Source organism: Phoca vitulina, unplaced genomic scaffold, assembly GCF_004348235.1.
Source record: "Phoca vitulina isolate PV1807 unplaced genomic scaffold, GSC_HSeal_1.0 scaffold10, whole genome shotgun sequence".
In the NCBI taxonomy this organism is placed as follows: domain Eukaryota; kingdom Metazoa; phylum Chordata; class Mammalia; order Carnivora; family Phocidae; genus Phoca; species Phoca vitulina.
In genome coordinates this window covers 1,653,520-1,725,608 of record NW_022589713.1, presented here as the reverse complement: position 1 = coordinate 1,725,608, position 72,089 = coordinate 1,653,520, and positions in this window count along the sequence as shown.

Below are 72,089 nucleotides of genomic sequence, written 5' to 3'. Positions count from 1 at the left end.
GAAGCTTCATTCACTTACTGCTCTAAGCAAAATTTAATCAAAATATTTACCTCAATAATTTGGTCCAAAACTTTCCTCAAATTAACTAAGGCAAACTGTTCAGCCAGGTTACTGCAGAAAGCCCTAGAGCATGACAGAGCTGTGAAAAAGAAGGGGTACAGTTGGGAGGAGGAAGCCACATGCTGCCTAGATGTAGTCAAAAGTATATACAACATTTATTAGCTAAAGTACCATGAAAAGCATTCTAATCAGTTGGTTTCCTCTCATTAAATGTTAATTAGTTCAAATAAGCTTCCTGCATAGGAAAGTATCAGGTACTTAGCAAGCATTAGGAAAGAGGCAGGTCACACAGGGAGTCAGGAAAACTACAGACAGGAGCAAGGACATTGTTACCTCACTGGGTGACACTTTTGTTTGAAGGCATATGTGAGCTTCTTGAGGAGGATCCAGAAGGTCTGCCAGAAACAAACAGACTAAAATTTTCATTCTGGTAATGAGTTTGAAATAACATTTGTTGAGCTTTAAAAACACACTTAATGGGATTAGCTCCTGAACCAAATACTGTGATTATATTTAGATACATTTGCTCACACTGTTTAAACCCACAGAACAGGGTAATCATATCACATTAAATGGCCTTTTATTTAGATTGTTTTAGTATCCTGGCTTATAAGCCACTTTGGCAAAAAAGTTATAAAAGTTAGAGAAACAAAACTAAAGGGCTGTGTAGACCACAAGATCATTAAGTGATTTGGAAATAGGTCATGGGATCACAGATGTCTGGGGCTAGAAGGGACAGTAAAGGTAGCTTCTTGAGGCTGTCATGCAAACAGTCCACATGAGCAAAACCATACCATACTTGTGAAGACCCCTGTTTTGATTGGCCAGTGCCTGACCCCAAGCAGTTGCTAAAATCATGAATATCACTCCTGTTAGGGCCTGAAGCACTCGTTTCACAGATAAACACACAGTGACCCAGAGATAAAGTGACCTGTCCACACTACACATCTTTTCTTTTTTTAAAAGATTAATTTATTTATTTGAGGGAGAGAGAGAGAAAGCAAGAGTGAGGGGAGGGGCAGAGGGAGAGAATCTCAAGCATACTCCCCCGCGGAGCGTGGAACCCCAGGTGGGCCCCATCCCATGACCCATGAGATCACAACCTGAGCCAAACCAAGAGTTGGTCACTCAACCAACTGAGCCAACGGTGCCCCCACACTACACATCTTATTAAAAGAAAAACAGAACTTGAACTGGATCCTCATTCCACAGTGCTCCTTTGGTGTTCTCACACTTTGCCCTGAACTTTGTTGTCATTTCCCTGTATAAACTGGTGATGCAATAGCCACCTTTTGACACAGAGTGACAAGGGCTATTAAACAGGTTTGGCCAATGCTTTGGTAACAGGTAAAAAAAAAAGCTGTAAATTAATATTTTAGAAAAATACTGTCAAACATTTATTGAGGGTTTACTATGTGACAGACACAGGTACTTTACAGTTGTTAACTTGTTTAATCTTTACAACAGTCCAATTAAGTAGTTATGATTATTAATTCCATTCAACAGATGGAATAACTAAGGTACAGAGAGGTTAAATAACTTGCTATTGAGGCAGACTTCTAAGATACTCCCCAAATGGCAGTCACACTTTGTGTAATTCCCTCCCTTTGGTTGTGGGCTGAAGCTAATGACTCACTTCAAATGAACAGAATACAAAAAAAAAAAAAAAAATACGGACATCACTTCCATGGCTAGATTACAAAAGTCTGGGATATCTGTCTTACCAGCAGGCTCTTTCTGCTGGCTTTGATGTCTGGTACGTTGGAAATGCCTATGGGGCAAGGAACTGAGGACAACCTCCAGCCAACAACCAACAAGGAACTTAGACTCTCAATCCAACTGTTCTCAAGGAATGGAATCTTGCCAGCAACCACATGACTGAGCTTGGAAGTAGATCCTTCCCCATTCAAGCTTCAGATGAGATCACAGACCTTGGGCCAAGGCCTTGACTGCAGTCTTTTGAGAGACAACAAATCAGAGAACACCACTAGATCATTCCTTGATTCCTAACCTCATACAACCATGAGATAATATATGTTGTTTCAAGCACTTTGCTTTAGGGTAACTTGTTATGAAGCAAAAGATAGCTAACACACTTACCCAAGCTTATATAGCTAGTAAGTGGCAGAGCCAAAATTTGAACCTAAAAAATCTGGCTCCTGAATCTGTGCTCTTAAATACTGATACCACACTACCTCCTAGAAGATTCATCATGATCCTCACTAACATCATCATTACTGTCATCACCATCAACATTATCACCATCCTCACCATCATTACCATTGTCACCATCATCATCATCATCACTAGTATATATGCCAAACATTGTGCTAAGTGCTTTATATAAATAAATTTATATAATCCTCAAAATGACTCTGTGATGCCAACTTTATAGCTAAAAAAAAGGAGTCTCAGATAACATAAGTAACTCACTTAGGATCAAATAGAAAATTCAGAACTTGGTCTAGCTGAGTCCAAAGCCCATGCCCTTCCCACCAAATTTTGCTGCTTCTCTATAACCAAAGAGCTATATCTAACCAGTTAATGATGCCCTGAGAAATAGTTATTTTCAACATTGGAGAAAATGTATAACAATTTTTTTTAGTAAATCATTGATAACAAAATCCAATTGCTGCAGATTTTTCTAACTTTACCATAGTTAATCTCATGGAGCATGTCAATATGTGGGATGTGAAATGCCTTGGAAAACTTATACCAAAAAAGTATGCTTTATTACTTTGTATATAGCATTTCTTATTAGCATATATAACAAAGAATGAATTGAACATCAAATTATATGATTCTAAGTTTCTTCCAAGAGTAAAAGTCATAAAATCTAAGTCTAATATAATAACTTGCATTGCATAAAAAATCTTGGATGACTCCCTATTGGACATTAGATGGGAGAGTTCATACTCTTTGGCATAGCATTAAGGTCTGACTATCTTAGCCCAACTTAGCTTATAGCTTAACCCCCTATACTGCCACAACCCATGAAACTCAAGTCTGATCATGTCATATCAGGATCTTGACTCAGAGACCTAGATTTTTGCTTCCAGATTGAGCACATTGTTTAGCAAAAGTGCAAAAAAATTGGAGAAAAGAGAAGAAGGGAAGAAGGCAGGAAGGATAGAAGGAGGGAAGGAAGGAGGGAAGGAGGCAGAGAGAATGAGAGAGCATTTCATTCTTTTTACTCTAGTAATGAATCCCCAAATTCACTAAAATATTCTAACTGTTGCATAACTGACTCACAAAGAATCCTGACATACTGGTTTATAACAGTTCCCTCTGCAAATTAAGCAGAAAGAAAGCAGGAACATTGGGCATGTGGTACATCAAGCATTCAACCGTATTCCTGTTCATGTGGTCCTAAGATCCCTTCCAATTTTGCCCGCATGGTTTTTGAACTTCTGAACCAGATTTAAACAAAAGTACCATATATATTTTCTTAGGGCAACTAAGAACTTTGCTAAGTATGATGTGCCTCTGCAGGTGGAAACAATAGAATAGTTAACTACAATGAACTATAATGATCCTAATCGCATTGTTTAGAATATTTGCCTATTGTGTTAGCTAGGAAGACACAACTTGCACAAAACCATCTAATAATGGAGGAACCAATAAGCATTATTTTAAATGGTCCTTGAGTTCACGTTGTAGATGGGACTATTGCCATGGTCCCCATTCACTGTCACTTCCTTAACCGTCAGTTGGCGGATTGCTTCTATTTCTGTATTAAGTCTCTGACCTGCTTTTTGGTAGACCGGCATCACTGTCGTTGTCTTGACAGAGTCCTTCAGACTTCAGCTGTCGGCCTTCATCTTCCAAGCTCACACCCTCTTGTCCCTAACTGCATTAGAGTGAAGAAAAAAGAAAGTGACCTCAGTGGTATTTATTTGGCTGAGCAGAGGAAGTGGTGGGGCTGCTGCCATAATTCCAAAGGGAAACCTTGAGAAAGCCAGTGTGAAACCTGCCACTCTCGTTTCTTGGGTCCCATTCAGGCAGATAGTTAGACTGAAACTTTACCACTTTTCAGTGTGTGATTGCACTTTTTTAAATGTTCTTTATAATTTTCCCACAACTGATTGTTTAAATAGTGTGCCCAGAGCTGTGTGACTTTGGAAAATAACATCATGGACCATTTCTTGTTTCCATCTCCATCTGAAAATTTCTGGGTTTTTTAATCCCCAAATGTCTCTCTCCTCCTAAGCACCCCTTGTTCACTCCCTACAAGGCATCTTTTATGCCTTTTAGGCACAAATACTATTTAGTGGCATCTTTTAAAACTTATTTGGTTGGAAAGCTTTATAAAATAGATTATGCCCTTTGCCCCAGGGATGCCCCAGGGACTGTTGAGGTGTGTAGAACTGTCTACCCCCTTCACTAAATGGTCCCAGATGGCCATACTTTTCCAGGCCTTATGTCTGTTTTCTATTACTTTCTGCCTCCTCTCTGCTGCCAATTTATTGTGCCTACTTCATTTCCCACAAATTCTGACCCACAAAATGAGTCTCCTAAAAATCAATTTTTGTTTTTGGAAATCAGAAATAGCTAGGATCTTAGCTATCACGATTCGCTTTCTGACCCAAGAGTTTAAAGTTCGCACACAATGAGATTCGTTAATAAGTATTCCAGGGGAATGAAGAAACCCAGTTGTATAAGATATAAAAGATAGTCACTATAGGACTAAAAACAAAAAATAATATTTATAATGATAGTCACTGTCTGTATTAGCATTTATTTCAAAAATTGATTTCTCTTTTACTCAAAGTTCTAGAAACAGCCGGATAGTTTTTTTCCTGTAGTCATATCTGCCCAACTTTATTGAATTTCCTTTTCTTAATGAATCATGAGGGTTGAGTTAAATGTTAAATATCAGTGTTTATAAAAGGAACATGCATGTTTGCTTTTTCTTCAATTAAGGAAAAGCTGGTGACCTTTGTGCCACTGAGTCTTGTGCTTGTTAATAGCATGGCTTTCCCATTTAACAAGCCCTCCTGGTAAGACCCATCACATCAATTCATATGCATAGAGAAAACATGAGACTGTTGGCTACCCATTAGGTGGCATCTGCAAAAGAAAGCCATGCCCCAAAGTGGAAGCTGGAAAACTAGGAAATGTCTCATCATGACACTGGGGAGGGGGGGCGCTGACTCTTCACAAATGTACACATTAGGATCCTGAGGATGATATTTTTTTAAAAAGATTACTTTAAAAATTCAGATTTGGGAGGCAATGTAGTCCAAGTTTAAGAACCCAGGTGCACATAGAATCATCTAGAGAGATTTTTTTTTTTAAACACTTTTAGACCCCCTTTACCCATTTCTCCCATCTTCCATCCCCTCCCTCTGGCAACCACCAATCATCTGTTCTCTGTGTCTATGAGCTTGGTTTGTTTTTGTTTTTATTTTTGTCTTTTTTAGACTCCACTATAAGAGATCATACAGTGTTTGTCTTGCTCTAATTTGTTCCACTTAGCATAATGTCCTCAAGGTACATCTATGTTGTCACAAATGACAAGATTTCATTCTTTCTGAATGCATATCTCACAAACTATTCATTCATCCATCTATAGACACTTAGGTTGTTCGCATATCTTGCCTATTGTTAATAGTACTGCAATGAACATGGGAGTGCATATATCTTTTTCATTGGTCCAACCCCTTAGCAGACGTGTGAATGTTCTTTCCAACACTCCTAAGAAGTGGACTTTTATCCTCTATTTGAATAGCTCCATAAATGAGGAACTCACTACCTCATAAGATAACCTATGCCTTAATGGGACAGCTAATACCATGAGAAATTTCTTCCCCTATAGAGAGTCAAAGTCTCCTTGTAAATATCCTCCTATTAATCCAGATTCTTTCATCTGGAAACACGCAGAATAACTCTTAAACACATGACAGCACTTTCAGCATTTGAGGACACCCTCTAAATTCTCTCTTCCTCTGGGGAATCTCACTCACTCTTATGTCTTTTATTATTCATTTTATGCTAATGATTCTTAATGATATCTTTAACTCATATTCTCTTCTGAGTACCAGGCCTGCATATTCATCTGCTTACTGGACATCTCCATGTAGTTGTTCTGTTACACTTCCATTTCAATACGATTACCCACAGTCCCCTTCACACCCTCTCCTTCTCCTGTTTTTCCTGTTCAGTAAATTGATCTCCTTCCCATTGTCCAAGCTGAGCCTGCTGGTTGTCAGGATCTCGTTCCTGACCCCTTCTGTCCCTCCAGCTGCCATGCCAAGTTTATCCTCGTCAAGTCCAATTGATCTTGCCTCCTAAATTCCTCCTTGAATCTATCATTCTTTCTCAACTCCTAAATACCACCATCCTCTCTCCAGGAGTTCACATAAGATCCTCTCAACTCTCAACAGAACTGCTTCCAGGTTTGTTTATTTCAACTCCTCACTACTGCCAGAGTGATCCTTCAAAAGCACAAAGCTCATCATGTTTTGTCTCTGCTGAATGCCCTTGAAATATTAGTTCAAATCCCTCAACATGACCTACAATGTCCTTCATGGTCCAAGCCATGCCCACCTCTTTAGTACTCTCTCTTACCTCTCCCTTTGTGTACTCTCCACTGGTGCTACTCAAAGTGAGGTCCACAGGCTGGCAACATCAGCAGAGTTTGTTGGAAATTTAGAATCTCAGACCCTTTGGGGCGCCTGGGTGGCTCAGTCACTAAGTGTCTGCCTTCGGCTCAGGTCATGATCCCAGGGTCCTGGGATCGAGCCCCACATCAGGCTCCTTGCTCGGCAGGGAGTCTGCTTCTCCCTCTCCCACTCCTCCTGCTTGTTCCCTCTCTTGCTGTCTCTCTCTCTCTCTCTGTCAATTAAATAAATAAATAAAATCTTTAAAAAAAAAAAAAGAATCTCAGATCCCACCCCAGACTTTTGGAATAAGAAGCTGCATTTTAACAAGATTCTTCAGATGATTCCTGTGCACATTAACCTTTGAGAAGCACTGCTTTTCTATATGTTAGCTCTGTCCTGACTTTTGAGCCTTCAGACCTACTGTTTCTTCTTCCTGAGATATTCTTCCTGATCTCACACCGCAAAATTTTTTCTAACACCCTTAGGTGTCTGTATAGATGCCATTTTCTAGAGAAATCCTCCTGTAAATTCTCATGGCTGAGTTAAGTGACCCCTCAAATCTATGTCCCTTGCATCTTCCATGTTGTCCCATGATGAAGTTTGTATAATTATTTTCTTTTTTTTAGAGTTATTTATTTATTTTACAGAGAGAACATTCACAGGTGGGAGCAGGGGGAGGGGCCATGAGAGGGGAAGAATGAGAGAAGCAGATCCCCACTGAGCATGGAGCCCATCTCAGGGCTGGATCCCACGACCCTGAGATCATGCCCTGAGCTGAAATCAAGAGTCACTCAACTGACTGAGCCACCCAGGCACTCCCTTATATAATTAACTTCTTAAGAAATATCTTATCTACTGTCATAACCTTAGTGTCTAAAACATAGTATATGCTCAATAAATATCTGTTGAATTAATGTTATATGAATAATAGGTGCTCATTAAACATATGTTCCAAACTCCTTGCTAAAATCTGGATGTGCTATGACCCTAGCCTTTACCTGACAATGTAAGACCACACACCCTCTTAGAAGAGGAAATGAAGTTAGGCTGGTGTTGTTCTTCATCAACTATTGCTGGATCCTACTGATCATCTCTTCTCTTCATCAATGCTCAAAAGCCAACTCTGGATAATCTTACAGATTCGTAGGCTGTTAGAATATAAGACACCATTGAATTCATTTGATTCAAACTTGGAATAGGTTGGCTTTCACAAAAGGGTATATCAAGTTTGCCCAGGAGCCCACAGGCCCTCCTCCTTTTAAAACACTGCTTGCTTTTTTTTTTTTTAAGATTTATTTATTTTAGAGAGAGAGAGAGTGCAAGCAGGGGAGGGGCAGAGGGAGAGAGAATCCCAAGCAGACTACATGCTGAGGGCAGGACCCAACACTGGGCTTAATCTCACTACCCTGAGCTTAGGACCTGAGCTGAAACCACAAGTCGGTGTTTAACTGACTGTGCCACCCAGGCACCCCCTTACTTGCTTATTTTTAACATTAGTTTCTCCACACCCCTATTGCCACTCACAATTCCTCCAACCTATTCAAGAATCTCTCAGTTCCCTAAAACATACTTAGTCCAGTAAAAGATATTTTAATTTATTATTATCACTCAAAATGATCTCTTCATATTTTATCACATACTTCAGCCTTTAAATATCTTATACTAAGGTGAGATCCAACTGTACCTACTAGGGAATTAAGCTTCATGAAGGAGAGGACGGAAGTTAAAAAGTAGCTGAGGGGGGCCTGGGTGGCACAGTCAGTTGAGCTTCCGACTCTTGGTTCCAGCTCAGATGATGATCTGCGTCAGGCTTGGCATGGGATCTGCTTTAGACTCTCTCTCCCTCTGACCCTCTCCCCTCTCATGCTCTCTCTCCCTCTCTCTCTCTCAAATAAATAAATCTTTTTAAAAAAAAAGTAGTGAGGGGTGCTAACATTAAATTACCTTCATATATTAGCAGGTTTGTATTTTCTTTCTTACCCTCCTTACTCTGGACATAGCTTTAAAGACTTATTTTTGGCATTCCTAACATTTTTACAACCATCTTCTATATATTTGCTGTCCAATATGGTAGCCACTAGCCATATGTGGTATTAAGCTCTTGAAACATGACCAGTCCAATTTGGGATGTGCTGTAAGTCTAAAATATACACTCGATTTTGCGGACTTCGTCATGAAAAGAATGCAAACTGTCTGATTAATAATTTTCATATTGATTACATGTTGAAATAATAATATTTTTATATGTTGGGTTAAATAAAATGTTATTTAGTTACCAAAATTTAAAATTGCAGGTGGAATTCCCATTACATTTCTATTGGACAGTGTTACTTCAGGCTTTAGTCATTAAGATTGTTCTCTCGGTTTTACATTCCTTTAAAAAACACTTCATCATAATATGTTCTTTTATGCTTCGTGTGCATTCTACGAAATAGAATTCAATCAGGAGCTTCCCCTGTTGCCACAATGAGTTCTGCACACCAACCCTCCTCACTTAGTTTTCCACCGGCATCCTTTGTTTGGGATTTGTCAGAAATTTCTTTTTAAATGTCTCCCCAAATTCTCAAGTTATTTTCCCTTGGTTTGATAATGAAACTCTATTCCTAAAAATAATATAATAATGCTAAGAATAGGGGCACCTGGGTGGCTGAGTTGGTTAAGCGTCTGCCTTTGGCTTAGTTCATGATCCCGGGGTCCTGGGATCGAGCCCCACGTCAGGCTCCCTGCTCAACAAGGAGTCTTCTTCCTCTCCCTCTGCCCCTCCCCCCTGCTCTCCCTCTCTCTCTCAAATAAATAAAAAAGAAAATCTTAAAAAAATAATGCTAATAATAATAGTGATCATCTGTTGAGGCATGACTAAGTCAGGCACCATGATAAGTACTTTACTTACATTATCTCATTTAATATTTACAATAACCAAATAAGTACTATAAGATGAGAGCACTGATGTTCAATGAGGTTGTGGCAAAGACTAGCTAGTGCTTCCCCAGCCCCTTTTTCTTTCCTTCTCTGCTTCGAGCAAGGCTCCTTTTCCCAGCTGTGCCAACCAAAAGTGTCTTCGGGTATTGCTAAATGTCCCCTGAAAGACAAAATTTCCCCCTTTCCCTGTTGTGAACCACTGGTATAAAGTAGAAACTACTTTTGTTATTTCCTCTACATTTGGGGGATCAAATTTTTGGCAACCTGTGTCGTGGATTTTTCAGCTACACTCTTTAGGCAAATGAGACTTCCAGCATATCCCCAACATTTGCAATCTGCCCTCTTTGTCCCTGTACCAGCTTCAGGCTCTACCTAGTATCTACTTAATTTTTCTGGCTGGCAAGTCCATACAAATAATCCCCCATAGCCCTCACACACTGTTGTTTTTCTTTTTCCAAACACTCTCCAGGGGAGGGCTGCTAGTCCAAAAGTCCTAATTGTGAATGGTCTTCCCGCCACATATGTGGGTCCCTCCATCCCAGAGGCAAAAACCAGCCCGGAGGTTTTTTTGGTTGACAAAAGTACTGGATTTCTGATGAGTACAAAGAAGAAAAAGGTCAAGAGACACCTTTATCAAAAAATTCTCAACAGGCATAGATGGAAATGTATTCATTGTATTTAGTTCAAGATTTTATTGTCCTGCCGTTTTATTTACCCACTTCCTCTAAAGCTAGGTGGTTACAAAAGAAAAATAATTCCAGTGCTCATCCAAATGACTTGGAAATCAGCTAGAATCCATTTCTTAGTCTTTTACATAATAATTACTGTTTTAAAATGCATGGTGTCTGTATCTGTCTCCCATCATGCATTACTTTCTCCTTCTCTCCAGCTGTGCCTTGAAGCCCAGTCATATGACCCATGACCAGATTGCTTGTTCAGGCTCCTTCCCCGAGAATCCTATCAACCCAAATCTTCATCTGGCAAGTCCAGCACTCTTTTCACTGACAACATGACATCATGTTCTGGTTAACATAAAGTTATAAGCTCCACAAAGCAAGGACCATGGTGTATATGTGAATGTCCATGCGTGCATGCGTGTGTGTGTGTGTGTGCGCGCGCTAAAATGACACTGACTGTCTTTACAGCAAAGTTGGGGTTATGTCTCCTTTGTTATTTTTGATTTCTAGTCTACTTGGTGTAGACAGAGGGATCATTTTCTTTCCCTTACTTCCCTTTCAAATCATGTGCAGTTTGGAAGGAAAGTAATGATTTTTTTAACCTATTTCCTTTCCAATAATAAGGACAAATATAGAAAGGTGTCCTGCTGCTTCATGTAGAATTATTTTAAGGTTGTTAAGCTGGTCTATCTAACTTTAATCAGGTGCAGACAAGAGCTTGCTGATCTGTGCATTCTGAAATTTCATTGCTCCTACACAAACTCACTGCCTGGAAACAAGGCAGCCTGACACTTGGAGGGCCGTGCTGTCTGACAAACCAGATTAATAATGAATGAACCCATCTTGTATAATCAGGAAGGGGAGAAATGCTACAAATTAGAGATAAGCATGTTCTTCATTACAGGTGGCAGCAGGATGCTGCTTAGGCTATCACTGATGCTCAATTAGCTGTAGGGTGCAGGGACCACTTGCTGCCTCTTGCTGTCTCTTACTTCCCTCTTGGGAGGCTCCTTCTCAAGGGATTTGCAAAATGAGAAATTCTCAAAATTCAAACTTGGGAGCCACATTTGCACCACATGAGAGTGACAACTTATTATTCATTGAGGGTGTACAGATATTGTAAATGGGTTACATTTCCATCTTAAGTTAAAGTTCTCATATTTTCCATATAAATTAGATCAAAATTATGCCAAGATAGGAATTTCTGCAAGATTTCTGGTATTCTCAAGAGATGCTTACTCTGAATATCATGTGCTTTCACAGAAAATGAGCTGCCCATCTCGGAATCAGGGGAAACTTGCTGGTATTTTGTTTGGTTGGAGCTTGTTTTAACATATGCTACCAAGGACTAACCCTGGTATTAGTGTTGTGTGTGTGTGTGCACACCAAAACCCGAACAGATACAGAAATGAAACAAAATGAAAGATCTCAGGGAAGGTGCAAGGGAAAGCCAGTTAGTGTACCTCATCAACCAAACCTAAAATGTATTTCTGTATGTCAAAAGGTAGAGAGCCTGTACATGTAAGCACCACAAATATTTCATGAACTATCACTGATTCAAGAATGGTCCTTGGGGGCGCCTGGGTGGCTCAGTCGTTAAGCGTCTGCCTTCGGCTCAGGTCCTGATCCCAGGGTCCTGGGATCGAGCCCCGCATCGGGCTCCCTGCTCGGCGGGAAGCCTGCTTCTCCCTCCCCCACTCCCCCTGCTTGTGTTCCCTCTCTCGCTGTGTCTCTCTCTGTCAAATAAATAAATAAAATCATTAAAAAAAAAAAAAAAAAACGAATGGTCCTTGGGACTGAGGTAAACTGACTACCTAGATCTCCAGTTGGGGGCAGGGATTGTGGGGGAAAAATTCCGCTGACTTGTAACTCTGACCCCACCTACCTGTCATGGTTTCCGTAAGCACCATCTTCGTTATCCTCTGCCATGAAGGTCTCTTGTGTTGAAGCGAGAGTGGATGAAGGTCCATGTAAGTGGCCTGGAAATTTGTAGGTCTTTAAATCAATGGAAAGAAAGCATGGAAGCCCCAGTTGTGCTATGCCTGCTTTCTGAGAAAGGTCTGTGCAAGGTCAAGGTAAGGACCATTTGATGTAACTAATGTGATAATTCCAGGTCACAATAATTGTTCCTAAAACATGCTGATCTACCTATTGGCATCTAATATGTGGATGAGAGTATCGGTTTGGGTCTGGAGGTCTTGACAAAGATCCACCACAATCAGGATAGTAGCCAATTAGATTTATGGCATCAGAGGGTTTGGGGGAATAGAAGATCCCAAGAAAGAAAGAGCAGGTTATGTGTGGCAACAACGAGTCTTTGCAAGAACAAAATGTGGCCACCTTAGTTAGTGTAGTAGTGGTTGATATATGCTCCAGGGATAAAGGCAGATCTATGGAGAAACCCCAAGTCACACTGACCCATGTTCTCTCATCCAGCACATCCTGCCCACTACACATACACATAGCCCTCATGAGTAGCTACTACTAAACTATGCTTTTCTATCTACCTGGGGTTAAATAGAATGATGCATGATGTCATGTCCATAATCCCTGGAACCTGTGAATCAGTTATATCATATGATAGGGAGGAATTAAATTTGCAGATGGAATTAAGGATTCAGTTGACCTTGACATGGAGAGCTTATCTTGGATTATCCAAGTGGGCCCACTGTAATCACATGAGTCCTTAAAAATAGAAAAGGGAGGCAGAAGAGAAAGAACCAGAGAGAGAGTGTCATGAGAAACTCGACAACCCATTGCTGGCTTTGAAGATGGATAGGGGACCATGAGTCAAGGAATGAGGGCAGCCTCTAGATGTGGGAGAAGAGAAGATAATCCCCGAAAGCCTCCAGAAGAGCACAACCCTGCCAACACCTTGATTTTAACCCACTAGATCCATTTCAGACTTCTGACTTCTGGGGCAATAAGTCAATAAATTTGTGTTGTTTTAAGCCACTAAGCTTAGAGCAATCTGTTGCAACTGCAATAGGAAACAAATTACCCAAAGAAAATGATCCTTAACATCTCCCTAAATACATTTGGAACTTGTGTTATAGGAATGAGGCAGGCAAGACAAGCCTCGTGACAGAACTATAGATGGGCTGGAGGCAGAAGAGGTGAGGAAGAGTACACGTGGTGTTTATCACTGGCTTTTGTTCCCAGTCTAGCCCCTGGGGAGGAGCTGTTTGGTGTTACAAAGTAATAATTGAAATAACTGTTTTCAATAAAGAAAATCACCATAAAGCAGCAGGTGCAAAGAAGCATAGCTGTGGAGTTCTGCTAGCAGGGTGTAACACAGGAGGGCACAGAGACCTGTCTACTGTGTGCTCCAGCCATGGAGTGGCTGCAGAGGCCTGTGGAACCTCAGAAAGCCTGCAGAGATGTCTGGCAGTGACTTGGGCCATGGTGCCCAGGGTTCGTGGGGGCATAAATGGCAGAGCCCAGAAGATATGGTCATTTACATGGTAGATATAGCAGGAGACCTAGCAAGACACACCAGTACCCAATGAAATAAGGTCCTGAAGAGGCAGCAAGGCCCAGCCGATGCCCTGTGATACTGGTTTTGAATATTCATGAACAGAGCTGAGCCCTCCTGGAAATCGCTGAACAGACTTCGTGGACAGCTGATGGTCCTGCATGAACAGGTGAGAGGCAAGATTGTCATTCTTCATATGACCCTCTTAACTCCAGGCTGGGGTGGCCTGGGGTCCCAGGGTTTTTGTGATAGTACCCAGGACTGAATAAATGATAGGCACAAAAGAAAAAAAAAAAAGAATTAATTGATGATATTCAGACATGGTAAAACTTTCCTGGCAATTTTGTATCTGGTACTACTAAAATGTTTCTATGTGGTATCTAAACCAGATTTAAGCTGAAGGTCGAAGAGCCATGAGGCAAATATTCTAAATTGCTTTGTAACTAATTGTTAGCAGAAAAATTTTCATCAACTGTGCCTTCACTGATGTGATGTGGTATCAGCCCAACAGAAACTCATATTGGCAAATAAAAGACATAACATTCTAACTTAGAACCTACATCCTGGAGAAGTCAGATGTTTAATATCAAAAGAGGATGTGTTCTTATTTTTGTCTGAGGGCAGTTTCCAATAAAAGGGGATCAAAATATGTTCCTAAGAAGAGCGCCCTCTAGCGCCCTCTAGCGCCCTCTAGCTTTACCAACTCCACACAAAGGAGCACAGAGAAGGAAGGGGTCTTGCCACACTTGCACCCAGGAAGAGCATCGCGGGCACCTCTTCCTGAGTTCTGTGTTTGCTACATTCTGCTACAAGGTACCAAGAGGCCACAACTTATCGCCTTCAAGGTGTTTTCTCAGTTGGTATTGCCAGTGCTGCTGACAATTTTTCCCCGAGTCCTACCAGCACAAATTGTTCTCTTTGTTAGAAGCTTCTCTGGATTCACGCCTGGAGATCTCCTGCCCTCTCTGTTTGGTTTGCCATGTGTGTTAAGCAAAACCCCTGCCATTTACTTTGATGAGATTCAAGTGTTCCTCTCAGGGAGAAAAGGAAAGCCTGTGATTTGACAAGATGAATAGAAAAAAGCAGAGATCGGTTGTGTTTAATCAGCGATCACACAAACCCCAAGCAAAATGAAGCTGAAAATACCCTTTTGACTGATTCGAAGTCAAATTCAGTTATAGGTTTGGGGCAGCTGCAAATCCCAAACCATGAAGCAAGGCCCTTCTCCACAAGCTCATTCACCAGCTTGACCGTACATATAAGTAGTTATTTGGAGCTTATTTTCTTCTTGTTGGGCTTAGGCCAGTGGTTCCTTTACTTCAGTTTCACAGTCATTTATTGAAGTGGAATAGGGCAAGGAAAAATTAGAATGCAGAGTCAAAAGACTTGAACTCAAGTCTAGAAACTTCCAGTTCTTGACTGCATGAGTGAAGATAAATAAATTACTTAATCTTTTGAACCTCAAGTTCAGATTTGCAAATTACAGAAATCACTGCCTATCTTACTGCCCTCACAAGATCATTCATTGTAAGGCACAAATGAAGAATAGGTATGTGAGTGCTGTGTATTACACAGTGCCATATAAATGTTGTTGTTAGCTAGATGCTATGAGTGAATCAGATATGTGCAAGTCATGATCCAGACCCTCAAGGAACTTACAATCTGAGAGGAGAGTCAGAGGTGTATACAACTGACTGTGATTGCAGCAGAATGTGATCGTAGCCACAGAAGCCCAAAGGACTCAGAGACACGAGGAAGTGGCAGGTCATGAAACAGGGCAGTGAGGTCCATATTGAACAATGGGTAACTTTCCAGAGGGATGGGGAGAAAGCAGCTCGGCGAAGGAGCAGCATGACTAGAGGTGCACAGATTCTGCTTGTCGATTCACAGGGAGACCCTTGGGGCAGGAGCAGAGGTGCTTGGCATGGAGGGGCAAGGCCATCAGGAGGTGGCCTAGAAACCTAGAACTGGAAAAGCCAGGAAATGTGAACAATATTGACATGAGTGAGAACGTGAGCCTCAAGTCCTGATGTCCCAGAACAAAGCTTAGTTTGAATTGGGAGGAAAGTTAATAAGGGTATTGAATTTTATCCAAGCAAATATCTTGTCCCTACTTTAGAACTTTTCCATATACCTATTCCCTCCCAGAAAGCTGATCCTGAGTTGTGGGTTTTTTTCCCTCCAGTAATTAGAGAGAATGAGTCTTCTCAACTAATATCCCACTGGAATTTTGTGCTTTCTTTATATCCCTCACCAGGTTCAAGCAGAGGAAAGTTTATATTTTAAGGAAAGCCCAAGATGAACTGTAAACATTCCAGAAGTCACAGTCTATTATCTTCTCCGCTGCTTCTAAACAATGCTTGCCAGTTGATTTCCCTGGCCTACACATGCTCTTTGGTACTGAGTATCCCTGTGGCCAAATGAGGCTTTGCTGCTGTCTCGCAGCTGAGGAGTGAACTGCTCTGTGCTCTGTGTGAGTTGTATTCTTCTTGCCCTCTGATCTCATTCTTATACATCTACACGCAGAATTGCACCCCACACACACACGCACGCACTCTCACTCTAGGCCCATCTCCTCCACTATAATAACTGGGTCCCATTCCTTGCCCTCTTTGGTGTCGTCATGGGGAAATGTACTGTCAAATTGTTAACTTCCCCTCGGTGATTAGTATAAAATCTGAAGAAAGGTGTTATTTGTATGAGTTTTAGAGACATCAACTCCTTCCTGAATTGTTTCCTTTCTCAACACCCATTATTTTCTGTTCCTCAAATATTTTTTTAATTATATTTTTAAAAGATTTTATTTATTTATTTGACAGAGAGAGACACAGCAAGAGAGGGAACACAAGCAGGGGGAGTGGGAGAGGGAGAAGCAGGTTTCCCACTGAGCAGGGAGCCTGATGTGGGGCTCGATCCCAGGACCCCAGGATCATGACCTGAGCCAAAGGCAGATGCTTAATGACTGAGGCACCCAGGCACCCCCTGTTCCTCAAATATTTTGATCCACTTTTTTATTTCTCCCCTAGACAGCTGTTTAATGTTTTAATGTAAGTAAACATGTTACAAACTCGAGGATCAATTGTCTTCTCCTCAACCTGTTAAAAGATGTCCTTTGTGTGCCCTTTTAGTGTGCTGACTCACACTAAACATATCTTTTAAAGTTCTCAGTATTTTTTTCACAGTGTTTAAAATCCTAAGCATAATTTTTATTAAATACTGAGAAGTTTAGCTTAGACAATGTGGAGTTCATATAGCCAAACTATAAATTTCCCAGGCTTTATTTGCTTCATGTGTTATAAATGTGGTAAATGGAGATCTGAAAAAAACAAAAGCAATGTTCATTTTTAAATTTGTGGGTCAATTTAAATAAAACAGGATAAGAATTATTAAGTGTAAGAATTTTTAATCACAATTTAAATTTTAGGAGCTTTAAATTTAACATTAGGAAAATCTTTTTAGAAAAAAATTCTTTCATAGCCTACGATCCTTACTTCCAGGGACTATTTCATTTCCAGGGATAAAGATAAATGTAGTAAATAGAACAAAGAAAATTATAATATCACCATTAGAAAACTATCACGTATTTGAAATAATATGTTCAAGATATTATTCCAGCTGCCACATATCATGAACTTACTACAGAGTTCAGATATCCAACACCCTCCATGCCTTCACCCCACAAAATGAATCAATTCAATGAAAAAAAAAAGGTTCAAACATCAAAATAGCTATTTGGCATCAAATGAAAGATTTTAACAACCTTTCAATTGGCAATATCATTAACATCAAAGATTTGACATTCTTGTCACTTAAAATGAAGATAAAATAATTATATTGTTTAATGAAACACTCTCTGTAACTTGACTGGCAGGATCTACCTAAAATATTTTAATTGCTCTTTGAGATGGGAAGTCTCAGCATGTGAACCCTTCTGTTTTCCATGGTACACAGGGTGCAGTAATAGATAAGAGTGTGAAATACTGCAAATAATGACATTTAGCTTAACAGATCTAGGACACAAAGTAAAGAAAGAAAGCCAAGAAGGAAGCATTCTGGCTGAAACTACTTCTTACCAAACGGTGTGAGAAACATGTTTTCAAAAGAAATCCTTTAACATCTCTAGATTTGAAGCTCCATGTGGGCAATAACTGATTCTATCTTGTTCATTATTGTGTTTCCCGTGTTTCCTGGGAAAGTGCCTGATACATGATTGGTGATTGGCAAATGTTTGTTGAATGAGTAAATGAAAAAAATTAAATTAATGAACTAAGTTTATTGCTGGGAAATGTTTGGAGAAAACATAAGAAAGTGAGAAACGGTAGTGAGATAAATCCGAAGATTTAATAGTTTGAATACTTATTCACTCCACAGTTAGCTATTGAGCTCCTATTATAGGCCATGTCCTACCATGCACTGATGATAGAAGAGCTCTAAAAAGTAGGAAATAGAAACACAAAAAAATTAATCAAGTGAAATGTGAAAAGTACCATGATTGGGGTTTGTAAAATATTCAATGAGAATATGGAGGAGAAAACTGTTCATTCTACCTAGGAAGAGAGGTCAGGGAATAGTCCCCAGAAAAGGTGACATTTGATTTGGGGCACATAGCTGAGTAATTAGGCAATTTGGAGGACCATCAGAAGAATGCTGGTATAGGTAGAAAGAAGAACACAGGCAAAGGCCCCAAAGGATGGGAAAACATTGTGAATTATGATATTGCTTGACAACAGCAGGTAGGAGATTGGGCCCAGAAACATAGGCATGAACCACAATATAAAGATAATAGGTTATGCTAACACATGTATGCCAGGTTGTGGGCAGTGGGAAGACTTCAGAGGTTGTTAGGCAAGAAAGCTGCACTAATGAATTGTTGAACACTACATCAAAAACTAATGATATACTATATGCTGGCAAATTGAACATAAAAACAAGAAAGCTGTGTATGAACTATGTTTTTAACTGTGCTTTCAGTTTTGGAAGGCTGACTCATAGCAGATCAGCCCTTTTGTCAAGAACAGCTGAAAAGATAAATTTAGTATTTTTTAAATTTACTTTGAACACATTGTGGAATTACCAAACCACTGAGGACTTGAAGAACTAAGGTGTCAAGAGAAAAGAAACTCATCAAGGTGAACATGATTGCTTACACTTCCCTTTCCCTCAAGGTTCTTCCAGTTCATAAGCATCTTGGGTGAAGAGGAAAAAGCAGATGCTAAAAAACAGAAACTAAGCACAGCTTTCAGTCATTTTTACAGGGTTGAAGCGACAAAAACTGAAGTTGAGGGATACCAAGGCAGTCAACACTTGAGGGGTCAAGATTCCGGAGAGAAGAGGATTGCAGAGGAGTGAAAACAATAGTCTAAAATCCTTTCTTATCAAGGTTGTTGAGGTATTTATAGTTTTAAAAGCTGAGTAGAATCATGCACAAATTTAAACACAAAACTATAAAACTTCTAGAAGATAAAAGGTGAAAAAAACCTAGCTGACCTTGGGTTTCATGATGAGTTTTTAGATACAATACCAAAAACGTGATTCATGAAAGAAAAAAAATAAAAAGTTGGACTTCATTAAAATTAAAAACTTTACTCTGTGAAAGACACTATTAAGAGAGTGAAAAGACAAGCAGAGAATTGGAGAAGATATTTGCAAAACATATATTTGGTAAAGGACAGTATCCAAAATATACAAAGGACTTTCAAAACTCTACAATAAGAAAATAAGCAATTGAATTTAAAAATGGACAAATTATATGCAGAGACACCTTACCAAAGAGGATATTCAGATGGCAAATAAGCATATGAAAAGATGCTGAATGTCATACATCATTAGGAAATTTAAAATTAAAACAACAATGAGATACCACTACACACCTTTTAGAATGGCAAAACTGAAACACTGACACCAAATGCTGTCCAGGATGTGGAATGATAGGAACTCTCATCAGTTATTGCTGGTGGAAATGCAAAGTGGTATAGCCACTGTGGAAAACAATATTGGGAGTCCTCAAAAAATTAAAAATATAATTACCATATGATCCAGTAATTCCACTACTGGGTATTTATTCAAAGAATACAAAAACATGAATTTGAAAAGATAAATGCACCCTATGCATATTGAAGCATTATTTACAATAGCCAAATTATGGAAACAGCCAAAGTGTCCATGAATGGATAAAGAAGATATGAGATATATATATATATATATATATATATATATATTCATATATATATGCAATGGAATATTGCTCAGCCATTAAAAGGATGAAATCTTGCCATTTGCAACAACATGGATGGATCTAGAGAGTATAATGCTAAGTGAAATAAGTCAGTCAGAGAAAAAAAATTTCATATGATTTCATTCCTATGTGGAATTTAAGAAACAAAACAAATGAACAAAGAAAAAAAGAGAAAAACCAAAAAAACACCCTACCTATAGAGAACATACTGATAGTTACCAGAGGGGAGGTGTGTGGAAGGATGGGTGAAATAGGTTAGGGAGACTGAGAGTACACTTATGATGAGCACTGAGTAATGTACAGAATTATCGGAGTCCCTATATTGTATACCTGAAACTAATATAACAGTGTATGTTAACTATACTGGAATTAAAATAAAATTAAAATTAAAAATTAAGATTAAAAAAATGGGCAAAGGAACTGAATAGATTTCTTCCAAAGAAGATATACAAATGGCTAATAGGTACATGAAAAGTTGCTCAACATCACTAATTATCAGAGAAATGAAAATCAAACACAATGAAGTATCACCTCACACCTGATAGAATGGCTATTATCATCAAAAAGACAAGAAATAACAAGTGTTGGTGAGGTGTGCACTTTTGGTGGGAATGTAAATTGGTGAAATCACTGTGGAAAACAGTATGGAGGTTACTCAAAAAATTAAAAATAGAAATATCATATGATTGGTGATTCTGCTGCTAGATATTTACCCAAAGAAATGAAATGAAATCACTCATTTAAAGACATATGTGTAGCATTATTTACAATAGCCAAGATATGGAAGCAACCCAAGTATCCATCCATAGATGAATGGACAAAGATGTGGGAGATAGATATATATATCTTTTTAATCTATATAGATAGATACCTATCTATATATATATAAATGAAATCTTTGCCATAAAAAAGAATGAAATCTTGCCATTTGCAACAACATGGGTGGATCTAGAGAGTATAACACTAAACGAAATAAGTCAGACAGAGAAAGACAAATACCATATGATTTTGCTTATATGTGGAATCTAATAAACAAATGAACAAACAAACAAAAAAATGGACTCATAAATACAAAGAACAAACTGGTAGTTGCCAGAGAGAAGTAGGTTGGGGAATGTGGAAAATAGGTGAAGGAGATTAAGAGGTACAAACTTTCAGTTATAAAATAATTAAGTCACAAGGATGAAAAATGCAGCATAGGGAATATAGTCAATAATATTATAATAATGTTGCATGGTGACAGATGGTGACACTTATTGTGCTGATCAATTCATAGTGTGTACAAATGTAGAATCACTACATTGTACACATGAAACTAACATTATATGCCAATTATACCTCAATAAAAAATAAATGAAAATAAAAACAAACAAATATTGAGATAGTTTGTCACCATCAGGTCCTATATTAAAGGAAATATGTAAAGGAAGCTCTTCAGACAAAGGCAGAGTTCTTCAGGAAAAAAAAATAATATGAAACCACAGATTGAAGATGGCAAGGGGTTGATGAAATTAACACGTTCTAAAATCCTTTCATTTTTCAGGAAATGTAAAAATACTAATTTGTATTAAAATTTATAAATTGGGAATACATGTTTTAATTTTAAGATAATCACTCAAAGGATAGTAAAAGAATGTAAAAACAACTAATCAATGAGAAAGAAACAGAATAACAAAAATATGGGATTAATAAAAAGAAGATAAAAAAAGAAAAAAGAAAAAGAAACAGGACTAGATGACAAATAGATAAAGGGAGGATGGCAAATTTAAATACAGCTGTATCCGTAGTTACATCAAATGTAAATATACTAAATATTCCAATTAAAAGACAAATTTTTCAGACTGAATAAAAATGTAACTATATGTGAATTACAAATGACAGATGTTAAACAAAAGAATAAAGAATGATAGAAAAATCAAAACTCTATACCATGTATGATTGGTTAATTTTATGTATCAGCTTGACTAGACCACAAGGTGGTCAGATTAGACATTATTTCTGGTTGTGTTTGTGAGTTTTGTCTTTAGCAGTTTTGTTATTAAAAATAGACAAGCTAATTTTAAATTTTATTTGATAATACAAAGGGTGAAGGATAGTCAAAATAACCTTGACAAAGAAGAAAAATGTTAGAATCCTTACATTACTAAATATCAAGATGGTACAAAGATACAATAATTAAGAGTATGTGAAATTGGCCAGACACGTGAAGGCAAGATAAACAGATCCATGGAACAGAATATAGCGCCCAGAAATTTATCATACATTTATGGTCATTGGACTCACAATAAAGGTGACAACAAGTGTAAGTGGGGAAAGGATGGTCTTTTCAAAAACAGTACTGGGTTAATTGATACACATATGGGGAAATAAATAAACAGAGTTCTGCATCATGTCATACTAAAAAATCAATTCCAGATGAATTGTAGATCTAAATGTGAAATGTAAAACAATAATGCTTTCAGAGATAAGAACACAATTACTTTATGATCTGGGGTAGGTAAGACTTCTTAAATGGTACACTAAAAGCACTGACCATTTTAAAAGGATTAACAAGTTGGATAACATTAAAATTAAGAACTTTTATTCAACAAATGACATTGCTTAAAGTGTGAAAAAGCACCTACAGAGTGAGAGAAGACATTTATTTGTCTATTTGCATACCTATATCTGATAAAGACCTTACATCTAGAATATATAATAAATTCCTACAAAGCAGTAAGCTAAAGACAATATAGAAAAATGAGCAAAATATTTGAAATAAGCACATAAGGAAAAGATACCCAAATGGCCAACAAATACATGAAAAAGTGCTCAGCCTTGTGAGTCATCGAGAAATAGAAAGTAAAAACTACAATAAAAATAACTGCATACCCACCCAAATGACTAAAATGTAAAAGACTGACAAAGCTGAAGGGTTGGTAATGCTGTGGGGTAAGTGAAACTTTACTACTCTACTGGTAGGGGTATAAATTAGGACAACCATGTTGGGAAAGTGGTCGGCAGCAGGTATGGAAACTGAACATGTGAATATCCTATGAATTAACAAGTCCATTCTAAAGTATATATTCTACAGAAATGTGAACATAAAAGTCATGTACAAGAATATTATAGAGCTTTATTCACAATAGACAAAACCTAGAATGAATTATTAAGAGAAGAATACCCATTAAGAGAAGAAAGAATAAATAAATTGTGGTATGTTCACAAAAATGGAATAGTATACAGCAATGAAAATGAATGAGCTAATGCTAGGCACATCAATATGACTCACAAAAATAACATTGAGTGAGAACCACCACACATAAAGGAGTACATATTGCATGATTTTGTCTGTAAAAGTTCAACAACAGGCACCAATCCATGGTGCTGGAAGTCAAGATAGTGGTTATATTTAAGGAGGAGTGGGTAGATAATAACCAAAAGGAGATACAAAAGGGGACTTCTGAGAGTTGGTGATGCTCCATTTCTTATCTTGGATTGTAATTACATGAGTATATTTGTTTTGTGATAATTAATCAATATGGTAGACACTGTTGATGCCTCACCCAGATCCCCTTTACTTAATCTATGCTTTCCTCATCTGTTAAGGGGCGGCTACTAGCAGTTCAGAGCTGCACCCTTGTTCTGAGAATTAACCTAGGCCAAAGGGAGTGGCTTCCCTCGGAAATACTCTCTAGGTCATGCTTTACTATCAGGGTGATCCACAGCCAATGGTCCAATGATATGGAAGTGCAAAAGTTCAGCCCCTTTCCTGAGGAGCTCCCAATGGAATCACAACAAAGCTCGACCTGAGCTGAACCTGCATTCTTCTGCTGGGAGACAATTCCCTATGGGTCTTCCACATTTCTGCACATCTTGTAAAATAGAGGCACTGAATGCCTTTGTTCTGCATGATCCTTACAAGGATGTCTATATAGTGAATAGCCTTGGAAGATAAAAATACCATCTCCCTCGAGCAGAAGGTCGGTTTGTTTACTGTCCAGTATAATAAAGAAAATGCCTGCTTCCAGGGCAAAGTTCAGACAGGTTACTGGCTATTATAAAAAATTTGGAGGTCAGAGTCCTCTTGTGTAACATAATCCACTACTTGTGCAGCATTACCTGGCCCTCTTGTATCTCTTTGTGGGAATTATGGCTCCAGAAACCAGTACAAATGCTGATATTCTTGCTGGTGCTATTGCTGTCAGGAATAAAGCCCTTTATCTCTGACCCAGCGTCCATGAAACTGGCCGGCTAATTTGTTAGCTTGCAAGAAGAGTCTAATCTCAGATTCTTCACATTTCTTTACAACATCTTCTCCCACCTCTCCTGCTTCACTTGTTCTCTTTCAGGTTTCAGTTGAGAGCACTCCCTCAATAAATCACATGCATAAAAATCCGCATCTCACGTTCTGCTTCTAGGGACCCTGTTCTAAAACAATACAGCTGTAGACTTAATCTGTGCGCTTTTCTATAGGCACTCCATATTTCTATTTTAAAAAATAGTTTATATAAATATAAAAAGAAACTGTGGCTGGAGTGTGGACCATGGATTACAGTAGGGGGAGATTGGAGTAAAAAAGGACCAACTGAAAGGCTATTCCTAGAGAAAAAAAAAATTACTAACTCATAATCACTCTGAAAAAATAAAGTCTGTTATTGGAGTCAGGCTAGAGCAAACTAAAATCTGACCTAGGACAGCAGCAGAGAAAATGGGGCAGATTCCAAAGACATTTAAATGGTAGGATGCAGGGAGGATATACAAAACATTTAACAGCTAGTATGCACAGAGTTGACCCATCAGAATGGAGACCAGCCATAGGCCACCACTATAGCAGACTAGTGCCTACAGGCAGAGTATCAGCAGGCATGGGAGAATGGCTAGAACTTGATAACCGGCCGAACCCAATGGGTAAGAAATTAACTGACATGCCTCCCTCCAAAGTTTCCAAGCTTAGTGCCATGGAGAATAACGGTGCCTTTAACTGATATGGGTAACATCATTTCTATTTACAGAATCGATTATTTGATTTGATTTTAGCATCAGTGGTTCCCAAATCTCTCCAACTCTTCTGAAAATCACAGAATTATCTCGGTATCTTATTCCACACACACAATTTAGAATGAGATGTGTTTTTCATTTTTAAAATATTTTTAAAATCACACCAATTAGAAGCCATAAAGAAAGGAATGTAGACCAATAAAGTAAGCCAGTTTGACAGATGATGTATCACTTTTAATCACACAGCACATGCGGCTGCCAATTGCTATTTTTTTCTGGGAAAACGCACTTTACAAATCATTTGACTTTTTCACAGATCTTCCTAAGGTAGCATAAAAGCAGCTGGATTTTATGGAGCGAGACTCTGAATTGCTAATTCACAGTCTTTTACCATATATCCCCTTTAATGCAAACAGCTCAGAATTAAGTCTCCTTAAATGATTAAGAACCTACAGCTTTCCATCTTCCCTTCCCCATAATTACCAGTATCTTTTAAGGAGGAAAGTGTGTTTTCTGTTCATTAATGATAATACTACCTAGGCAGACCAATCAGTAAGTCCATGATCCGGCAGTCACTGCGGAGGCTAAATTACCCTCTATCAGGACAAAATCAATTAACACCACTAGGGATGTCATTATTGTCACATTATGTCACCCGATAGTCTCCAGGGCCTATAAGTGATTTAAATTTTTTCTTACTGCTATGATGTGTGTGTGTGCGCGCGCGTGCCTGTGTGTGTTGGACAGAGGAGGGAGGGATAAGCTTCACACTGACAAGGGAGATTTCTATTATAAGGAAATTAATTTCACAACAGAGAAATCTGCAAGCCCCTGTTTCTGGTCTTTGGGTAAAAAATGGTCGTACACTAGGCCTAACTCTGAGGCCTACGTGATTTCTCGTACTAAAGTGTATTTTAAAGATTTGCTTCAACAAAAGCTACATTGGTTAGAGTCATGAGGCACTTTCCTCAATGCAGAGTAAGCCGCGGGCTGGAAGTCTATCCAGGCATAACACGCTACTCAGCAGCCGGAAATCCCAGAGTCCGAAGTTGCTGTCTCCTCATAAAGTCAACTTGTTTCCTATCAAGAAAAATAGTAAAATTCCAGTTCTGCAGTTAGACACCCGGTGTGTCAGAAGAGAGGATGAAATGCCATAGGCAGCTCTGGCAGAACCCAGACATGAGTTCCAGATCTCTCGTTTAAGAAGGCCAGAATTCGTGCTTTGAATTCCGCCAACACGCGCAGTGGCGAGGCCAAGAGTTTGCACCTTCAAGGACTGGTCCAGTTGCTCAATCTGAGGTTTGGCGGGCTCAGGAGCCAGACACGCATTGGACATCATTCCCTTCTGACAGTTGTCTTTTTCTTCACTGTTTCCTTAACTTCTCATCACCACCAGTGAATATTAAACGGGATCTGAGTTGTTTGTTTTTATTGCTGCAGTTGCTCTTAGAAGCGAATGTAAAATTCCCAAGTAAATTAAGCAGAATGTTTTGAAATGGCTGGCTTCCTTTTTTTAAAAAGTAGACCCAACTTCTGTATTTTGGCCTCCATCAGGGGGTATTTAATTAAGTCTATTCTGTCTAACATGATCTGATGTCATTGTACAAGGATATGTTCTTTGTTAGCAGCACTCTTAGTTTCAGACTCCTCTGTGTATTTGAAACCATGGTAACAGAGCAGTAAGCTAAAGCCAATGAGATAATGAGATATTCTCATTGTAATTGTGTTTCATGAGGGCACAAGATCCCACGGGTGGTATCTGACTGTCTTACAACTGCTAACAGAATTTAAGAAGCAGACATATATTAGCATGGTACCGTTTTTCCATAACAGCCATGTAAACATTTGTGACATGGCATTTTTAGCTGTTTCCAGCACATGAAAGTATGTAATGTGCATTTATGTCACAAAAAGCCACGCAATTAATGAATATCAATATTTAAAAATCCTTAGAACTTCAAGGAACTTCAGATTTGAAATGCACCAAGCAAGCTGTGGGGATGCTGTTTTGCATTATAATTATGAGCTGGGCTATGGTTTATGAGGGGAGGAATCCATCAAAGCAAAGAAAAAGAGAGCAGCGAGCCCTTCTTCACCTCCCAACCAACCCTCATGCACCTCCTCCTGAAGGAGGGACAAAACTAATGCCAAGCAGGGTTCCCTGCGTTTTTATGAGGAAAAACCAAGTTGAGAGTTTCTAAAAGCATTTTACCTTTAAAAGGGGGCAGGGGGAAGACGTGTGGAGAATAAAACCAAAATATTTACAAGCCATCTCTTTTTCTGACCTGAAATCAGAAAGGGGAGCACCTTACTTTCGAGTTGCTTCTCTCTGTCACTGTTTGAAGTTTCCCCACAGTTTTCATTTGAGCTGCAGATTTTATGCACAAGTCACTGAATCCATGTTCCCCATCCTGATGAGGTTGCCCTAACAGGCATTGTGTCTTTTAATAAATAATTTAAAACAAAAAGGAGAAAGCACAATATAGAACCATCAGTTGATTTAAGCAGGGCAAAGCTTTACTCTTCATGTCCCCAGGCCTCCCACCAGGAGCCCCGCTCTAGAAAAGAAGTGACCTGAGAATGTACATTTTGTCAGCCTCATGACACTGATGACTCATGGGACAGGGATGATCCAATACACTGGAACTTTAGAGACAAGGAGTCTGCTTGCTTTCTACCGCACAGACAGGCGGTGTCACTTTTTGGCTTTTAATATGTGTTGCTGCCATTTCTAAAATGTTTTGGCATAGGGAGCTGAACTGGTATGAAAACCGTGTTGATGGAGAAAGGGGAGTCGGGTTTTTTTTGAAAGTCATTCAAGTGCCTACAGTGTTGGGGAAGGGGGAGTTCTTGTTCAAAATGTCAGTAGTGTCACATTCATCTCTGAACATCACTTAAAGACAGGCAGTTCTTTCTTCGGTTGTGTGTGTATGTGTCAGATAGAGAGAGAGAGAGAGATGCACATGTGTAGTTGGGAAATGAAATCTGTGCCATAAGTAGTTACACAGAAAGAACATGTCACGGTAATGGAGAATATGGGCTTCATCTCTGTGAGATAAGGTGGCCTCATCACTCATCTCTGCTGCAGCAAAACTAAACCAGAAGTGGGCAATGAGGCCACCCCTACCGCGGGTAGATAACTTCTATATCTGAGCTGTCATGACCTATTAGGTCCTGACACTGCCTCTGCTTGGATGTGTCTCCCAGCCAGCCCTTTAGAACATAGAGTCATTTTTATTATTATTTCTGCATCAGAAAGGAGGAGACCTTGTTTTCTTTAAAACCTTTCCTTCTTATTCTTGACAAATAGGAAATGGTTGTCAGGTTGGAAAGCTCCTTCCGGGCGCCATGTTGAAATGTTCAGTGAAGACTAGAGTTGACAACATTTGCAAGAGTTTGTTTTAAAATAGCCAAAATTATGGCAAAATGGCTTTACTTGTGTGGGCTTTGAAATGGGTTATTGCATTTTAATCCAGGTATATTTTTTATGAGTTTTTTAGTAGGTCTAGGCTATTCCTAGTTTTATAGGATGGGACAAGAAAGAAGGGATTGAATGTATTTTTTAAATATTGGAATCACAAAAGTATCACTTATAAAACAGATTTTGTCATTTACATTCTTCAATTTCAAGTCTTTTAACACCATAATTTAGCATACGAATAGCAGATATCCACAGAAGTTGATTCTATTTTGTTTAAATGATAGCCAGAGGCTGGCATTGATTTTTTTTTTCTTTCCCTTTACATCCCTTGCTTTCTATCCTGACTGGAGCCAACATTTCTAGGTTTTAGAAAAGGGTTGAAGCGAACAAGACGCGTGAGTGTGGTGGGGAGCACAAAATCTACATTTTACTAAGTGGGATGAAGCAGACAGAATGACATAAAAGAGTAACTTGGAAATCCACAGCTTCCAGGCCTGTGGTTCCCAGGTGCTGGGTCAGAGTGAAGTAACTTTAGAGAAATGTGATGGAGGTGATGGGTGGGCAATAAGCAATAATTGATTGCATATGGGTAAAATCAGCAATGTCTGCCTTTGGTAAGTGAGGCATCGAACAGCACTTTTTCTTGTCCCCACCACGGAATTTCAGAGGCTGGGGGTGCTATAGGAGAAGCATCCACCCAGGACCTGCCATACTGGCCTGTGTCCCTCCCAAGCAGACCGAGCCTCTACCATGACTGGGATCAAAGCCAGCTGTTTCTGCAGACAGAGGTTAGTGGTGCTTGGAGAGGAAATAGCCACCAGGGCCAGAATAAACGATGCCAGCCCTCGGTGGGCAAGCTTGGGGGAGGAAGAGCAAGAGCACAGGCCTTTCGAGGCCCAACAAACCTGGTTTCTCTGTTTAAAAGTGGGGTGAGTCTCACTTGCAAAGACATAAACATAATACCCACTTTGGAGTAAGAATGGTATGAATACACATATGAATTGGATATTTATAAAAGTGACTAGTGCAATCCAGGGAGCAGGTACATGGACCTTTTCTTCCTTCCTCCTGGGGGGTAAGGGAAAGGCAGTAATGGGCTCCATAGAGCTACTGCGAGAAATGAGAAAATGTCTATGAAGGACCTTGGGAATGGTAAAATACCCCATAAGTGGCAGTTAAAATAATATTTAAACGTATTAAATTTAGCATAGGCATGTAGATAGATTTATAAACACAACTGCCACACAGTTTTTCAAATTTCAATTTCCTATCTTTTCATTGAAAAAAAGACTAAAAAATACACAATAAGTAAGCAAAACTTTATTGCTTAAACAATGCGTGATTAGAAGAATAAACCTGGGACTTTTTCAGCCCCCTCCTTTGAGTCCAGGGACAGGGCTGCAGATGTTTTGCCCCATTCAGTGGCTCTCCGGGCTGCTAATGTCAAAATGGTGAAAGGGGTGGGGGATGGGTCTCAAACTCAAAGCACTTTTCATCCAGGGATTGGACTAAAAAGCCACACTTTTTGATGCGGGAAGATCTGACAAAAGCGATTATATATGAGGTGTACTTACCCAGTCTTAGAATGAAAGACATGTTTTAATTCAAGTCAGAATTTGGTTCTAAGCTGTTAGAATTTCTACTGGAAAGATCTGAGTAGTGATTTTTCATGTGTGAAGAATGAGCAGCTTTGCCAGAACTGCCCCCAGATGCTTCTACCTTCTTCCCCATCGGTCACAGAGACATCAGAACCTTCCCCAGTAGATTTATGCATTTTCAGGATAAGCAAAGAATTGAGTAGAGTCCAAAGGCCCTGCCCTTACCCTGGCCCTGGCTGAGTGTCTGAAATCCCCTGTCACTAACTTATCTGAGCCACACAGGCATTAACGGTTGGCTGGTAGAGGGACAACTTACTCCTGGCCCGGTGTCTTCTAGGGACAATTCAGGATGAATAAGTTTATTTGATGCTTCCTGTTGCCAAGCAAGATCCAGAACTGAGATACAGGACAAATAAAGCTGGACTTGTGGAAAGGATTTCTGATCCCAGAGAGCAGAGCCATATGGCCCTCAATAGGGTAAGAGTTTGAAGAGGACCAGAGAGGGGCAAAAAGAAAGTCACTAAAGCTTGTTTCCCAATTTTGTCCAGCTTTGTTCTCACCCATTCTTATGCCAGGTACTAAGTACTTTGACTATGCTGCAGAAGTATTCCAACCCCACTCAAGGACAATGCATATGTCACTCCGTAATTGTTCTTCCCCAACACAAACAAATCTGTCTACTAGAAAACTCCATAAACTGTGACTTACCAACAGTCTTCCAAACTGAAAATTGGAAAGTGCTTCCTCGAACACATAGCTTCTGCAGTTGAGGAACTGAGTGAGATGGTCTAACAGGAGCACCTTAGGCACAGGGAGGAGCACTCACTGCTTACAGGAATAGGTTCTGGGAGGATTTGGAGGATGTACCTGGTCAGCTGAGTTCTTCTCCTTCTGAGCAAAGCTAGGCCATGTGAGTAGGACTTAAATACACTTTTGATACTGGCCTTTCCAACAGACCATCTGCTCCTCAAGGGCAGGGACAGTGTCTGTTTTGTTCATGGTTGGGTCCACCAATGAATAATAAACGAATCAACAAGTGCTCTATCCCATGCATCTCTTTTTTCCTCTCTTCTTTACTTGCAACTCCAAAAACAAATTCAAAGTCAGCTACTATTTTGCTACCTTTCCATCCTTCCCTCTCTCTCTTTCTCTTTTTACAGTCCCAACTTCTCTCTTGTCTTCTTTTCTTTCTCTGTGCTATTTCGAAACCCCCAGGTGAAGTCTGCCAGCTTCTGGCTAAGAGACTGCAAGGACAGTGTGCGAACCCACCCATGCTCCCACGTGGCTCAGCGCAGCGGTCCGGCAGACGTCTCTGCTCGCACCCGCCGCAGAGGCAGAGCCGTGGGGCCGAAGCCATCACACACGTGCAACTGATTAGAGCTACACACACTGCACACCACATTCATCTTGTGGAACTTCAGCTCCAGCCAGCTACAACAACCTAGGAGATTACCATGGCAAAGAAAATTATTTTCTTTAAGTGAAGGCTGGTTGACCACTACAGTGTGGTCAAAATAACTCATTTTTTTCCCCCTTAAGAAGCACTAACTCAAATGTGACAAGGACGTGTGCTCACACTCGGCCGACCCTGTCATTTTCCTGCTTCCAGCCCGGCCCCCGCAGGGAGCGGGGCTCTCCAAGGTTCCTATCAAATGAAAAGGGGCTTGAAAATTCACAGCCTGGTTCCCCTAAAATCCTGCACCAATGCCTTGATAGAAATGAAAACCCACCCAAAGGGAGTTTGAAGAAAATGGTTCCTTTTTACAGTTCAAAACTAAAATTCATAAAAAAAATAGTCTTTATTCCAGATCCGGGATGTAGAATAGACTAGCACTCAGCAAACCAAATGCATTCATTCACGACTCTCGAGACCATCACTGAAGACACACAGCTCAATCTTCATGGTTTAGTTTGAAATAAAAAGCAAATTCTCATGGGGAAAAAAGGCAGATTTTACAATTTACATTATAAAATTAATGTACAGATTTTGAAAAATTGGAGAAATCTAGAATTTCACAAATGTTGAATTAGATGTTATGGTAATGCTTGATTTTTCCTTTAGAAACAAAATTCTTCTTTTTATTAGTGCATTATAGTTCATATTTTTCTGAAACAACAATAGGATCTAGTCAATTAAACAATATGAATTTCTGAACTGAAACTGTTCCTTAGCCGAAGTATTTTGGCATTGGGTGCTGAAGACATGCTTGATTATAATGATAAAGGACTGAAAACCTGCAGGGATTTACAGACATATTTCAGGTTATCCTAGAAGAGATTTCTAGTCCCGGTGTTATGAGCTTGTCTCCGGCATTTTACAGTCATCTTGTGAAGAGCTCACTATAAATAGATTGCTTCTTGCAACTCTGATTCTTAGTGCATCTTGAAGAGAGAGCATAAAATAGAAGCATAGAATTTCAGAGCTGAATGGGGAGGTTCTCTTGTTAAACACATTAATTTCACAGACGAGAAAAAAAAAACCTAGAGAAACTAAATGACATGGCCAAGGTCATCCAGCTCATGAGCAGGCTCTAGCTCATGTTTTCTGATGTCAGTTCCAATTAGGTTTCCAAATCATCATATCAAAATATATATGCTGGTCCAGTTATTATTCTTTGGTTTCTTTTTAAAAACTTTCTTTGGGGGGCGCCTGGGTGGCTCAGTCATTAGGCGTCTGCCTTCGGCTCAGGTCGTGATCCCAGGGTCCTAGGATCGAGCCCCGCATCGGGCTCCCTGCTCAGAGGAGAGCCTGCTTCTCCCTCTCCCACTCCCCCTGCTTGTGTTCCCTCTCTCGCTGTCTCTCTCTGTCAAATAAATAAAAAAAAAATCTAAAAAACTTTCTTTGGTTGCTTTTAAAAAACTCATTGTGTTTTTTGAAATATTTTTTAAAATATCTTTTTTAGAACATAAAGTGATACAACAGACATTCACATTTCATTTTACAGTTTTTGAAATCTACTCACTTAATAAATTTTCCTTTAAAACTTGGAACAATACTGTAGTATAGGAAATCTCTATTATCTTTGAGGAAAGTGAGGCTCAGAGAGGTTCAGGGACTTGTCCGATGATACACAGACAGTGCTGGAGAGTGGCTGCCCCTGGGACAGAAGGGTTTCAGTGAGTAAAATTTGATGCCTAGACATTTGGGGCAAACATGAAAATTTAGTCAGAATTGAGAGTGTGAGAGGAGGTGAGAGTTGCTTCCATCCCCTGATTGTTCAACCAAACGCTCATTTAGGCCATGGCTGTAAAAGGGCATTGCACATGGAATTAAGGTTACTAATCAGCTGAGCCTAAAATAGGGAGAATTTCCCAGGTCATTCCAATGGGCCCAATCTAATCACCTCTAAGAGAAGAGGAAGGCAGACAGATGCAGCAGAGGAAATGTAAGGCTGAGAAGGATTCTACCTGCTGCTGCTGGCTTTGAAGATGGAGACAGGGGACCATGAGAGAAGAATGCGGGCAGGCTCCAGAAGCTGAGAACAACCACTGGATGACAACCAGCAAGGGAACAGGGATCTCAGTCCTACAACTTTATGGTGCTGAATTCTGCCAACAACGTGAATGAACTTGGAAGCAGAGCCTCCACAAACCAAAACAGTTCTGCTGACACTTTAACTGCAGCCTTGCGAGATCATAAGCAGAGAAGCAGCTGAACCGTGCTGTGCCCAGACTTGCAACCTACCGAACCATGAGACAGTAAGCTGGTATTGTTCGAACCTGCTAAATTTGTGGTGATTTGGTCTAATGGTAATAGAAAACTGATTCAACTGAGATTCTGCTTTTAATTTCTAAATTGTTTCAATCATTATGTTAGGAGTTTAGGGCCCTTCTCTTGTTTTCCTCCTCAGGGGTCATTTCTGGCAGAGGAGCTGCCCAAGGGTTGATAGCCACATGAAATAGGAAGTGCTATTTTATTAATTTGGGCAAGTACTGCTAACTGGCGAGAAGCAGGGGCTTCCTGAGAAGCTCATATCCAAGAATAGAGCTTAGACTTGAGGCCAACTTGGAGGATCCTATGTCTTCCTTTCCTGATTAGAATGGGCCTACAGCTCTTCAGAAACTGGGGACAAAGGGCTAAAAATATGACCATGGCCCTGCCTAAGCATGCTGCCACCAAGAAGCTCCTACCACCAAGGGCAGGAGGGAGTGTAGCCATTGAGAGCATAATGACACCACCCACTGGTGGTGGCCCAGTGAATGTTAGACTCTTACCAGTCAGATCAGGCATTGCTCTTCCACTGAGGGAGAGTGAGTTATGGATGGTTGGGATGGGAGAAGTGGAAGTTTCTTCCATGAACAAGGCTGAAATATGAGGAGAGGTAGAAAGGACCTTCCTTACCACTTTACAGACTGAAATATTCTTTTTGGGTGGTCATGAGATGGAGTGGAGAATGTGGGAAACTGTGAATCAGTACCATTCGGAATACTATGTCTGAAGCTGGCAGAGTGAATTCCTTCAAAGCACTAAATCCCAGATGCTTTTAAAATAATTGTGATGACAGAAACAATCACTGGATATAAGAAAAGGAATAAAGAATTAGATCTTTCTCTATAAGTTTAACATTTGATTCTCACATGTGTTTAAAATTCCTGACTGGTAGAAAAATGGATCATTTGAGAGGAGTCCTTTAGGACGATATCAATATTCACTATTTTTGTCTCATGAATAAGAGTGAGGGGAAATTATGTTGAGCGGTGTGAAGCCAGGACCATTGGAGGAGTGGGGTTAATGGCTACTACAGGCACACAGAGAGAATTTGAAGAGCTGAACCATCAAATGTTAGTCTGAGAAGTACGTGAAAGTTTAGGCAGTGAGGGTGGAGGTGAGACCGGGGAAGACTGTGAGTCCAAGAGTAAGTGGTCAGTTTTAGGACAAGGCATTCCGAGGTGTCCAGGGCATGCGAGATTATCTAGGAGCTAAGTGGTGTTTCAGTTTAAGTATATACAGTTGACCCTTGAATGACACAGGTTTCGACTGTGCAGTTTCACCTATACACAGATTTTTTTCAATAAACACAGTACAGTTCAATAAATGTATCTTCTCTTCCTTATGATTTCATTAATAGCATTTTCTTTTCTCTAGCTTACTTTATTGTAAGAATACAGTATGTAACACATATAACATAGAAAATATGTGTTAATAGACTGTTTATGTTGTCAGTAAGGCTTCTAGCCAACAGTAGGTTATTAGTAGTTAAGGTTTGGGGGACTCAAAAGTGGATTTTTGACTATGCAGGGGGCCAGCACCCCTAACCCCCACTTTTTTCATGGGTCACCTATATTTGCAACTATAAATTGTTCTTTGCCCTGGAATGTGTCCGAAATTGAGAATATAGTTCAATTGGCTGCATCTCAAGAATTCACTCAAGTTCACTCTTCTCTTGGTTTCAAGAAATAAGATAACTCTCTCTTATCTATAGAGAGAGGATTGCAATTTGGTCCTTATCTGCCCTTCCTCTTTGTGCCCCTTAGACATCTAGATGGAGATGTTTAGTAGGCAGTTGGATAAACAGTCTAGAGCTAGATTGGAGATACACATTTGAGATGTGTCAGTGTATGGAGGTATTAATATCATGGAACCAGAGAAGGTGCAGCTAGAGGAGCTTGCTGTCATCAGGGTTCCAGGCCTTCCTACATGTCTAGTAGAAAAGGAGCAACCAGGAATAGAGATGAGATAGGGCTACCCCTGAGATAGGGAAAACCAAGAGAATGATGCCACAGAAGACAGAGAAGAGAAGGGTGTGTTTAGAAAGAAGAGTGTGTCAGCAAGGTCAACTGCTATTGAAAGGGTGAGATGAGAATGGGAAATTGGCCAGTGGCTTCAGTCAGATACAGGTGACCTTGATAAGGGCCAATTTAATGGAGTGATAGGGATGAAAACTAGGATGATGTGGGTTTGGAAGGGATAGAGTGGTGAGAAAGTGGAGACACAAAATATAGACAATTCTTTCCATGAGTTTTGTTGGGATGGGAAGAGAATGGAGAAGTATCTGATGAACATTATGTTCTTATTACGTTCTTTGTTTTGTTTTTTAGATGGGTATGCCAATGGAAAATTGTGTGTCAGTGTGTGTGTGTGTGTGTGTGTGTGTGTGTGTGTGTGTGTTTGTGAGAGAGAGAGTCAAAGAGACAGAGAGAAAGAGAAGAGAGAGGTTGATTATGCATGAGACATGTGCAAGCATAAACCTACCTAATATTAAACTGTTTTAGAAAGCACATTAATATATAATCTTTAAGGGTAGAATCTGCCTGACATTATCTTGAATAGAATTAAAATACAAGTTCAGTCAAGGAGATCTTCCCAATCTAAAAAAGCAATTATTTCACTATCACTCTCACCCATGTCTTAAGTTCATAGCCCTTTTCATAGGGTGTGGGTAGCAGCAAATCTGGTAATAATAAAGACAGCTGTTGGTATCACTACCCTCTGCCATCCCTGAAGACAGCCTGCTTATTTGATGTTCCAGAGACATAAAGGAAGAGCATGGTGAGGTGGTTTCTCCAACATGCCTCAGAAGCTGTGAGCTAGAATTCCAGAGCCTAAACCCTCTCCTCTTAAACACATACCCTGTCAACCCCTTAAAAAGAAAGAAATGACAAACACAAGAGATTAGTGGCTTACTAAAGTCTTTATCCTGTCAAAAACTCGAGGGCATGAGTAACCAGGAGAAAAATTATTCTACAATATACCACCCACATCTACCATAACGTCTGAAATGGGAGATTTTTTTTTTCTGAATAGTATTTTTTTTTTTTTTTTGGTCCAAATTGAAGAGTGATGAGAAGATTGTAGGCTGACTGTTGTAGAATAAGAGCCTCCACTGATCCCCAAATATATACACAAAGGGACTAGGCAGAGTGAATGCATTTTCTTGCGTTGAATAAAAAAAATAAATGCCCAGCTTCTGCAGCCTTTGTGATGTATAAGAACTCTGATATAATTTAATGGGAAATTATAACAGAACTATTAAGATAAGTAAGAAATTTTAAAAAGCCATTGCCTTTGTTCCCTTGAAATGAGTGACTCTGGTTAGCAAGATTATTCAATTTGAAATAATTAGGTTTCTGGTTCCTGTAATTTAGGCCTTACCTGTCACTGCAAATTATCTAAATTGTTTTATATATACATATATATATAAAAAATTATGTCATGTCAATAAGACTAAATATTTTTCAACATTTATATTCAAAGACTATATTTATTTTCTAAAAAGCTCTAATACATTGGTAATGCTTGGACAAAAGGTTTTTAAAAGGATATTCACATAATTATTTTTACCACAGAATATTGCTTATATGACACTTTGGTGAGGTTATGGATGTAGATTTCTTTTAAACTCTTATCTTATGGGGTTGAATTTTCTTGTTGTCAGAGAAATTTTAAGACACCATCCAACATGCTATTAAATAACATGATAGTTGGGGTGCAGAGATGTTTTAATCTGCAGTGACTGTGTGCCTTGTGCCATAACCTTCCAGATCTTACTAAATCTAGCCTTGACTGTAGAGAATTCATCTGATTCCATTATTTAGGTAAGTAGAATTTTATAGCCATTAAAAGCAAAGCAATAATTCCTTTCACTGAAGTTGAGCCTAAGATACTGTTTAATACATTTAATTACAATAAAATTGAGTCCTGGGACACTACTAGCTCACTGATGGACCTCAAATGGAATTATTAATTTAATAATAACTTTTATTCAGTACTTATTCCCTATTCTGTGCCAGGCACTAAACTACATCCTCAACATATTTTATCTTGTTTAATTCTCTAAATAACCACAGGAAGTCAGTACTATTTGTGTTCCACATGGACATATTAGGAAAAGAGGTTCAGAAAGGTTGTGTAATTTGCCCAAGACCACACAGTTTGTTCTTAGAGACAGAATTGCTTCTAGGGCCTATCTAAGGCCATATTATGATACATTGAAATAGACACATTCTCTATCCAACCAGATAACCCTGTAGCTAATCTGACTATAGGATAAAATTTACCCTTTTTAGCTATTCAATCTCTAACAATTTGCTGGGATAAGATGTGCTTATGGGCATTCTCTGTGGTATTCTTAATTATTCTTTATTACTCAAGGGTAAAAGAGAGCCATCACATGACTGTCACTGCGGATGTGCAGCTGGGTAGACAACATTCACTCATACATCCAATCATCTACTATTTATTAAGCACCACTCTGTGTCAGGCACTGCTAGAATGAAGAACAAAACAGCCTGGGCTTCATTCTCTTTGAGCTTCCTGTCAAGTGGATGGGACATTCATAAAATAAATGAACAACAAATAAATCAATGTAAAAAGTACTTTGGGGGGGGGGTGGGAAATCTGGTTTCTATGAAAGAAATAACCAGTACTTGGTTATTCTGTATTAGGAAGTCAGGCTCTACAAAGAAGGGGCGTTGGAACTGAAATCATTATCGGCATACCCTAAAAGAGGGGCCGGTGAAGAGACTATGTATATCCATTCATTCAACAAATATCTGCTGAGGACTTGCTATGTGCAAAGCACTCTGCCCATGCAAGACCTACATCGGTGAACAATGCAGAAATCTGGTCCTATCTCTGTAGAGTTTCTGGTCTCATAAAAATGCCAAATCTAATGCCTCACTGAAGCTGTAGGAAATGACTCTAGAAAAAAACAATTTAATTTAAAAAGAGAAAGAAGCCAGTTAATGTAAATACTTGTGTTAGTAATATGCTTTGTTTTGTTTTTTGCTGGTTAGTTAAGAAGAGTACTTGAGACATATTCAGCCCCAAAACTATGAGTCACAGTGCTATGCCTAGAAAGCATTATTATCATTAAGTTCTCAAAAAAAAAAAAGTTTTGAACATGCTATACTCATTCAATTCAGAAAGTAAAGAAAATAAATGATCAGGTTCCTGAAAGTGAAATCTACCCTATGTCGGAGTGTTGTGCAACACCCACACATAGTTTTCCTACAGGTGGTGCTGTGCAGCTGAATTACTTTAGGTTGACTTAAGTGGTGGATTCAGTTCAAACCACAGACCTAGAGGCATGTTAGTGAATCATTTTGGTCAGCCTAAACATTAGCCGTCATGGATAACATTCCACATACTGCTGGGTTGGACAGGAGTGGTCTTATGATAGAGGTCATATTTATAGATGCTGAGAAAAAGCTCCATTATCTATTCTTTTGACCTACAACTTCATCATTTCGAAACACTTCATGTTTTGATGACATTTGATAGATATCCATGATCTGCCTTGTCTCCAAACAATATAATACATGTTTTCTTAATTTTGTCTTTAAGAAAAAAATATCCCTGCTTATGATGATCATATAGAGCTACGGGTTCACTTTCTCTCTAGAGATTAAATACAGACTATTGTCTTCAAACATGTAACCAGATCTCCTGGGTTCAAGACCCATCCCACCCCAGCCCTGGATCTGGCTCCTTGTGTTGGACACCGTCTTTGTACCCACCTTCCCAGAGTACATTCCAAAACATCTCAGTTCCTGAGAGAAGAAACCCAAGATAAAAAACTAAAGGAAGAGTATTGTCCAGAGCTCTGGTGTCCAGTCTCAGGTTAAGCCTCTTCCCTGGGACTAAAACCTGAGCTGACCATCTCTGTCCGAGAACATGTTGCTCCCTACTCAGAGAATGAGGCCTTACCTTCAGGCCAAATAAGACAAGCACGTGTGAATACACTCTAATAATAGTCATACAAGTGGCACTGATAAAGAACAGTAGGAAGATTATTTCACCCAAAAAAAGGCCCATGAGATGAAGGAAGAGACATACTATTTGGCACTGCCCATTTTCTGAGTGTGTACAAAGAAGCAAGGTAGCTTTAAGGGAATGCCTGGCCATCATGGCCAATTCTTTGGTGCTGGTTCTCTTCAGGTGGGATGAGGTGGGGAAAGAGGAGCCATCTGAGGGCCCTGCTCATACACACAGCCTGGGTGAATAAACTGTGAATTTCAAGTAAAAGTAGAAAATCTGGAGCAGGTCTCTTTGTGGCTCTGCAAGGCACTGATGTTGGCTGATACAGGCACATTCTACCCTACTCACCACCTCCCCAGCTGTCTTCACTCAATACGGAAAATTTAAGTAATATTGACTTTCAAATATATCTCTGGACACAGCTAAAATTAACCTCAGAGAACAGACTCTCTGGAAAAATCTGGAATACAACACAACGTTGGTTTCCTCAAGGACAAGACTTCTATGCAGTTAAGAGACAAAGGAAATCAGTGAGGAGCAGAAGTCATCTTTTATCCCACCCTATATCCTCTCCACACAATCCACCAGGTGCTCTGTCCACAATTTTTGAGTAAAGAGAGAAAGGACAGTTGCTCAGCTTCTCAGTTTTTCAGAGGCTATAGCACTACTCATCAAAAGGATGTGTATGTGCCATGGTGATCCCATAAGGCAAGCTTCTTAAGATAATTCTGATGCTCTCTACAGAAAGTGAGGATGGTTATGTACATGTATTTCCATGTAGAATGTTTACATGAAACAATTCCCAATTTAAAAAAGATCATTCCTACCAACTTTTTCTTCCTACTTTAGATAGGAGATACTGATAGGAGATCTTACTGGGTCTGCTGAAATATAAAACAGGTCAACTAAACATTAACAAGATCTTAAGAGGAATAATAAAGCCAAACCACACTGGCTAAGGACCGTAGCATGATATTCCAATAGGTAACTAACAATAACAGAGCCCAGTGGATTCTGGAAGTCAACACGAATTGCACTGTTTCCATTCTGTTCTGCAGCTATCCATTCAAAACATCTGAAGTCATTCTGCAAATCTAACATAGAAAAGGCCTCTTTTCTCCTTGATGTGGGTCTGTGAAAAATTCATGATCTAAATGCCAGAGAGAATAACTATATTAACAACTTAGTTTCTAAGCGACAAGAAATGAAGACATTCTCTGATCTTGACCAATTCCACAAGTGGAATGTGTATCATCCAGCTAAACTCTGATACCCAAATGGTTTTGCCCATTCTTTTTTTAAACACAAAGTGGAAAATGTCAGAAAGATAAACTTCATCGAAATAGAAACTTCTTTTGTGGTTCTTCACTTAAGTCAAATGAGCTTGGTATTGTTGGTATTATAAGTAATTGGTACTTAATAAGTACTTTATCATCATCTGAATATTAGAAAAATGGTGAATTTCCATGTTATCATCAAAAAATCGATTAATGAAGTATTCTGGAAGGTATATATAAGGCAATATATAAGCCAATAGATGTAAGTAAGCACTTTTGGCAATAAACATTATACATATTAAAGTATTGTTTATTATCATTATGTATTGGTATGATTTAAGAACAATACTGATTTCCCTGGGTATTGACTCAAATTTAAGTGGACACTAATTAATAAAATACATTTTAACAGTGTCTCCAAGGGAAATTCACATAATATTTTTTTCCCAGGCCTAGGTCCAAAAGTAGCTGGGAACATCTTGGAAAAGGATATGGCCCACTCATTACTCATGCTACTCACTCCCTACAGATCTGCCTTCCAACTACCAACTAGCTAAATTTCTTCTTGGCTTGTAAAAACTGAGGAGTTCACAACCTCAGGAAATACAGTTGTAAGCTGTGTGTGTGCTGGGGGTGTTTGAAGCAAGATAGCTATTTTCCTCAAACAGTTAAAACAGTTTAAAAAAACAAAAGCAAAACAAAACTTTGGTTGCAACTAGGTGACTCCTAAGTATTTTCAAAGGGCCAAGTCAGACCATCACCACTCAGACAACCCTTTCCCATTCTTCCCTGCCAAAGTTCCTCCTCACTTGGTACCTTTTAAATTCTCATTTATATCCATACCCATCTCTGTCTGGACACAGTTGTCATATAAGGGGGTTGTGAGGGGCACAGTTTACAGGAATCTATAGCTGAACCTTCCTATATTAAAAAAAAAAAAAGATGAAAGAGAAAGAAGTGTCACTCTGTATTAAAGGCATACAAGATCCTTCTTTTATTAGTGTGACATGACTTTGGCATTCAAAGAAAGCTGATGAGTAACACCCCACCCCCATCACAGAGGCTTGGGGCAGTCCCATTGCAACCAAAAGCACTCTTTCCCTGCTTTCCATTCTTACAGTTTAGTGTAAATAGCTCTTTGCTGTCAGGAGCATGCAATGAAATCAGAAACTAAGGGATCCTATTTGCACACACCCTTCTAACAAAAAGAGAAGTTCACAAAGATGTTTCACTCATTAGGCCACCTCTGCTTTTAGGCTGTGGACTGCTTCCCACTAGGCAGTGGGGAAAATGTGGGCTTCAAAACTTAACCATGACTAGAACATGCATCACAGTGTGAAGGAACTGCAGAGCGAAGGAATGGGTTTCCACCACAATTTGTTCATGCTACACACTGATTCTGTCCCATTCCACCTCCCCAAATCTTTACATTCCACTTCTAATGAGCATCTTCAGTGCCCATTACCTCTGAACAGCCACATCTCAGAGGAAAAAGCAAGGCTGTGATCGTAAGATTAACCCATAAGTTATCTGACCATCAAAATTTCACATTTTTAGCACACCAAAATTCCAGGGGTTTTACAGAGCTTCATAAATAGGAGGATGAGGCTGGACCTGTCCAATATGGGCATTTCCGTAAGATGAAAGGAACTTGGGCCCCAGCTCTGTCACAGGCTCGTGTGTAACCTTGAACAAGTCCATTTGCCTCCCTGAGTCTGTCTTCACCTCCGTAGAAATACATAGATTAGTCTAAATTGTCTCCAGGGTTCCTTCCAGCTCTGAAATCCAATGACCTGTAATTATTATATGGGTGGTATATTTCAATACTTAGCAGAAATTAGAAATGTCAAGAAAAAAGCCTCTTCTTTAAACATTTCCAAAACTTGGAACTCTGATTTCATAATAATCTTAAAGGCTTAGAAACCTGCCCACACTCCCAAGTTTATGTCTTTATCAACCAAGGATGGAAGAACTGGAAGAAGTTTGGTTTGAGCAAATCTCAGTTTACAATTTTTTTTTCCCCAGGAGGGTTTTATTTTGCTTAATCTGTTTTACTGATGTTAATTTTGAGGAAAATATGGTCCAATTGTTCCTAAGTCATTTTGAAATTCAACAGAATACAATTTAGTTCCAGTTATTTTCCATCTAACCCAAACTCTATAAACTCATTTATCTTTCAACTAGGCATTCCTTTAGTGATGACTAGATACCAACATTGAAAAGGCCCAAATGTGGTTTTAGACATGAAGCCCAGGGAGTTTGAAAAGACTCTACATTTGCCCCAAATTTCTCTCTTAACTCAGACTACTTGGCAGGCTTCTACTGGGAGCATGACTATTGTCATGACCTAACTATAAAGTTCATTTTAAGAACATTTGACCTAGTCTGTCTTTCTTTTTCACAGATACTCTCCTACTGGGTCTTCATAAGGACATGGACTTTTCCTGGAACCTCTAGACCATCCTACTATCACTGTCTGTCTTCCTTGAAACTCCATGGAAGTGGCAGCACATGGCAGTATGTGTTCATCCTAAATTCTTACAGAGGGGAACGAGTTAGCCAACCTTTACCAGAGCAGGGACATTATTATGTGTCTGGCTCCAAACAAGCTCTCCACTGCCAAGGTGAGAACTTCCTGGCACACAGGAAGTTCACAAAAATTATTTGTAGAGTGAACACACTCTATCATGAGGTGATACAACCTAGAATAAATGAATAAGACATATGAAAAGAATAAAATCATCATTTCAAACCTTTCAGATTGGGCATTAGGACTTTTCCCAGAAATAATTATTTTCTGGAAAAATAGATGATCTGAGTCCTATAGTTTTTTCATTTATAAAATTTGAATGAGAAGCGTCCCAAGAATCATATGCATCATAAGCAGTTATGGCTAGTTTAACCAAAAGATATGGATAGCTGTCGAATTCTATAATGCCTGCTGTATTTTATCAACAATGAGTTACTTCTATAATTGAATTAATCAATAATTAGTGAAAACAGTTATTTTGACTATTTTTCTCCATTGAATTGAATTTTACTAGTTGTTTTAACATACTGTCAACATAAACCAAATCACCTTATTGGAACATTCTTTGTTTTCCCCCTCACTCAATAGTTTCTGCCTTTAGGTAGCACTCATTTGTCCAATAAATAAGTGGGAGGGCCTTCTGTGCCAGGCCCTATTCTAGGCTCTGGAGAAATAGCAGAGAACAAGAGAGAGAGTTCCTGCCCTTGTGAAACATATATTTGAGCAGAAAGAGATGACTAATAAATAAACAATTACATAAATAAGACAAGGTTGGAAAGTTAGAGGTGAAAGAATCAGGTAAGGGAGGCTAGTGGTAGCAGGCAGGCAGTGTAGGATGGATGGTCAGGGCCTCCCTGAGGAAGGAACGGCGGAGCTGAAAACTGACAGGTGAACAGCCGGCCCACACAAAGATCTGGGAGAATGGCATTCCAGGCAGAAGGAAGAGTAGAGGCCAAGCCTGGGGCAGAAAGAAGCATTGAGTATTTGAGGGATGGAAAAATAAGACCAGTGGGGAAGACGAAGGTGGTACAGGAAGAGGTTGAGAGCACCCAGGGGTGGACCTTGTAAGGAACCCACAGCAGAGTTTGAAGCTAGAGGGTGACCATCGTGATTTGTTTCTAAAGGATCCCTCGGACTCCGGGGAGGGTGGAATATAGGAGGGTGTAGGAGTTATTGCTGCTGCCCAGGTGTGACATGAGAGGTCACAAACTCGAGTGGTGGCCATGGGGACAAAGTAAACAGGTAAGAGAGGGATCTCAGCAAAGGCAGGAAGACTTCCTGGCTGATTGACTGCAGGGAGTGAGAGAAAATGCTGGGTGATGCCTTATTGAAATTAATGAGATCTACTAATTAGGATAGCATTTTACCATAAACAAATTATTAAGCACTTTTCCTGCCATTATCACTGTCCTGCCTTCAGGAATAAGGCTTAAAGATCATTAAAAAGGCATCTGACAGGAGTCAGGGGACCTCTAATATTTTCTAACCATGGGGAAGGGAACTGCAGAAGTTGAGCTATAATAATATGTCACATTTATAAAGCACATTGCTGTTTATGAAGTGCTTTCATATCCATGGTCTCCCTCATACTCTTTATTTTTCTTCAATTTATATGACATTTCCATCGAATGGGGTGGATTAGTAAGCTGGTGCATTCACGTAACAAAAACCGGATTCTGATGAAGAGTTTGTTGACATTCCACTGCTTATTATAAGTTTTTTTTTTCTGAAATCTTGCCTGATGACAAGAACTTCTCTTCTAACAGAAATAGTTTTCAGTAATTTAAAGGAAACATTTTTCCATTATCTTTTTTGTTTCAGTGTTCTCCATAGATCACCCTGACCAGATTTACGAAAATAAGATTCAATCAGAGTTTTAAGAATTCCAGCATTATGAAAGTTTTGAAATGATTACGCTTTTTTGCCAAATGAAAAGGAAATTCCGATTGTTATGCATGAATTAATTAGGGCCATAACCTCCCAGGCCTGTACAGGGATCAAAGCAGGCTTCTGCCCCAGAGCAGCCTGAGAGCGGGAGCTGTATGCAAACAAGCACTGTGATCTTTCCAAGTGCACGGTCATGCTGCTGTCTCAGCCAGAGAGAATACCAGACACCCAGCCCCAGAGCCTTGTACAGAGGGACTGGTGTCTGCTTTCCCAGAAAAGAAACCAAGCAAGGTGCCCCAACCCAACTATGATGTCCTCCTAGGGGAAGGCAGCATGGCTGAGAAGCACAGACAGCACAATGGCTAGAGGAAAGTGGAGACCATCCAAATATGCTTCCTGGGCTTTCCCTTCCCAAGAGAAACCTCAGAATAAAGTAGAAAGTGCAGGGACTTCGGAGAGCAGTGACAAGGTAAGAATGTTGGCTTCATGATGAGCATCCAGCCTCCTCTGTGCAGTGGAGACCATCCACTCCCTCAAAGGGTTAATGGGAGGATCAAAACCCATAAGATATCACAGATATACTAATGACTGTGGTGAACATCACTAATCTTATCAAAGAGAATCTCTATTAGACATGCATGAAAAATAAGCAGAGGAGTACTGATAAATGTCCTCACTGGCCACGCTGCAAGTCAGTTCAATGATGATTTACTGAAGTATGGTCCTTGGCACAGTGAAGATAAAAAAGATGTTGTCCCTCCCCTCATATTTTTCTGTTTCCTGAGGTACATACCTGGTTATAATTCAAGAAACTGTGATAAATACGTACAGAAACACAGGTAAGAGTCTATGAGAGCATAGAGCCTAAGGGAGACTTAAGAAGGCCTCATGGAGCAGGTGGTGGTGAAGAGGGAGAAGGGTTTCAATAAAGTGGATGGAGGAGAAGACCAGCAGCAGAGGCACGAAAGATGAAATTGTGAGATCCCTTCAAGGAACAAAGTCAAAGATAGAGGAAGTTAGATGGGAAGATGGGCTTGAATGTAGCTAGAAATCTAATTAGGAACAAGACTGAGCCAGAGAGCTTTAAGTCCCCACAAATCTTTCCAAGATACAACCTAGTTTTCAGTAGAAATGCAGGTGGAAGTTTTCAGGCTCACAAAGAATGTTACTCTTTGACTTGCATAAAGACAACCAAGCAATAAAGTCTACCACTGGGTTCCCAGTGATGGTTCCAGGGAATCCATGTGCCACCCCAAATCACCCTGAGCCAGAGCCGTGGTTATTGTTGAGCGAGGGCAGAGGGTAGATGGACTCTGTTTCACAAGGTGGGCTGTCTGCTCTATCCCAGGAGGAGTCCCCATAGACCAAAAAAAACATTCTCGTCTCATCATCCTTGGGATATTTTAGACTTTATGCTAATAAAATAAGGATGCTCTGTGCTCAAAATTTTCAGATCATTTTAAAAGAGCAAAGACCCCCAAGGTCATCTGTGCCATCTGCTCCTTCTCCTGAATGAAAAACACAAAAAGAGAGAAGAAGGGAGGAAGAATGGGAGGGATAGAGAGAGAGAGAGAGAATGCACCAGAAAAAACAAACAAACAAAAAAACTGCATTTGGTGACAAAAAGATAAGGAGAACCCAAAAGTCTGGATGTTAGTAAGATATAACAAAAATAGGAAAGGGAGAGAAAGGAGAGAAAGACAGAGGGAACAGGTTTTAAAAGAAATAGGAAACGGAGAGCTGAAAAGGGAGAGCAGGGAATTAACAGATATGGCGGAGCATTTGCATTGAGCTCAGGAGTCTGTACAGGAAGCAGCAAGGGGAAAGGAGAAGACATAGGAAAAGAAAGGAATGTAGATTCTAGGACATGTAAGAGATTTGGGGTCTCCACTCAATCCTCTGCAGGTTGCCTGGCCTTTGTCACCATCCCTGGTTGGCCAGGCAGCAGCCTGCCTCAGAGCTCCCGGCCTGATTCCTGGACCACAATCTTTCCCCTCAGTCCCAAGCCCCAGTCTCCATCTGCCTGAGCCCCAGAAGTGGCCCAGCATAGTCAGTTATACAATCCCTACTGGATTGGAAAGAGATTTCCCACAGAGCCAGGGAAGCACTGGTTTCCCAGGCTGGACACTGGACCAAAGGGGGATTGGTGAGCTACTGCTACAGGGGCTGTTACCCCACTGTTATGGCTGCCTCCCTCCTCTCCACCTCCTCTCTCATGCCCCTGCTGGGGTCCCAGCACTGTGCTTGAGAAGAGGAAAATGGGACCCATTCCAACATTCTCAGGAGGACCCCAGCAGTCAGGTTTTTCTGGGGCTTTCTAAAAATTAGTGGCAGTTACTCAGAGAGTCCTGCTCAATCATAACAAGCTGCTTTGTCTTAGCATCCTCAAGACTGCAGACACCAGGTGATCTCTCAAGAACCACTTCTTCATTACTTCATGTGGTCTAAGCAAGCTGTAAAAATTGGTGATACTTAATATTCCTTCTCAGGCTCTGAAGAAAGCTCTGGAAAATCTCTCCTTTGGGGGGGGGGGGGAGTGCGGGACATACCTGTAAAATTTTGTATGCATTTTGGGTGTTACGGCTTTCCTCTAGCCCCCTACCCCATCCATGGACCCCAGAGAGTCCATTGATTCCATATTAAGACTCCCTGGTCTATAACTACTTTCCAGAAACCTCTGATTTCTTATTTCAGACATGGAGGATAGCATTGGAAAATGCTCAGGACTGCAGCCTGAATACGAGGCATTGCTAAGCCAGGAGGAACCAAAGTTTATCAGCCTCCTTTATGTTTTATCCAGTTTGTAACTCTGCTTCAGCTAAAAAATCACAAATAGAAAAAAACACATCATGGAGACTCAGACAGCAACTTTCCTTTCCTTGATTCTTGGAAGTTAAAAAAAAAAAAAAGTATATATTGCCTTAAGAATGATACAGTTTGGGTTATTTACTGGACTGGCTAAATCTTTAAAGAAAAAATGTGTATGGATGTAAACATAGTATATAAACCAGACCCAGGCTATTTCATAATTATATTTGCTTATGACTAATCATATTCACTTTCTACTGAAAAATACTTAATACTTCATAACACTTCAGAACAAGAATTTGCTTTCAACATGAAGGTATTGCTGTCACTGCCTATTTTTTCCTTGCTTTGTGATTGTAAGTGCTGATCACAGCTCAGATAGTTGTAAAATATAAACCTGCTATCATAGCTTGCATGTAATGAGTTCTAAATGTGTGACCTATTTACAATAGTAAGCTGTACATTAGGCACCACAAACACTTAAAATGCCAGATACTGCCACACTTTTATGACAGTCATTAACTGAGTCACAGCAGCAAATATTTAATGTGACAGTTACATTAACATAAAGCTCTGCTGATAAAGAAGCATGTCTTGCAATTTGCATTGCATGATGCAACATGACTATGTACTCTGACAGTGATGGTCTTCTACTTGGTCCAGAAAGCCTTGAGGCAACAGTTTCTGAACCCTTTCCCTGTTGGCAAGTGAAGGAGAAACAATTTCAATCTGATGATTGAACATCACCTACTTCTGAAAAATACATCTCTTACCTAGGCACACTTGACATATACCTGTGGGTTTCTGATTAATCTAAATGATAGAACATTTCTTTCAGTACAACTGTAATTTGAAGATATGCTTCTATTCAATGGCTTGTTTCAAAAGGAGGTGCCAGGACCAGAGTGATGGTTTTGTGGTAGTAAACACAATTACATGTAAGATTTAAAATATATCCCCCATCCTCCTAGATATACCAAAGAAATAACCATACTACTTCTTTAGTCTTCCTGCTTCTAATTCCAGAAATGTGAACTTGGTACCCAAGTTCTCAAATATCCAACTTCTAAAGATGTCCCCACAGTTGGATTCCAAATATCTTTGTTTCATTTTCTGGTATTCAAGAAAACCATTGTTTCCAGAAGAATTATGTAACAAAACCATAATTACCAAAAATATTTGTGTGTAAGACTGTTGAATCACAGACCTGTACCTCTGAAACAAATAACATATTATATGTTAAAAAGAAGAAGAAGAAGATAGCAGGAAGGGAAAAAGGAAGGGGGGGAAATCGGAGGGGGAGACAAACCATAAGAGACTATGGACTCTGAGAAACAAACTGAGGGTTCTAGAGGGGAGGGGGTGGGGGGATGGGTTAGCCTGGTGGTGGGTATTAAAGAGAACACATACTGAATGGAGCACTGGGTGTTATACACAAACAATGAATCATTGAACACTACATCAAAAACTAATGATGTAATGTATGGTGTTTAACACAACATAATAATAAAAAAAGAATATTTGTGTTCAAACGTATTTTGTGTAACTGTGGAAATACAATGCTAACCCAGGCTACTCTCTTTGGTACCACTTCTTGATTTTTTTCTATCTATGATGAACATTTTCTGGTAGTAACTGCCACTGATGGACATCAATAAGCACACTTAGCACACCTGAGATGTAGGAATTGACTCCATTTAGAGGCACTGATAATAGTTTATATAAAGTGGCCATTTGTGGGCTGAGAGAACATGTCATAAATCAAGACCAGATGAACAGTATCTCTTTCCACATTATGGTAGAAATGTACCACCTGCCCTGAATCTCAGGAACACTTCTTTCTTATCAGTTTACAGTAGGAGTTGCAAATTTAGAGACCTACTGAGATTACTCAATATCATTGATGAGTGAAATGGGCCAGATGTAATACAATATGGAATAGTAGGTTTTGCGGAAAAATGAAAAGTGAATGAACAATGTAAAATGGGCAGTTCTACACATATGAAGCAGATGTCATCATTTAGGAGAGCAAGACCAGAGTAGTAGACCCTGTAATTATTTGAAAGGCAGGAAGCCCAGAGTTTTATGTGAAATCACCCAAATTTTCAATAGTGGCAACCAATTTATTTGGTTTGTGTCTATGGGTACAGTTGTGTCCCTTGATCATAAGATTGCAAGTGCAGTCTATGGTATTTAAGAAACAAATAATCCTCTGCTGTTCACGGGGAGCTCTGGATAAGGCCTTGAAGTCCCTGCCAGCCAGGCCATCCCCCTCTACAGACTGAATTTTGTTGCCACCTTAACTACTACTAATAATTCCCAGTTCTGGTCCTAGAAATCATTCTGAGTCTCATTATTTTCAAGAAGCTGGAATTTAGTTTCATGGATCAGAGATCTCTGACCATGTTTATAGACCATATAATAACAAAAACAATAGCTAACATGTATTGAACACTATCATAAATGCCTTATATGTAGTCACCAAAAACGAGTAACAGCAATCACAATTTACAGGTCTTACTTGATGTCGGGCCCTGATCCACATCCTTCACATATATTAGCTCATTTAATCCTCTGAACAACCCTATGAGGCAGGTACTATTATTATCATTCCCCCCTACATTGTAATAAGGAAACTGAGGCACAAAGAAGTTAAGAGACTTGCCTGGGATGGTACAGTTAAAAGGGTAGAACTTGGATTCAAATCCAGTCAGTCTGATTCCAGGGGCCATATTCTCACCATATGCCATCCTGCCACTTACCAACAAGTACTCAACGACCAAAAGTAAGCAAACAAAACACTGACAGCTGAGACCCACGGGTCTCCACTCCAGTTCTAAATTCTCTAATATGTACATAAATGCATGGAAACATTAATAAGCATTAGGAGAAGTAGGAAATAATTCATTATCAACTGATGATATGATGAGGAAGGGAATTGACATTTATTGAGGGTTCTCCATTTGCAAGTGATTCACCTACATTAATATCTCATTTAATCTTCACCAAAACATCATGCAGGATATCCTCATCCCATTCTGCACCTGGGGAAACAGAAGATCTCCAGTGGAGGTATGTCTGGAAAATAGAGTCCATTAAGGAAAACCACAGAGAAGACTCCAGAGATTATTCCAACTGGAAACACATCACTCTATTTAGAACGAGCAATCTTTTCTGATCATGTCAGTATTTGGCTCTGAACCTGTTAATTCCCATTGGGAAGGACTGGGGGGAAGCAGAGAAGAGTATACCAGCATTACCAGGGGAGCATTTCCAAGATACACTTGACCCCACTTCCACTGGAAGGTAGGCCAGTATGGAAGGAAGGGCGATACAATCCCTCTCTCCCCAGATAAAGGATAAAGTCCAAAGACAGTATACCTCCAATAAGAAAGATGCTGCATGTTTTTGTCCAGGTGACTGGTCTAAAAGTTCAAATGCAAGAATGTTTCCAGTTTGCCTGCCCAACAAGCATGCTCCAGTCCAGCAATTCAGACTGCTGGGACATCTCATCTCCTGCTTCCCTTTTTCATAATGACATCCTAGTTCTCCTAATCCAGCCACATCCCTACACACTTAAAATACTCATCCTCCCATGGTGTATTTACACATTTCAAATATTTGTAGTCCATTAAAAAGATATTGAGCACATGGAGAAATAGAGGTCCACATTTGGAAAACATAAATCTGAGGCCCTGGGGATTACAGGCTCTCTTTTTAAAAATTTTTTCAAAGATGAGAAAGGTTTCCTTTGATAATAAACAGAACTCTAAACCTAGCAAGCTGTGCATTCTTTGTAGGATATTCCTCTCAAAGAGGTTAACCAGCCCTCAAGGAACCTTTTGGTTTGAACGCTGTATCTTCTCATCCCCCTGACTTTGCCTGATATAAGATGGCACTAGTTCTGCTCATCCCTTCTCTCTGTTGCCAGAAGGTGTGAGGGACATCTTCTTCCAGACCCAGAGGGAGTGTGTGTGCCTTCCCTGTACCTCTCCTGCAGTTTCTCACCTTTGCCTCCCAAAAGCCAAAAGATCGCTTGCAGACACTCTTCGAAGTGTAAACAAACCTTGACAGAGCACAGACTATCCATGTCTCCCATGGAAAAAAGGGTCTTGCGATCCCCTTATACCCATCTAGGTTCAGGCACTCCCTTTGGGAACCAGGAAGCTGGACATAAGTGGCTGAGAAAGCATTTACCTTCAGACCTCTAGCCATTCACTCCTCTACCCCCCAATGGAACCCCTCCTCCCACCCAACTCACTGTGGTCCTCCCCCTCATTCCTACTCCAGTTACATTTTTCCCAGGAAAGGAGCTGACTCATTTGTACAAAGGCTGGCACGACTTGCTATGCCCCTCTTTTTGAGACATCTGCCTTAACAGGACACAGTCACCCCGATTTGAAAGAAAGATCTAGCTGCAATACTAGGAGGAGGTATCATTGAACTGAATGAGGGAAGTTTTGTAGAGATGGTAGGAGGGATGTGCTTTTTGGGAATTCATGAAATCAGCCTCAGACAAAATTAGATGGTTTTTCCTTTTGTCCCACATAAAAATCATTCTCTTACCTAAAAAGGGGAGCAAAATTCTCACTCCCTTCTCTCTTCCAAAACCCCACTCCTTAATATGCCCATCTCTATTCCGACTCCAAGGCTCCGACTCCAAATATAACACAACCTTAAAACATGGTACCATAAACGGGTAAAGTTTTAATCCCACCTGGACTGCCCCTCCCTCCATTCTGCAGAGGGACTCTTTTGAACCTTACCTCACCCGATTTCCATTGATGTATTCTCCTCCTTGTCAACAAAGAAAAATGAAAGCTGTTAAGCCAGGCTGCTTGCCTTTCCTTCTACCTGTGCCCAAAGCTACCATCTCCACAATGTTGCCCTCTCCACCATCATACCACAACCAGTTTTGTTCCCAGATACCACCAGAAATTGTATGACACTCTCCCTATCAACACATCGCTCCCATCCCAAAGGCCGACACCCATCCCTTCTCCTACTTGTTCCAACACCTAGTTCCAACAAGTATCTATTCTTTACCTTAAATTTTAAAAGTGTCTTCATCTCTGACTTCTCTTCAATTTTACAACATTTATTCCACAAACACTTTGAAAAACAAGCAAACAGAACCTCATCCACTGCCTTCAGGTAGACTTGGACCCTCTGCTGCTTTTGCCTTTGCAATGCCTCCTAATTCAGCTCTCTGCCCCCAGTGATCCAGACTCCACGTAGTTAACACAGGGATATCACCAAGACAGCAGATCTGATTGTGGAAAATCCTTTGGTGCTACCTGTATGAGTACAAATTACCAGAAATTTAGTGACCTCAAACAATACAAACTTACTATCTTACATTTCTGTAGTTTAGAAGTCTGACACAGGTCCCATGGGGCTAAAATCAAGAAATTGGCCAAGTTTTATTCCTTTATGAAAGCTCCAGGATGAATTCATTTCCCTGCATTTTCCACCTTCTAGAAGTCATCTGCCTTCCTTGGCTCAGAGCCCCTTCCTTCATCTTCAGCTACAGCAGATTGAGTTCTCTGACTCACTCTGACCTCCTCTGCTGCTTCCTTCTTCCCCTTCAAAGAACCTTTATGATTACATTAGGCTCACCTGGATGACCCAGGATAATCTCCCCATCTTAAGGGCAGCTGATTAGCAACCTTAATTCCATCTGAAGCATTAATTCCCCTGTACCACATATGGCACAGGCTCTGAGAATTAGGACATGGACATCTGGGGGAAGTCCTTATTCCTCCTACCAGACCACCTCCCCAACCTCAGAATAGAGTGCAAGCTCCTTGATCTGGCGTTATGTACAGTGGTCAAGGGCACAAATGTAAGGCGGGATGTCCTGGGTTCAAATTTTGGCTCTGACTTCTGTTGGCTAGTGAGCTTTGAACGGGTGAATGTATCTATTTCTCATCTGCAAAATGGAGTTGATAATAATAATAGCACCTTCCATGTAGACTTGTTGTGAGGATTAGTTGAGATAAGCATAGGGAAAGCATTTGAAACTGTGATATAATCAGTAAGTGTTCAATAAATATAGCTACCATTACCATTTTATAGTATTGCAATTAGGAATGCATTTGGCTGTAAGTTACAGACAACTGAAGCAGAGGATTATTTTTCTCACACAAGGAGAAGTCCAGAAGGTTTCTGGCACTGGCTCAGCAGCTCAGTGATATCAAAGCCAAAGTCTTTGTGATTCTCTTGGCCTTTCCTCCATAGCTACAAGGTAGCTGCTACATCTACCCCAACCCTTACTTTTTCACTCAAAGCAGTGAAGGACCATGCTAAATATAATACTCTCTTTTTATCAGGAAGGCAAACACTTTCTGCGAGCCCTTCCAGCAGGCCTTTGCTTAGGACTCATTAACCAGAGCCATGTCATATAGCTATCCCTTGCCGCAAGGGAGGCAGGGAAAGTGAATATTTCACTTTTGTAGCCTCTGAATAGAGGTGGCAAAAGAAAAGGGGTTGGGAATGTCTGTTGGTTAGCCATGGGTGTATACAGGAAGAGCACCTGTTTGCCATACTCTGTCCTTCGTGATCTGTTCTGCTTATGCCTTATCTGTATCTCCTTCCCATACACATTCATCAACTAATATTTATTTAGTACATTCTATGTGCTAGGCTCCAAAAGGCCTACAGTTTGAAGCAGCAGACAGCTAGGTAAAGAAGCAATTAAAATAATAAGGTCATCAGTGTTAGAATAGTGAGAAGCATTGATTGTCATGGGTGAACATCTGGTTAGTATTGGGAGAAGTAGGGAAGTTTTCTCAGGTGAAGTAACATCTATACCAAGACATGAAGCTTATGGAAGGATCCACCAGGTAAGTGGGCAGTTGGGGCAAAGTATGTGTGTTGTGGGAGGATGGTACAGGGAGATTTCAAACTAAGGGACAAAAGTAGGTGGTTTCTGGAAGCCCTTACACTTCATCCCTACCCAACCTCCTCATAGTTTCCAAATGAGTCCTCTCTCATTTAAAATGCTCTTTGACACCCTGAACACATAGCAGACTCTTAAACATCCTGAAAGGCCCAACTCTGACTCCCCAGTCCAGGTTAGGGATCCCATCCTCAGGGCTCCTCTTTGGCAGTGCAGATGGCACTTGTCTCCCACTGACCTGTGAATTCCCAAAAAGAGGGACTAGATTTGTTTTATTCACAGCTATATCCCCAGCACCTCATGGAATGTTGACACATAGAAGGTTTTTAATAAATACTTGTTGGATAAATTAATAAAGCACCAAAAACTTAAATGATAATGCACTAAATAAATATACATAACAAATACAGGTATTTAATAACCCTGTGCTATGAAGGCAAATTAGTATATCCCTCTGCTGGCTCACACATTTTTTCATGCCTTGGTAAAGGAATGAATAAGAACGTAGGTTCTGCGGTCAGATGGTCAGAATTCAAATGGGTCATTTACTCCTTATTAGCAGAACTTCTGGCTTTATCCCATTGGCTTTGGTTTCACCCCAAGTCCAATGATATTAATATCAATCTCATAAGGTTGATTGAAGATGTAAGTACAATGACCTAGGTGAATTATTAACAATGAATAAATGTTAGAAATTGAGAAGAAAAATGGAAGGGCCAACACTCTTAAAAGACACAAAGGAAATAAGTTCTCAGTCCCCACATAAGAGTGACATATACCTGAAACCAAAGATTAGCATTTTCCTCCCTCCTCATCCCAGGAAGTCTACCTCCCAGGACGCAGAGAAGAGAGGTAGGTTAATAGCAAAATTGGCCCTCCTTGCCTCGCCCACATGAGGTCTGCTAATTAAAAGACATCAAATTCATATTTTAAAAAGTCAGGTTTCCTCTCCAAAACCATGACTAGCTGTAGTCATTAAGAACTTAGGATATAGAGCAAGTTCTATCAAAGACTCTGGATTTCATTGTAAAGCACTCGAGGAAACGAGGTTATAAAAGTTATGTGGCTGCATTTTTATGCTACTATTACTCTCTGGAATTAGTTTCCTACCATGTAGAAAAATGGGAGTGTGAACATGAATGAATTCATCCCTTCCTGTTTATTGCTTCAGCTGAACCCAGAGCTGGGCAGCCTGCTCCGACAGCTCCATAAGTTGCATTTTGTGGTTTCAGCCTGTCAGGGAGGTCACTCACTGATGACTCAGATATGCTGGCCTGAAGGTATTTATGTGATCTCCCGAGTCGGCAGAAAGCCTGCCCTCAGAACAAGGCAAATATATCCCTGCTCTTGATGGCTTCAAGCTCTGCGATGGGGGGCTGACCTGACAGCTGCTTGTCCTGAGGGAGAAATAAAGGAAACTGGTGAAACACATGCTATTTCCATGAATTCCCACTCATCTGCTGTTAGAAAATTCAGTTGAGACCCTGACAATAAAGGTTAGACTTGTAGTGTCACAATAGAAAGGAAAAGAACTTTAACTTGCCTTCAGCATACCAAACAGGCTGCACTTTGCGAGATCTGTAATTCGCTGAACCATCTAAGACGCACCACGGAAAAACTATCAATGGGCATTTGTCTGAATTTATATTTATGACATCTGTTTGACATGCGGTTTTCATTTAGATGGCAATCCAGATACCGCTTTGCATAAAGTTCTGGCTTTTTGAGCTGTCCAGATCAATTGTCTTTTACCAAATATCTAATTTTCAGATGTTTACAGATGCACCAGAAGAATATTTTCAAATCATTGAAAAGAATGGCATCCAAGAAAAAATGTGAACCAAATGCTAATGAAAATTCTTGTGTTTCATGTAGAAAAATGCTCTAAAATGGAAAAAATCATTCTACCCAAATTTACTGCAAAAAAGAGTAATTTGTCTGTCTTTGAGAAATGAGTTATACCATTGCCCTTCTCTCCCTATTCCTAATTTAGGCAAAAGGCCCATATTAAATGCATTAAACCAGAGTTTAATCATTTTTATAACTAGATGTAGTGAGAAAAAAAAGCCATAAAAAATTCCCAATGCAATGACACAAGCATCTCTGTGAGTCAACTCTTATTTCAGGGATTTATGATAATTCCTCATCTCAAGGAAAAATGAAGCTAATTGAAACAAACTCCGTACTTTATATTAATGCCATTTGAATACACTGCCAGTTACAAAGTGACGGGGAAAATGAGGCCGTTCTCAACAACACCACAGTTTCTCAGTTTTATGTATTTTTTAATTTCCTCTATGGAAAATCTGTTCTTCATAAAAGAACTGCTAGAGAAAAATGTGGAAAAAGTTGATTCATTCCATATTTACATTCTTTCTGGTACCTGGAAATGAACCAATTGCAAAAGTATGCCAAAAAAGAAGTTAGTTAAGTCATTTAGAAAACTCATCTTCCCCCGGGCAAAGGACAAACTTTGTAGGGAAAGTCTTGCTCTGATAATATAAAACACCTTCCAGCCTAATGAGATCTGTCTTCCTAACTTTTACCCAGGCCTCTCAGCAAGACCAACCTTAAGAAAAGGCCGCTTTTCTTTAATACAATGACCTATCCTTCAAACTGCCCACCAACCTTGGAGAGTCAGTACTATCCAAATCCAAACTTTCCTCCTCTGATATTTGAACAGATCGAGGCACTTCACACAAATGCCAAATCCAACAGCAAAGAAACACCAAGTTGCACTACAAAGCTGACTTAAGTCCTCCCGACCTGATCTGCTAATGCTATTGACCATTTCCCTTTGAAGAGCTGGGCAAAATAAAAGCAAGGTGTCGCTCTCACGAAGTAAAGGGCAGCCCAATGTGTATCACACAGAGCTGCCAGATGCATTTCCCATTTGGCTTGTCATTAACAGCTTCATTTCATTTCATCTACGATAAAAACAATTCAGAAGCATGGAAATGACATTACAGTGAGGTTGCCCTGAAACATCCCAGCAGTGAAAAAGCTATTACACAACTGCATCTTTCTTTTTGAAAATCCGAAGGTTTCCTGGGTCACAGAGCAATGAAAGTCATGGCTTTTGACTTGTACAGGTGATAAAAATTTCTCCCAGAACAAAGCAAACCTTCATAATTTTCAGGTAGAGGCAAAATGACCCCTAACTTAGGGAAAGGGGGAGAAATATGGGCTCCGAGATGATGCCTGAGCCATGAAAATTTGAATGACTGCCTTTTAGGAAAAGAATGGGGTATGAGGGTCAGGGATGGTGGCCTCGTTCACCATTGCGTGGTGGCAAACTCTTGCTTCTTGTTCTAGCTAAGCCAGTTTCCTCCTTCATGTATTTTCTCATTCAGTTCTCTTTTCGATCCACACCCAGTAGCAAAATAGGGTAGAAAGAGAACTGGACATACATTCATAAAGCCTAGGTTTCTGAATTCAACTTGTATAATTGGGTAAACCTCTCTCCGTAATTTCAGCATTCTCACCTACTCATCCCTAATCTTATAGACTACATGGTCCCTGAAGTTCTCGCCAGTTCCAAAGAATTCATGACTCCATTCCTTAATTCACTCATTGATGCATCTAAATTTATATCTGCATCTTATGTGTACCAGACACAGAGCACCACTGATTTGTCCCTCAACTTCCAATTCCAATTTTACCCCCTGCATTTGAGAAATCTTTGCCCATATCTCTCATCAAGTTCAGATTGGTATATATCACCACCCATGAGACACTTCCATCACATGGCCATCCCACAGACTCCTTCAGCACAAGTTACCAAAACTAAATTTACCATCTTCCCACCAATATCTGCTTCTCCACGTGTTCTTCCCATCTCAGGGGAGAGGGAAACCGCCCCCCTTCCCAAGCCAGAAACCCAGAGGTCATCCTTGACTCTTCTCTTTTCCTCACCTTCTACATTCAGTCACCAGATAGTGCTGATTCCTCTTAATGAATATCTCTCATCCCCACCCCCTTGTTTCCAGTCCTGCTTAACTAATTAGGATCTAATTTCTCTTTCTGCATCATAGCAACAGCTGCAGGTCTTGTGATCCCCCTCCTAATCCCTCCCAATCCATTCACCACACTGCATCCAGAATCATCTTTCTAACCATGTTACTCCCTTCGCTAAAATCTTCCAGAGACTCTCCACTTTTTAGAGGACCAAGTCCAAAATCCTGAGCCTAGCAAATAAGATCATTCAGGACCTACTCTCTGCCTTTAGCCTCACTTCCCCTCTCCATCAGAATGAACTTCTACCAAATTCCTTTAACTTGTCATACTTTCTTACTTTCGAGTGTTTGCACGTGATGCTCTCCCCTTTTTGGAAACTACTTCCCCCTGCCCCTTTACTCAATTTCTCTATTTGCTCAAGACTCAATGCAGACACCATCTCTCCTGGGAGAGCTCTCAAGTGTCCCTATGATGTGATGATGTGTTCCCTTAGAATTATGAGTAAGGTTTTACAATCTCATTCATTAACTATAGAATAATTGCCTGTTCACTCTTCATCTCCTACAGTAAACTTTAAGATGCCTGAAGATAGGGAGTATGTTTTATTCTTTTTATGTATCATCAGCATAATGCCTGGCATATAGAGATTGTTCAATAAATAGATCTTATAATCTGAACAAATTTCATCCAACACTTTTTTTTAACTTGTGCTTTATTCATATTCTGAGTTTTCAGGAAATTCCCTGACTTGTGATCTTCAAAATGATATAGAGAATCCATATACTAACACAAATATTTAGAAGAAAATACTAGAACTTAATTATGAAAATACCACTCCTTTAAAATTAAGCAAAAACAAGTGGTGTTTATATTATGATAATTATTCACATGGAAGTTTACAAAATTCTTTCTCATATCTCGTATTAATTTTTAATGTATTATACAAACAATGTTATAACAACAGAAGTCATTTTTTAAATAAAATTAAGTTTGATGACGTCACAAATTCTTTTTGGAAAGAGGCTGGATATAAATAATTAAATCTTAAAAGAACCCACCATCTTAACAAATCTGCTATGTTTACTTTTTCCATTTCCCCTTCTTTTATCCATTTACAAACATAATTTTACATAGTTGAAATCACAGAATAGAAACAATTTTATATCCTACTCTTTTCATGTTCTAATGTTGCTACTTAGTCTTTATAAATTAAGGACTGAAAAACATTCCACCACAATATATGGTTGCCAATGACAACTCATAGACCTATACCTTTAGTCTTCTCTCCTCAAACGTTCAGCTGTCTCCTGGGCTGCTATACATGGTTTTTGTTTTGTTTTTTTTTAATTTTTTATTGTTACGTTAATCACCATACATTACATCATTAGTTTTTGATGTAGTGTTCCATGATTCATTGTTTGTGAATAACACCCAGTGCTCCATGCAGAACGTGCCCTCTTTAATACCCATCACCAGGTTAATCCATCCTCCCTCCCCCCTCCCCTCTAGAACCCTCAGTTTGTTTTTCAGAGTCCATCGTCTCTCATGGTTTGTCTCCCCTCCGATTTCCCCCCCTTCATTCTTCCCCTCCTGCTATCTTCTTCTTTTTTTTTTCTTAACATACATTGCATTATTTGTTCAGAGGTACAGATCTGTGACTCAACAGTCTTGCACAATTCACAGCGCTCACCATAGCACATACCCTCCCCAATGTCTATCACCCAGCCACCCCATCCCTCCCACCCCACCCCCCACTCCAGCAACCCTCAGTTTGTTTCCTGAGATTAAGAATTCCTCATATCAGTGAGGTCATATGATACATGTCTTTCTCTGATTGACTTATTTCGCTCAGCATAACACCCTCCAGTTCCATCCACGTCATTGCAAATGGCAAGATCTCATTCCTTTTGATGGCTGCATAATATTCCATTGTATATATATACCACATCTTCTTTAACCATTCATCTGTCAATGGACATCTTGGCTCTTTCCACAGTTTGGCTATTGTGGACATTGCTGCTATAAACATCGGGGTGCACATACCCCTTCGGTTCCCTACATTTGTATTTTTGGGGTAAATACCCAGTAGTGCAATTGCTGGATCGTATGGTAGCTCTATTTTCAACTTTTTGAGGAACCTCCATACTGTTTTCCAGAGTGGCTGCACCAGCTTGCATTCCCACCAACAGTGTAGGAGGGTTCCCCTTTCTCTGCATCCCCGCCAACATCTGTCGTTTCCTGACTTGTTAATTTTAGCCATTCTGACTGCTGTGCGGTGGTATCTCATTGAGGTTTTGATTTGGATTTCCCTGATGCCAAGTGATGTTGAGCACTTTTTGATGTGTCTGTTGGCCATTTGGATGTCTTCTTTGGAAAAATGTCTGTTCATGTCTTCTGCCCATTTCTTGATTGGATTATTTGTTCTTTGGGTGTTGAGTTTGATAAATTCTTTATAGATTTTGGATACTAGCCCTTTATCTGATATGTCATTTGCAAATATCTTCTCCCATTCTGTCAGCTGTCTTTTGGTTTTGTTGACTGTTTCCTTTGCTGTGCAAAAGCTTTTTATCTTGATGAAGTCCCAATAGTTCATTTTTGCCCTTGCTTCCCTTGCCTTTGGCGATGTTTCTAGGAAGAAGTTGCTGCGGTTGAGGTCAAAAAGGTTGCTGCCTGTGTTCTCCTTTAGGATTTTGATGGACTCCTGTCTCACATTTAGGTCTTTCAACCATTTGGAGTCTATTTTTGTGTGTGGTGTAAGGAATGGTCCAGTTTCATTCTTCTGCATGTGGCTGTCCAATTTTCCCAACACCATTTGTTGAAGAGACTGTCTTTTTTCCATTGGACATTCCTTCCTACTTTGTCAAAGATTAGTTGATCATAGAGTTGAGGGTCCATTTCTAGGCTCTCTCCTCTGTTCCATTGATCTATGTGTCTGTTTCTGTGCCAGTACCATACTGTCTTGATGATGACAGCTTTGTAATAGAGCTGGAAGTCTGGAATTGTGATGCCGCCAGCCTTGCTTTTCTTTTTCAACATTCCTCTGGCTATTCGGGGTCTTTTCTGGTTCCATACAAATTTTAGGATTATTTGTTTCATTTCTTTGAAAAAAGTGGATGGTATTTTGATGAGGATTGCATTGAATGTGTAGATTGCTCTAGGTAGCATTGACATCTTCACAATATTTGTTCTTCCAATCCATGAGCATGGAATGTTTTTCCATTTCTTTGTGCCTTCCTCAATTTCTTTCATGAGTATTTTATAGTTTTCTGAGTACAGATCCTTTGCCTCTTTGGTTAGATTTATTCCTAGTTATCTTACGGTTTTGGGTGCAATTGTAAATGGGATCGACTCCTTAATTTCTCTTTCTTCTGTCTTGTTGTTTTTGTATAGGAATGCCACTGATTTCTGTGCATTGATTTTATATCCTGCCACTTGACTGAATTCCTGTATGAGTTCTAGCAGTTTTGGGGTGGAGTCTTTTGGGTTTTCCACATAAAGTATCATATCATCTGCAAAGAGTGAGAGTTTGACTTCTTCTTTGCCGATTTGGATGCCTTTGATTTCTTTTTGTTGTCTGATTGCTGTGGCTAAGACTTCTAATACTATGTTGAATAGCAGTGGTGATAGCGGACATCCCGGCCGTGTTCCTGACCTTAGGGGGAAAGCTCTGTTTTTCCCCACTGAGAATGATATTCGCTGTAGGTTTTTCATAGATGGCTTTTATGATAGTGAGGTATGTACCCTCTATCCCTATACTCTGAAGAGTTTTGATCAAGAAAGGATGCTGTACTTTGTCAAATGCTTTTTCTGCATCTATTGAGAGGATCATACAATTCTTGCTCTTTCTTTTGTTAATGTATTGTATCACATTGATTCATTTGTGGATGTTGAACCAACCTTGCAGCCCAGGGATAAATCCCACTTGGTCGTGGTGAATAATCCTTTTAATGTACTGTTGGATCCTATTGGCTAGTATTTTGGTGAGAATTTTTGCATCCATGTTCATCAAGGATATTGGTCTGTAATTCTCCTTTTTGATGGGGTCTTTGTCTGGTTTTGGGATCAAGGTAATGGTGGCCTCATAAAACGAGTTTGGAAGTTTTCCTTCCATTTCTATTTTTTGGAAAAGTTTCAGAAGAATAGGTATTAATTCTTCTTGAAATGTTTGGTAGAATTCCCCTGGGAAGCCATCTGGCCCTGGGCTCTTGTTTGTTGGGAGATTTTTGATGACTGTTTCAATTTTCTTAGTGGTTATAGGTCTGTTCAGGTTTTCTATTTCTTCCTGGTTCAGTTTTGTTAGTTGATACATCTCTAGGAATGCATCCATTACTTCCAGGTTATCTAATTTGCTGGCATATAGTTGCTCATAATATGTTCTTACAATTGTTTGTATTTCTTTGGTGTTGGTTGTGATCTCTCCTCTTTCATTCATGATTTTGTTGATTTGGGTCATTTTTCTTTTTGATAAGTCTGGCCATAGGTTTATCAATCTTGTTAATTCTTTCAAAAAACCAGCTCCTAGTTTCGTTGATCTGTTCTACTGTTCTTTTGGTTTCTATTTCATTGATTTCTGCTCTGATCTTTATTATTTCTCTTCTCCTGCTGGGTTTAGGCTTTATTTGCTGTTTTTTCTCTAGCTCCTTTAGGTGTAGGGTTAGGTTGTGTATTTGAGACCTTTCTTGTTTCTTGAGAAAGGCTTGTATTGCTATATACTTTCCTCTTAGGAATGCCTTTGCTGCATCTCAAAGATTTTGAACAGTTGTGTTTTCATTTTCATTGGTTTCCATGAATTTTTTTAGTTCTTCTTTAATTTCTTGGTTGACCCATTCATTCTTTAGTAGGATGCTCTTTAGCCTCCATGTATTTGAGTTCTTTCCAACTTTCCTCTTGTGATTGAGTTCTAGTTTCAAAGCATTGTGGTCCGAAAATAGGCAGGGAATGATCCCAATTTTTTGGTACTGGTTGAGACCTGATTTGTGGCCCAGGATGTGATCTATTCTGGAGAATGTTCCATGGGCACTAGAGAAGAATGTGTATGCTGTTGCTTTGGGATGGAATGTTCTGAATATGGCTGTGAAGTCCATTTGGTCCAGCGTGTCATTTAAAGTCTTTATTTCCTTGTTGATCTTTTGCTTAGACGATCTGTCCATTTCAGTGAGGGGGGTGTTAAAGTCCCCCACTATTATTGTATTGTTGTCGATGTGTTTCTCTGCTTTTGTTATTAATTGCCTTATATAATTGGCCGCTCCCATGTTAGGGGCATAGATATTTACAATTGTTAGATCTTCTTGTTGGATAGACCCTTTAAGTAGGATATAGTGTCCTTCCTCATCTCTTATTACAGTCTTTGGTTTAAAATCTAATTTGTCTGATATAAGGATTGCCACTCCAGCTTTCTTTTGATGTCCATTAGCATGATAAATGATTTTCCACCCCCTCACTTTCAATCTGGGGGTGTCTTTGGGTCTAAAATGAGTCTCTTGCAGACAGCATATCGATGGGTCTTGTTTTTTAATCCAATCTGATAGCCTGTGTCTTTTGATTGGGGCATTTAGCCCATTTACATTCAGGGTAACTATTGAAAGATATGAATTTAGTGCCATTGTATTGCCTGTAAGGTGACTGTTACTGTATATTGTCTGTGTGCTTATATTGTCTGTGTGCCTTTCTGGTCTATGTTGTTTTTAGGCTCTTTATTTGCTTAAAGGACCCCTTTCAATATTTCTTGAAGGGCTGGTTTCATGTTTGCAAATTCCTTTAGTTTTTGTTTGTCCTGGAAGATTTTTATCTCTCCTTCTATCTTCAATGACAGCCTAGCTGGATATAGTAGTCTTGGCTGCATATTTTTCTCGTTTAGTGCTCTGAATATATCATGCCAGAACTTTCTGGTGTGCCAGGTCTCTGTGGATAGGTCTGTTGCCAGTCTAATGTTTCTACCATTGTAGGTTACAGATCTCTTCTCCTGAGCTGCTTTCAGGATTTTTTCTTTGTCTCTGAGACTCATAAGTTTTACTATTAGATGTCAGGGTGTTGACCTATTTTTATTGATTTTGAGAGGGGCTCTCTGTGCCTCCTGGATTTTGATACCTGTTTCCTTCCCCAAATTAGGGAAGTTCTCTGCTATAATTTGCTCCAATATACCTTCTGCCCCTCTCTCTCTTTCTTCTTCTTCTGGGATCCCAATTATTCTAATGTTGTTTCATCTTATGGTATCGCTTATCTCTCGAATTCTGCCCTCGTGATCCGGTAGTTGTTTATCTCTCTTTTTCTCAGCTTCTTTATTTTCCATCACTTGCTCTTCTGTATCACTCATTCTCTCTTCTGCCTCATTTATCCTAGCAGTTTGCACCCCCATTTTTTATTGCATCTCATTAATAGCCTTTTGATTTCGACTTGGTTATATTTTAGTTCTTTTATTTCTCCAGAAAGCGTTTTTCTAATAACTTCCCTGCTTTTTTCAAGCCCAGCTAGTATCTTTAAAGTCATGATTCTGAACTCTAGATCCGACATCATACTAATGTCCGTATTGAGTAGGTCCCTGGCAGTCAGTACTACCTCTTGTTCTTTTTGTTGAGGTGATTTTTCCTGTCTTGTCATTTTGTCCAGAGGAGAATAGGTGAATGAGAGAACAAAATGCTAACAGGGTAACAACGTCCCCAGAAAATATACTCTAAACAAATCAGAAAAGACCTGAAGCCAGGGGAAAAGAAAGGGAAAGAAAGAAAAAAGAAAAAGAAAAAGGAAAGAAAAAGAAAAAGATAAAAACAAACAAAAACAGAACAAAACAAAAAAAACAGAACATGATCAAATATGATCAGGCTGGTGCATAGATCAGTGCCACACACTAGATTTTGGGTGTATTTTGGTCTGTTAGAAGAAAGTGCCTCCCAAAATTTTAAAGAAAGAAAAACTTATATATGTACAAAAATAAGGTTTGATATGATGAAGGGATGGAATATGACTGTAAAGATGAAAATTACAAAAAATTTTATAAAAGGAATTGATAAGAAGTTGTTTGAAAAAAGAAAGAAGAGGATTTAAAAAAAAAAAAGGAAGAGAATGTGATCAGGCAGGAGACTAGAACAAAGCCATACACTAGAGATTTAGGGTATATTTTGGTCTGTTAGAAGAAACTGTATCTCAAAATTTTAAAGAGAGAACAACTTATATATATGCCAAAAATAAGGGTAACTACTATGAAGGGATAGAATATGCCTCTAAAAGTGAAAAATAAAAATGTTTTTTAAAAAAGGGATTGATAAGATGTTGGTTGAAAAAGGGAAAAAGAAATATTCAAAAAAAAAAATTAACTTTGAAAGACTAAAGAATCATGGTAAAAAAGCCATGGATTCTGGGCACCTGGGTGGCTCAGTTGGTTAAGCGACTGCCTTCGGCTCAGGTCATGATCCTGGAGTCCCGGGATCGAGTCCCACATCGGGCTCCCTGCTCAGCGGGGGATCTGCTTCTCCCTCTGACCCTCGTCCCTCTCGTGCTCTCTGTCTCTCATTCTCTCTCTCAAATAAATAAATAAAATCTTCAAAAAAAAAAAAAAAAAAAAAAGCCATGGATTCTATGTGCAGTATTCCCCTAGCGCTGGAGTTCTGCAGTTCTCATTGATCAGTAAACTTGGTCTTGGCTGGCTGTTCTCGCTGATCTTCTGGGGGAGGGGCCTGTTGCCGTGGTTCCCAAATGTCTTTGCTGGAGGTGGAATTGCCCCGCCCTTGCTGGGCTGGGCTAACTAATCTGCTCGGGTTTGCTCTTGGGAGCTTTTTTCCCTGCAAGCTTTCCGTAGAGCTTTGGAGGACGAGAGTGAAAATGGCGGCCTCCCAATCTCCGCCCCAGAAGAGCCGAGAACTCAGGGCCCCGCTCCTCAGTGAGCCCCCAGAGAAAAGCTGTCAGTCACTCCCGTCTCCCCGGTCTCCGGCCGCACTCTGTGCTCACCCGGCCTATGACCGAGCGTTTCTATCTCTGGCACCCGACTCAGTGTGGAGTCTCCAAACCCAGCAGATCCCTGCGGTGTGCTCCCACGCCACTCCTCCTGGGGGAGGAAGGGGAGTCTCCCCGGATCTGCCGCTTGTTGGGTCCCTGCTGGAGGAGCAGTGGCCCGACTGTGCTGCGGATCACGGTTTATGGCAACCCCGAGCTGAGAGCCCGCTCCTCGGCTCCGTCTCTGCAGCCGGCTTCCCCACTCCGATACCTGGGAGCTCTGCTGCACTCAGGCACCCCTGGACTTTCTGTGACCCCGAGGGTCCTGAGACCACACTGTCCCACGAGGGTTCCACCCCCTGCTTAGCCACTGGATTGAGGTCCCTCAGCGGAGCAGACTTCTAAAAGCTCCGATTTTGTGCTCCGCGGCTCTATCACTTGCCAGAAGCAGACAACGGAGGCCCCCTCCCCCGTCGTCTATCCTCCCGAATATCACCTCGGATTCACTTCTCCGCACGTCCTACCTTCCAGAAAGTGGTTGCTTTTCTGTTCAAAGAGTTGTTGCTATTCTTTTCTTCGATCTCCTGTTGAGTTTGTAAGTGTTCAGAATGGTTTGATCCCCATCCAGCTGAATTCCTGAGACCAGACGAAATCCAGGTCTCCTACTCCTCTGCCATCTTGCTCTGCCCACTATACATAGTTCTTTATAGGAGACTTCAGCTCAAAATGTATATGACTAAGTCCATTAGGTCCTCTTAAACTTGATCATCCTCCTAGCTTCCCAGCTACAGTATGGTGCCATGACCCTCCAAGTTCCCTTAGCCTTGCTCCCTTTCCCATTTCCTCACTTCTAACATCCAAATCAATAATTCTCATTAATGTTTTATTTTAAGATCTCTTTAATTTCTTTTTTCCCATTCTCCCTGCCATTACCTTTGTTTCTCCATTCTCATTTCAGCATTGACACACACTTGAGTATTGACACGGTTTCCTAACTGTTCTCCCCACCTCATCCACTATCTACCAAACCACCAATGTCATCTTTCTAAAATGGATATTGAGCTTCTCACTATGTTGCTTAGATTCACCCAGTTGCTCACCATCACTATGGATAGACTCCAAATACCTTAACCTAGCAAGAAAGGATCTCAGTAATCTGACTTTTCCATCAGTTTTACTTCCTGGGTACTGGATCTCTATCCCAGTCACACCAGAGATGAGGTCCTGGCCAGAGCCTACAAGGCTGATGTCACTTACCTGCAGACAGCCCCCACAGGAACGCAATAAAACCAGAGATTATTTGAAGGAAAGTCTAGATCAAAATCCTGGCAGACCTCCATGCTAGCTGTTGTCCCTAAGGCTGGCAGGAGAAATGAGCTTGTCTGAAGGCAAAGGAACAAAATTTGGGGAACCCACATAGAAGTGAAGTCAGGTTGGGGTGCCTGCATGGCTCAGTCACTTAAGTTTCTGGCTCTTGATCTGGGCTCAGGTCATGATCTCAGGGTCATGAGATCGAGCCCCATGTCAGGCTCTGCACTGGGCATGGAGGCTGCTTGAGATTCTCTCTCCCTCTTCCTTTGCCCCTCCCCCTCTCAAAAATAAATAAATAAATAAAGCGAAGTCAGGTTTAGGACATAAAATGAGCAACAGAGACCAAAGCAATTCTCTGAACTAAAAAGCAAGGGGTGGGGAGTGAGAGAGATGGGGTGGCTGGGTGATAGACATTGGGGAGTGTGTGCTATGGTGAGCGCTGTGAATTGTGTAAGACTATTGAATCACAGACCTGTACCTCTGAAACAAATAATACATTACATGTCAAAAAAAAAAAAGAAGAAGAAGATAGCAGGAAGGGAAAAATGAAGGGGGGAAATCGGAGTGGGAGATGAACCATGAGAGACTATGGACTCTGAGAAACGAACTGAAGGTTCTATAGGGGGATGGGGTTAGCCTGGTGATGGGTATTAAAGAGGGGCACGTACTGAATGGAGCACTGGGTGTTATACGCAACGAATCATGGAACATTACATCAAAAACTAATGATGTAATGTATGGTGATTAATATAACATAATAAAAATATATATATATATAATAATAAATTTTGAAGAAAGGCAAAAAACAAAAAAAAACAAGTGACTGTAACACTTACTTAAAGAGCTAAAGCTGCAGGCTAAGATCTTCCAAGGCTAAGCTTGAGACTACAGTTCAGGACTACAATGGGCTGTAGCTATAAGGAACCACTTAAAGTGCCCCAAGGTTCTAGGCTCTCTCCATATATATGCTGTTTCTTCTACCAGAGTTCTCTCTGACCCTTCATCTTCTGGCAAAGCCACTCTTCAAGTATCACCTCCTCTATGAAGTCATCCCTGAGTCCTAAGGCAATGTTAAATCTAGGTGACATTCTGGAATCAGCACAAAGTAAAGTATATATTGCATTTGGTAGTGGGCATCCAATTCATCTTAGAACCACAGAAAATCTTTAGAAATGACTATAAACACAGGAAGCCCTTCCCTGGGCTACTTAAGAATGGAATTTGTTTTGCCCGCTGTGATTTTTGATGTGGTGTGTTGACAAATGCTATGAAAAAACTTTAAAAGGCTAGATCAAGATCAGATGGCGTGCCTAAATGACAGTTCCTATATATGAATCAAAGGCCATTGATAAGCCAATAAATGCTACAAAGTGTCTAAAATTATTCTTAAATTTTTTCAATTGAGTTATACTGAATATGGTCCTGATGAGTGGCAAAAATTATTATGCCTATAGCCTACCTCTTCCTCTTATAGAACAACACATTGAGAGACTCAGACCTGTAGTTTGTTGAGAAGAAAGTTAATTTAGAGATTTGAGGACACACTCAGAAGCCAGTTGGATAACTCTGGTTCATAAATTATTGCTCTTTGTAAGTTAAGTTGACTCTTTGTGTCCATTCTAACTTGTCTACCATTCAAACTATACCTGAAGACTTAATCCAGTTGGGCCATCAACTCAGAAAGGGATTAAAATCATTTTACAGCTAAAGACCTCCCTCTACAAGGATTTTCTTCATTGTAAGAGAAATTAACAAAAGTGTTACATAAGTAGGTTTACCTAGTTCTAAATATGTAAATTTGTGGCATCAGTAAATCAGGAAAAACTATCTCATTATCAAGGGGATTTTGTTTACCTGATTCCTCTCATGGAAGCCATGCTAGGAACACCCCAGAACTGACACACTGGCTTACCAAGAGGACCCACTAGGGGGCAGTATAAATAGCAAAGTAAGGGGATGTGATTATTTTTTTACAGTATCGAAACTGTCCTCCTACAGATGGGAAGTCACTAGTTATTTTAATACTAGTAGTCTCTTGATTGGAGACATTATTAAAGTTCCCTGAAGACTAACCCTGTGGGTTACTATTTAACATCCTTAAATTGCAGTTGTAGATTAATTTGATCAAACGTTTTCATCTCTGTCTCAAGAGATTAGTCTTGTGGTGAACCAACCTTTCTAGTTTAGATCTCCTGTAGATAAATCTTTAGATGAACTTTCCCTCTGCAATTCAGATTCCTAAATATTTATGCACCTCAGAGAAAGTTCTCAAGTTCTAAATGATAGAACCAGCCTATACTCTCTACCCTTAGAGTTACATTTGTGACAAAATAAAAGTTACAGTGAGTGGCCAAATAAAAATGGGGCCCAAAACCTTGAACGTGAAGGAATTAATTCTTGAAAATTCAGTTTTCCTGTAAATGAATCATTTTGAAAGGTTGTCAGAAGACTATCAGTGTAGGATGTTGAGCTTTATTCCCCATCCACACATGTTCCATGAAAGAATGTGGAGTCACTGTGAGCACTGCTCCAGAGAGCCCTGGACATCAGAGAAAATGCAAGTACCGCCTCATGAAGTGTGGCATTGCATGTTTCCTATACCTAATTTCACTAACCCTATTTGAGTTGCATAAGCCCAGCATTCTAAACCCAGATACGACCCTGCCAACCTCACCAGCCTCTTGGTCCCTCTCTGGGAACAGGAGAAATCTAAGCAGGAGTAAGCCATAATGCTGACATTCTGCAACAGATGAGAATGGACTGCAGCTGGGTCAGTAATCCTGGAACCAGAAAGTCACCTTAGAGAAGACTTGCAGATGAGGAGAAGATTGAACTAGATAACAAAGGCATATCAAAGACCTACATTTATTACACTCTTTTGCAACAGCCGGCTTAAGAGAAAACATTTTATTGGACCCACAGTCTCCTTATAGAAGTGAACTATATACCTGAAGCAAGAACATCAATCACCAATAGATCACGGGGATACGACCAGCATTTTGTTTCTCCCAGTACATTAAAAATAACCAATAAATTATTCCAAAGAAGTCAGTGACATTTTATGACCAAATCTGTGCCGGTTGCCTCTAAGAGCCTACCGAAAATTTGTAATCTATTTGAGAAGAGAGCCACCACATGGGAAGCATTAGGGTACCATTTGGCACTTACCTCTACCAAGCAGAGTAAATGCAGGGTACTTTCTAAAGAAGGTGTATTAGTTTCCTGTGGTTACTGTGACAAATTACCACAAAATTGATGGCTTGGAACAACAGAAATGTGTTCTCTCACTGTTTTGAAGGCCAGGAGTCCGAAGTCAAAGTGTCAACAGGCAACATTCCCTATGGAGGCTTTAGGGAGAATTTGTTTTTTGCCTCTTCCAGTTTCTGGTGGTCTGCATTCCTCGACTTGTGGCTACATCAGTCCAATCTCTGCCTCCGTGATCACACTGCCTCACTCTCCTCTGTGTATATCAAAATCTCCCTCTCCCTTTCTCTTGTAAGGACACTGGCTATGGCCTTGTCACACCTATATAATCCCGGATAATCTCCTCATCTAAAAATCCCTCATTTAATTGCATCTGCAAAGACCTTTTTTCAAATAAGATTATATTCACAGGTTTTGGAGATTAGAACGCAGGCATATCTTTGAAAGGTCATTTTTCAGCCTACCCACAAAAGCAAAAGTTTACCATGGGAAGAATAGTCAGCATTTGCTTCTTATTGCTGAGATGATGGGTCTTGAGAAGCACCTGTAAAGATGGCTAAGCTTTAAACTGGCAGGCACAAGAAGGTGGGCATTCAATGTGGAGGGACCAGCAGGTGC